The sequence below is a fragment of the Stomoxys calcitrans genome, chromosome 5, assembly GCF_963082655.1.
Source record: "Stomoxys calcitrans chromosome 5, idStoCalc2.1, whole genome shotgun sequence".
NCBI classification, from domain to species: domain Eukaryota; kingdom Metazoa; phylum Arthropoda; class Insecta; order Diptera; family Muscidae; genus Stomoxys; species Stomoxys calcitrans.
Window position 1 is genome coordinate 24,392,050 of NC_081556.1, and position 72,089 is coordinate 24,464,138.

Here is a 72,089-nt window from a genome sequence, read left to right on the forward strand (position 1 = left end):
GAGCGATGAACTTTCTGAACAGAGCACGCATTTTGGTTATAAAATTCAATAATTTGCAAGCGTTTGTTAAACGATTCATGGTTAAAATATAGACAAAACCGAAGATGTTTGGCAGTGAAACAAAACACTGTTGAAACCAGTGTTGCCAAAAAGATAATAGCTAAAAAACACCCTTTATAAATATTAACCACCTTTTGGCAATGTTTCATTTATGAACCCATAGCAGTTATATGTTAATAATATATAGTAATATATATATATATATATATATATATATATATATATAATAATATATAGTCCGATCTCCACTTTATTCAAGAAGGCTATAAAAGGGTCCTACACAATTATTTGTATTAAATCTATCGGTTAAAAAATTCACTTTTTGTTGGCTAAAGAATATAAATCGGGAGATCGGTATATGCGTGTATGAATATAGATCGATCTTAACCATTTAGGGCACGGATATCGAAGACGCACTGTGCCAGGACTCACTGTGCCAAATTTCAGCGAGATCAGACAATAAATGCGCTTTTTGTATTTCGGGAAATCGGTCCATATAGCAGTTATATTTAACTATGGACTGATCTGGGCCAAATTGAACACGAATATCGAAGAGTCTAACACAGCACTCTGTGCCAAATTTCAGCGAGATCGGACAATAAATGCGCTTTCTATAGGTCGGGGAATCGGTCCATATACTAGCTATATCTAAATATGGACTGATCTGGGCCAAATTGAACACGAATGTCGAAGAGTCAAACGCAGGCCACTGTATGAAATGTTGGTGAAACCGAATATTAACGTACTGCTATGGTCCCAAGTACTTGAATTGGAAGATTGGAATATATGAGACATATATCCAAATCTTGACCGATCTGTGCGATATTGAAAAGGAATGTCGAGGAGTCTAACTCAACTCACTGTGCTAAATTTCAGCAAAATCATTTAGCAAATTCAACTTTTATGCATCTAAAAACGGGAGACCGGTATATATTTACATGTGTCAGCTGTATCCGGGCATTAAATACGCCTTTTATAGATCGGGAGATCGGTCTATATGTCAGCTATATCTAAATATAGGCTAATCTGGGCCATATTGAACACGAATGTTGAAGAGCTTAGCACAGCCAAATGTGTCGAATTTCAGCGAAATCGAATAATTAACGTGCTTTTATGGTTTCACGAACTTGAATCGGGAGATCGGAATACATGGCAGCTACATCCAAATCTGGATTGAATTGAACTGAGATTTCAAACTGGGAGCGAAATCGGTTGATAAATACGCCTATTATGGGCCCAAGATTTTTAATTGAGAAATCGGTCTACATGGCAGTTATATCGAAATATAGACCGATCTAAACTATACTCGATACGAATGTCTTGGGCCTAACGGTATATGTAGCAGCTATATCCAAATCCGGACCGACTTGAGCCGTATTGAACAGGGATGTCGAAAAGCACAACTCTCTATCCCAAATTTCAGCGAAATTCAACAATACATGCGCCTATTAAAGGTCGAAGACCTTAACAGGGCTTACTCTGCCAAACTTCAGCGAAATCGGGCAGACCATTTCCTCATTAAATATTTTTTCAGCTAAATTGCTTAGCTAAATTGTCTTAGATTTTTACGACGATCAAGGATATATACTTTATAGGCTTTCAAAAGGATATTTCGATGTAAAAACGGAATGACAAAAAAACAAAATTGATCCTTCGGTGGTGGGTATAACAATCAACATGGTGCGGTAGCGTTTTCCATTCACGATAACGTGACGATTGGCGTTGTCGACAAAGAATTAAAGCCCAATGAAGTCGCCGGCGTGCAAACTCCACCAAACATTTATTTTTTGGGGATGAAGTGTTGAATGGGGAAGCACATCTGGATTTTCACCAGACCAATAACGCATGTTTTGCTTATTGACGAACCAATGAAGTCAAAAATTGACGAACCAATGAAGTCAAAAGACGATTAACGCTCTTAAAGTAGCTGTAAAATTTTCAACAGGTCTTTTTTATACTAGAAACTGCATCGTGATTTTCATTGAAATTGATTACTGAGTTCCACTGTTCATAACGTTTACCAAAATGAAATTAAGTGGGAGGATTCCCATTGACTCTCTTCCCCAACAATATCGGTGCCTTTTGTAATAAAATCTATTTCCACTTTTAAGCAAATGTTGCCAAGTATTTTATAATTTTATTTCGTCGTTTTGTAGCTTCTTTTTCACATTCACATTTATTTGCATTTTTTGCTGACTCTTAAGTTCAGATTGCAAACTTTTGCCACCACCACACAACAACAGCAAAGCCATCATAAAAAATCAGCAATATTATTTGTAGTCTACGAGAATGCTGCACGAAATTTCCTCCATCCCCTTACAAAAACCAAAAAAGAAAAAAATCTTAAGGTAAAATTTTGGTTTTATCATTGTCTGTCGAAAATGTTGGCAGACTCTTAAACTCCAAGAAAGGACACAACTGCTGTTGCGTTTCCTTTTTTCGGTTATATTGTGGGCGACAGCAACGTTGTGCCTCAAACAAATTTACCAATGTCCTTTGATGCGTATCGAATTTCTTAATAGCCTTTAATTTGTGATTGGAGCCTCTCTCCCTTGAACGTCTGCATTATTATGGGTTTTTGGTTTATGGTCAAAGTTTTCCACTCAACAAAAGTAATGAATACAAGAAACAGATAAGTTGTAAAATTCAGTAGTCCTGGCGTACATAATTTTATGTTCCAATATGTCTCCCCAGACCCCAAAGAAAAACAAAAATCTAAACATCCGAAGCCCGACTCCCGACGCCCGACATCCCGGGTCATTTGCTGTGATCTTAAAAGTGTTTTGTGTGTGTTCCGCTTTGGCACCATCAGCCACCCTCACACAACATTTTTCCCGCTGTCCTGCCATATTTAACCATTAATGCTTTCATTTCATAATTCCCGGCAATGCTTTTCCAGGCGAAAGTTTTTTGGTATAGTGGCAATTTACAAGGCTTTTTTCCGCTTTACGTCCCGTTTCCAATTTCATCGTTATGAACTCTTTGGTATTCAAATAACGTTTGCCCATAGTTTTCATAATGGAGCATGGCATTTTTTTTGTCGATGCTTTAGCAGAGCAGCACTTTGTAATTAGCACGTCCAATCATATAGTTTGAAGTGTAGTGTTAAGTAACGCCCTGTTTTCATAAAAAAAGATATTTATTACTTTATAAGCTTTTTAATGGAAACTTTCTCCCAAAATGAGGGTTGAACTAGGCATAAAGCTGATTATGATTTTATTGGTTTTTATGTAGTTCCAAGTTAATTATACTTCTGTAAGGGCATTGCATTTGTGTGGTTAAATAACGACAACTTATGACTCAATAAACCAAAATCCCAAAACACACACCAGAGATATGCTTAGAATATTAAGCACTGTCGCATAGGCAACAATAATTTTGTGAAACAGGCTCCCTAAAGTATGCTTTAACATTTGATTTGGGTAAAAACTTAACAACTTGTTAGAAATTATTTATGAAAATCGAACCCAAATAGCCATATGGCACACATATTCAAAGCGCCATTAAATATTGTAAAGCTCAAAGTGCCTTAACAGTTCACATATATCCCCAGAGGTATTTTCAGTTTTTGCCCTAAAGGTTTAAAATTCAAAATATTACTATACGGCAAGTACCAAATGTTTTTGAAATTTTATTCTGTTTACAATAAAGTAGTAAAAATTATTTCCCATAACACTTTCAAATATTACAAAGCTCATAGTACATAAACAATTTTTGTATATCCTCCAAGGTATGCTGAATCTTTCTCCTAAAGGTTTAAAATGGAAAGGAATATGGCTTTGCAAACACCAAATGTTTTGAAATTAGTTTTTGCTTTTGGCGAGGTAATAAAAATGATGTCTTATAAAATATTCTGATATATAAAACGTAACTTCTAAACAAAAACTAAAAAATATAAAAATAAAGAAAATAAGTTCTAAGGCTATATCCGAGGTCTCTATGCAATATTCTAGACTCCAAACCTAGGCATTGTGGTACGATACATTCAAAAGTCTGAGAATGTATGGACAATGTCTAGTGAAGAAATACGAGAAATACATTTTAAAAAGACGTTGGTCGTTCGTGCATTTTACCATGATAAAAATGTTGAGTCTACTGAATAAATTGACAGTGACAGTTCGATGACTAGTATAGCAATGCGTTCACAAGTTAAATTCTAAGTTATCAAGTCACCATTGGAAAAACCTTTATTTGATTTCTGTAACGACAAAAATTCTTGAAAAGTTAGAATTTTTTGAGTAAAAATCTTCAGCAGGCTTCCTCAAACTTAATCTGTCTGTCATTGGGTCGGATATCTAGAATAGTCTCCAGTGCCCTAGTGGGCGTGGTCCTAATCACTCCGCCTATATCAAGACAACATATTCTCTGAACCTGTTGTACGGTCCTTATGTTGAACTTTTTCCCCGTAGCAGTCCACCAAACTACTGAGGCATAAACAAGTATTGTTCAATCATGCAGACCCAGTGGACTATCCTCGGATTCAGGCCCCATTTGTAGCCTTCGGCCCGTTTACATAGTGCCCAACATGTGTGAGCCTTCTCAGTTAGCTCCTGCGTATACACCTGCAAGAGAGCCATTGGCAAAAGTTGGGGGTTTAGACCGCATTTCATGATTTGGGTTTATACTGCAGTTGTCAGACCTATAATGTTATATGGTGTTGTGGTCTGGTGGACGGCGCTGTAAAAGTCCACCTACTGGCTTGTTTGAGCATCACAACCGCACTGAGGACGACACCATCTGATGCACTGAATTTAATTCTACATCTTATGCCTCTGAACATTGTGGCTAGACAAATGGCAGGGACCACTGCCGTGAGGTTAAGGGAGCTTTCTCATTGGTCATGTGGAGGCTACAGACACTATGTTATCCTTGATACAATATCCGATGTTCTAGGCAGTACGGATTACTCCCTACCTGAGCCGCTTTTTGATAAAAGTACTGTACCACTATTCCTGATAGAACCGATCGGAACTACGATATTCCTGGCAACAAAAGTTACATAGATTTCAATACGGATGGTTCCAAACTAAACGACCAGGTGGGCTTTGGGGTGTACTCTAAAGATCTAGAACTGGTCATATCGAAAAGGTACCGATCCACTTCCAAGAGAGCCAGGTGACTTATATAGATGGAAGCTGCCCAAGGCTTTTTATATCCTACACCACTAATGTGGTACGTGGTATTATAACTTAGTGCATTTGTTTGTAACTCCCAAAAGGAAGAGATATAGACCCATTTATAAGTATACCGATCGCCTCAGAATCACTTTCTGATTCGATTTAGCTATGTCCGTCCGCCTGTCTGTCTGTCCATGTTAATTTGTGTACAAACTACAGGATCCAGTTTTCATCAGTTCGTCTTTAAATTTGGTATAGGCATGTTTTTCGTCGTAGAGACGAAGAATATCGAAATTGAAAAAAAATCGGTTCAGATTTAGATATAGCTTCTATATATGTTCGTCCGATTTGCAGTTATAATGCAATGAAATGGTTATTTGTAAACCGATTACTGCTAAATTACCGATTACAGCTGAATTACCGATTACAGCTGAATTACCGATTACTGCTGAATTACCGATAACTGCTGAATTTCATACCGATTACTGACTATACATAACCGATTACTGCTGAATTACCGATTACTGCTGAATTTCATAGAAATCAGTTCAGATTTAGATATATCTCTCAAATATCTATCACCCGATTTTCACTCCTAGAGCCACTGCAAGCGCATTTATTGACCAATCTTCCCAAAACTTTGTACAACGCTTTCCTCGACGACTTCCACAATATCTACAAAATTTAGTCGAAATCGGCTCAGATTTAAAAATAGCTTTCATATATATGTTCGTCCGATTTGCAGTAATAATGCAATAAAATGGTCATTTGCTTTCCGATTCTCTCGAAATTTGGCACGTAGGATTTTCTTATGACTCTCGAGATTACTGGTGAATTTCATAGAAATCGTTTCAGATTTAGATATAGCTCTCCTATATATATATATATATCGCCCGATTTTCACTCCTAGACCCACTGCAAGCGCATTTATTGTCCAATCTTCCTAAAAATTTGTACCACGCTTTCCTCGACGACTTACCTATAAAGTGTGCTAGAAATCGGTTCAGATTAAGGCATATCTCCCATGTATATGTTCGTCCGATTATGAGAAATATTGCAATAAAGTGCTCATTTGATAACTGATTTCCTAGAAATTCGACAGGGAAGATTTTTTAATGACTCTCGACGTTATTGGTGAATTTCATAGAAATCTGTTCAGAATTAGATATAGCTGCTATATATGTATCGTTCGATTTTCACTTCTATCTTGCCAACATTTTGTATAGCGCTTTACCCGACGACTACCACAATATCTGAGAAGTTTGCTAGAAATTGGTTCAGATTTAATTTAAGCTCCCATATATATGTTCGTCAGATAAGCAATAATGTTGTCATTTGTGATCCTTATTTATTACAGTTTGAACATATTTGCTGGAAATTTAATACGGATTGTTTAAAAACGCTTCTGAAAACATCCGCCATGGTCCATCAAAATTGGTTCAGAATTAGATATAGCTCCCACTTTGTACCTATAGTATAGGTGTAGGGTATTATAAAGTTGGGACCGCCCGATTTTTGCCTTTCCTTACTGGTTTTTACCATGACTTCTGTTATGATAAGCCTTCGATCAACCTCATTATTCCAAGATTCCAGTTTCTTCGAGAGAGCTTCCATATACAAGTATCTGAAAATTTTCACTTTTGGGGTCAATTGCAACGCATATATCAACCGATTTTCTAAAAATTACAGTTTGATTTCCACAATATGTAGAGATTCTGTTTGTTTTTTCACTTTAAATCTAAGCAAATTTTTATTTCTACAATTAAGCTTGAATACCCAATGTGGTGTAGGGTATCAAATGTTTGGCTTTGCCCGACTTTAACCTGTTCTAACTTGTTTTACCTTAGGAATCTCGTTTATATTAATCCAAAAACTCTAGACAATCGCCTCTGGTTAAAGCCTTAAAGTCTAAAACAATTTCCTCTTTTCACTAAAACTATCTTTAAAGCATAGCCAAAACAATTTGGACCTTTAAACATTGCAGAAATTCAACCCCACAAAGTAGAGTTAGCTTCGTCATTCAAACTTTTCCTTAATCTTTTGTGTCTGATGCAAGACAGCCACCCAGTCAGCCAACTGGCCAATCGTCTCCCTGCTCCCCAAATGAAAAGTTGAATAACCTTAAACCTGAGTAGACACTGTATTGTTTGGAACTATTGCGTTTATGTTGGTGCTGCTTCTGTCTTCCATTCAGCTTGCTATTGGCTTTGAGCTCTTCCTTTCCTTATTATTTCACACATACATATGTATACGAAGTAATTACTAAATTAACCTTAACACAAACTTTTTCATTAACACATGAAAGGAAAATTCGACTTTAACATATCTTTGGGGATTTTTTTTCGTTTCCTTGTGTTCTGTTTCAGTTTTCATTCTTCTCAACTTGCCATACATCAAAGCAAATACAACCTGCTCACATTCAGACCAAATCGATAACAATTAATTCTTCGAAAGCAATACCCTCTTACGCCAGGATTTAATACTTCTCGTCAAATGCCAGTTGAACAAGGAAACACACACACCCACCCCCCGACCCGCCGACATGGATGTTGGGAAAGTGTATTTGAAGTTTTATTTACCTTTTTGCTTAAGCACAATTCAGCACTTTAAGTGAAACCACAAAAAGTAGGAAACTAACCACTTGTTTAAGGATTTTCAACTCAGACAGGGAAGCGATGCATTTGTCTAAGAGAGGAAGGAAGGTAGGTAGGTAAGACAGGATATGCCGGAAGAGGGAAAATCAAATATAAAACATCACTTTTGGAAATTGAGTTAAGTAAGGAATAAATCCCTTTTAATTGCCCCATTGCTGCATTGTGGGGTATAGGAAAACACAGCAGCTGATGAATGAAAATACCATTCGTAGCATCATTCACAACAAACTTTGGGGTTTTCGCAAAATTCCCCCCGCATAAAGGACTTGCACTTGGTTAAAGAGACCAGGCGATGCATATGAACACTGATTGGACATTCGACGGACATTTTCTTTTGACGAAATGAGTTGTGAGGTTAAAAGTTTAGTTTTGGTCAAAGTTAAAGCAAATTGGAGAATTTAAGATGTTTTATAGAAAAGTTGGTAAAGTTCCGTTAGACCGGAATTTATAAACACTCCCTTGTGAACCAAATTCGTTTAGTTCTATTAACGTGTTCTCTTTGTTGACAGAAATGGAAAGAGCGTATTTGAAGTATATAACACATGTATATGAAAACGTGTTCAGTATTCAAATAAGAATTGTTCTTCGGATTCTTAGGAAGTTAAATTAAAGGATTGGAAGGATACTCAATAGGTTGAGCTACATAATCTAAGAACATAAAGGGTGATTTTTTTGAGGTTAGGATTTTCATGCATTAGTATTTGACAGATCACGTGGGATTTCAGACATGGTGTCAAAGAGAAAGATGCTCAGTATGCTTTGACATTTCATCATGAATAGACTTACTAACGAGCAACGCTTGCAAATCATTGAATTTTATTACCAAAATCAGTGTTCGGTTCGAAATGTGTTCATTCACCGTTCAGCGATGAGGCTCATTTCTGGTTGAATGGCTACGTAAATAAGCAAAATTGCCGCATTTGGAGTGAAGAGCAACCAGAAGCCGTTCAAGAACTGCCCATGCATCCCGAAAAATGCACTGTTTGGTGTGGTTTGTACGCTGGTGGAATCATTGGACCGTATTTTTTCAAAGATGCTGTTGGACGCAACGTTACGGTGAATGAACACATTTCGAACCGAAAACTGATTTTGGTAATAAAATTCAATGATTTGCAAGCGTTGCTCGTTAGTAAGTCTATTCATGATGAAATGTCAAAGCATACTGAGCATCTTTCTCTTTGACACCATGTCTGAAATCCCACGTGATCTGTCAAATACTAATGCATGAAAATCCTAACCTCAAAAAAATCACCCTTTACATAATTCATGACCATCTGACCCTTTTCATTTGGGCCTTAACGCAAAGAATTGGTTAACACGTCGCTAGAGTCACATCCACAGATTCTATTGTAGTTCCCCTGGTATTTGTAAGATTGTACATATGCTTGCAAGCTCGTCTCCTATATAATACCCTGGGATATCTCAATCACTTCGTTGGGATATCTACGGCTGTCATGGGCGACATTTAGATTAAGATATACAATACATACTCCATAAGTGTCTTATTGGATTTCCACAAAAATTAGCCGAAATTAAACGCATACGATATACGGAAGATGTCTATGGTACAGATTTGAGGCAAATTTCTGTCGACGATCCGTGAGATCATCTACAAGCCATTGAGGAGGTTATACAGGCGGTCTACAAGGAGTGGGTTCAGAACTGAGCTCAGGAACATGGAGCTGGTCCTCCTTAAGTTAGGTTAGGTTGAAAAGAGGGTGCAGATATTAATCCGCCCCATGCCACTATGGACATACACCTAAGCCGGTAATCGGCTTGTTGGTCCTCTCTACTCGGTGATATTAAATAACAGATTTTGAATTCCCGTCTTTGAATGCATACAGCATACAAATGTCTGTGGTACTGATTTGAGGTAAGCTTCTGTCGATGTTCCACGAGATCAAAAAAAGTCATTGAGGAGGTAATACAATCGATTTACAAGGAATGAGTTCAGATCTAAACTTAGGACAATGGAGATCGTCCTCCTTGTTCGTATACATTATATAACAGATTTGGGATACCCTTCTTTGGATGCCAAGAATGTGTCATACAGAGAAACCATGCAAAAAGTAGCAATGCGCTTGATGAATGAGAGGTATTGGGAGAAAAGGAGAGAGGAGAAATGCCTATTCCGCAGAAAGGAAAAGGAAATGAAAAGTCGTGAGTGTGAGCGACTGGTGTCAGAATGAAGTCCCGAAATTCTACCAAAGTATCAAACATCCAATCGATGGTTTTGGTGCAGGCCAAAACCATCGATTTGATGCAGAGACAAAGAAGGGAATAATGTAACTGATACAGATAGGGTGCTTGGGATATGCAAAGAACACAGTTGCAAGTGTCCTACAATGGCGGTGAAGAAGATACCGCAGAATTAATACCAGATGTTGGTATTGAATATTTACCTCCTAGTCAGAATTAGGTCCAAGTAGCAGTGATCCGACTTAAGAACAAGGCAGCAGGAGCTGCCTTGTCGCCACCGTTCTATTTAAGAACGGTGGCGACACGCTGACAAAGCGTAGATATCAGCTTGTCTGAGCGATCTAGCTAGAGAAAAGAAAATTCGATGATAGAACCTCAGCATACTTTGTCCCGTACACAAAAAGATGAGACCGAAAGTGAAAATTACAGAAAAATAAGCGTACTGTATGAAAGATTAAAACCAATGCCGATGACATTGATACCATGGGTCGATCACCGGAAGTAGTAATTGGAGTTTTTGAAAGAATCCTAGCGAAAGTGGGTCTGGCAGTTAATGGAGATAAGACAAATTGGATGGTATCAACATCCACAATGCCTTGTACACCCGGACAGATAAAGAAAATGGAGGAAGTTGTGAACCACAATTTTGAGATTTTAACTTAATCTACCACGGCGTAGCCGTAACCGAAACAAATCACACCAGTTCTGAAATAAAACGAAGGGTTAAATTGGCTTACAGATGCTACTATGGATTGAAAAAGCAGTTGAGAAGCAAATCCACCTTACGACGTACGAAAATTATACTTTACGTGCTTTTATTTGGCCACGAAGCATTGGTACTTGAGAAAGCCGATGAGGTGGTACTTAGATTGCTTGAGAGAAAAGTCCTTAAAATATATGGATCAGTCTGCGTTAATGGATAATATAGGCGTCGTATAAACCACGAGCTGTATGAGCTGTATAATGGTGATAGCATAGTAAAACACATCAAAATACAATGATTGCGTTGGCTAGGTCATGTTGTCAGAATGAAGAAGCTCCAGCGAATAAGTCTTTTAAAGGCAAGTACTGTTTAACACGCAAACCGGAACAACTAAAACTCTGACGCTGAACGCCTGGGTTCGAATCCTAGCGAGAACATTAGGGAAAAAATTATTGCCCAATTTCGTTGAAATTGCAAACATTGAGTTGCATTTGGCCTCCCGGCATCCGTTTGGAATATGGTTCAGATCGGACTATATTTAGATACAACTGGCGTACAAACCGATATGCCTGTTTAGGATCTTAAGCCGCATTTTTTCTCCAGTTTCGCTAAAACTAACAAATAGGGAGTTGAACTAGGGCCCCCCGTTATTTCTTAAGTGAGCGTGCTTTAGACAGACAGACCTGCGGATATGGCTTAATCGACTTGGAATATCAAGACAATCAAGAATTTATATACTTTGTTGGATCTCTGATCAATATTTTGATGTTTTACAAATTCAATGATGAAGTTAGTCTACCACCATCCTATGGTGGAGTGTATAATACTCCAAGGGTGGTAAATCTGGTGCATAAGTTGCATGATGAAGTAATAAGAACTTTAATCATGGATTTATGCCATGGTGAATTTGTGAACTGGTGCATTGACACGAAGACAGCAAACGCAGTACTTTCTTGTGCACAGCTTCCTCATCATGAAACTTCTCGTCAAAATTGAAATTTGCCCATGAACATTCCATTAACAGGGGCAAACTTCTCACATATTAATGAGTGCAGTTCGATTCAAGTTTAAACTCAATGATAAGGCTTCTACTTTTTAAAGCCGAATCCGAACGGCGTGCCGCAGTGCGACAACTCTTTGTGGAGAAGTTGAATTCTACCCAGAATATCATAAAAAAAAATAAATTAAAACAAGGACCGGGCCGAATTTAAGATACCCACCACCTCGGATACCCACCACCCAAATACCTTAACCTTATGCCCCTTAGCAGCTATATCGAAATATGTTCCGATTTGGACCAAATACTAATAAGTACAAGTCATTGTTCAATTGTGTATAAAAAAAATGTTGGTCTTTTAAGTGGTTATATCTGAAAATAAACCGATCTGAACCATATACGACACGGATGTCGAAAAGCCTAACATAGTCACTGTATCAAATTTCAGTGAAATTGGATTATAAATGCGCCTTTTATGGGGCCAAGACTTAAAATCGAGATATCGGTCTATATGACAGCTATATCCAAATGTGGATATAGCTGTCAGAAAAATGTCGAAGAGCCTAACACAACTCACTGCCCCAAATTTAGGCGAAATCGGACAATAAATGTGCCTTTTTTGGCCCCAAAACTTTAAATCGAGAGATCGGTCTATATGCCAGCTATATTCGAATCTGAATCTGGGTCAAATAGAGCAATGCAGTCGAAGGGCCTAACACAACTCACTGTCCCAAATTTCGGCGAAATCGGACAATAAATGCGCCTTTTATGGGCCCAAAACTTCAAATCGGGATATCGGTTTATATGACAGCTATTTCCAAATCTGAACCGATCAGAGCTAAACTGAAGAAGAATGTCGAAGGACCCAACACAACTCACTGTCCCAAATTTCGGCGACATCGGACAATTAATGCGCCTTTTATGGACCCAAAACCTTAAATCGAGAGATTGGTCAATATGGCAGCTATATCCAAATCTGAACCGATCTATGCCAAATAGAACAATGCAGTCGAAGGGCCTAACACAACTCACTGTCCCAAATTTCGGCGACATCGGACAATAAATGCTCCTTTTATGGACCCAAAACCTTAAATCGAAAGATTGGTCAATATGGCAGTTATATCCAAATCTGAACCGACCTGTGCCATATTGCAGAAGTAGATCGAGGGGTTTAACAAAACTCACTTTCACAAATTTTTTGCGACATCGGACAATATATGCGCCTTTTATGGACCCAAAACCTTAAATCGAGAGATTGGTCAATATGGCAGCTATATCCAAATCTGAACCGATCTGTGCCAAATAGAACAATGCAGTCGAAGGGCCTAACACAACTCACTGTCCCAAATTTCAGCGACATCGGACAATAAATGCTCCTTTTATGGACCCAAAACCTTAAATCGAGAGATTGGTCAATATGGCAGTTATATCCAAATCTGAACCGATCTGTGCCATATTGCAGAAGTAGATCGAAGGGTTTAACAAAACTCACTTTCACAAATTTTTGCGACATCGGACAATTAATGCGCCTTTTATAGGCCCAAAACTTTAAACCGAGAGATCGGTTTATATGGCAGCTATATCCAAATCTGAACCGATCAGAACCAAATTGAAGAAGAATGTCGAAGGGCCCAACACAACTCACTGTCCCAAATTTCGGCGAAATCGGACAATAAATGCGCCTTTTTTGGCCCCAAAACTTTAAATCGCAAGATCGGTCTATATGGCAGCTATATTTAAATCTGAACCGATCTGCGCCAAATTGAACAATGCAGTCGAAGGGCCTTACACAACTCACTGTCCCAAATTTCAGCGACATCGGACAATTAATGCGTCTTTTATGGACCCAAAACCTTAAATCGGGAGATTGGTCAATATGCCAGCTATATTCAAATCTGAATCGATCTGTGCCATATGGCAGAAGTAGATCGAGGGGTTTAACAAAACTCACTGTTACAAATTTTTGTGACATCGGACAATAAATACGCCTTTTATGGGCCCAAAACCTTAAATCAAGAGATGGGTCAATATGGCAGCTATTGGGTTGCCCAAAAAGTAATTGCGGATTTTTTAAAAGAAAGTAAATGCATTTTTAATAAAACTTAGAATGAACTTTGATCAAATATACAAATATAATATAAATATACTAAATCGGCGGTTCGGTCTATATGGCAGTTATATCCAAATCTCGGCCGATCTGAGCCAAATTAAATCGGCGGATCGGTCTATATGGGGGCTATATCAAGATATAGTCCGATATTGCCCATCTTCGAACTTAACCTGCTTATGGAGAAAAAAAAAGAATCTGTGCAAAGTTTAAGCTCCATATCTCTATTTTTAAAGACTGTAGCGTGATTTCAACAGGCAGACGGACGGACATGGCTAAATCGTCTTAGATTTTTACGCTGATCAAGAATATATATATACTTTAGAGGGTCGGAAATGGATATTTCGATGTGTTGCAAACGATATGACAAAATTAATATACCCCCATCCTTCGGTGGTGAGTATAAAAATGCCTTATTAAGGCTGGCCACATTTGTACTAAGCCATGTATAATCTTCTCCCCAAAGAGGTGTTGCACTGTGGCACGCTGTTTGAACTCGACTATAAAAAAAGAGGCCTCTTAACAATATGAGTGCTCCAATAAAAAAACTAAGCACTGTGGCGGCTTGAAACTTAAAACATAAGATTTAAGATTTCCACGAAAGTATTAATTTTTTATACAACTACCGCCATCTATATGCAGTGTAGGCTACTTAAGGGGCCGAGTCTTTGCCAAACTCACTTATTCGAGTTAAAAAAAACTTGTGAAACAAACTTTAGCCCCCCAATTTACAAACACATACGAATACGGCATAATTACCATTACAAAATCCTATGAGCCAGACATGAGCAGTCCAACTCACATGTATACTGTCAATAGTGTTAAGATCCCTTAATACACAGACATATTTCAAAAACGGAAACTCTAACTGGACCCAAAGTATGTTTGTTGCAATGATGATAAGGCAAACATTTTCCAACTGTCATGACAAGTGTTTATGCCCTTACTAATCTCCACCATAGTCGTGAGTTTTATGCTGCACTCAGATACTCCCAATTTCTGGCAAACAAATCGAATTTACCAACATTAAGTAATGAATCAATGTCAAAACTTCAAACTGCTATTCCAACTGCTTTCAGTAGTCTAATTGGGGTTAGCATTTATTCTGAGTTATATGAAAAAAATGTTTGAAAGAGCTTCAGTGTAAATGAGGTACTAAATAAGGTTGAATAACTTTTTAGAATCTTAAACTTTAAAGGATGGCCTATATTTTTTTGAAGTTGGAAGTTACTAAAAGATTGTCCTGTAATATTGAACTTTAGTCTACCCACTCGTTTATACAACTACAAGTACAATACAAGTACTACTTATTCGAAATACTAGCTGTGCTTCCCCATTACCCATTCTAATATGTCAAGTTCTATGGTACTTCTCTCTCAGTTTATGCATAACTAATAGAGGAAATGTAAATTACGTAAGGCCATTAGAGCTTCACCTATATGCCCTTATGCTAAGTTATTGAACTGCAATAAGTTAAACTGAGTTTATGTATGATAGAACTATGTATTATGATGTAGTGGATGCTCAAATGGCCAAGATGTGAGAAACACTGCTAATAATTAAATGAAATGAATGAGTACTTTTACCATTTCACGAGAGATACAAACACTATACGATTCAAACCACACACATACACACAACCACTTTCCCATACAAGTAGCAAATGTTCACCATACATTAAGAACATTTCATTGCAAAATTATCATAAAATCAATACAATGTATATATACATATGAATTTAGTGAATATACTAAAGATGAGCAGCATTTATGATTTGCCTAGGTAAGCACCTGAAAGTATGCTTTATGTATAAGTGAGTTCTACATATTCAAAATATGCTTTGACTAATGTTCAAGTCAAATGAATTATTGCTTACGTATGCATGTGACAATTATTTGTTCCCCGGAGATTTCATAATTAACAAAACTTTCAGTTTGTCAATATCTGCATGAAATCTTCTTTGAATATTTGATGTCATAATTACCATCATGACATACAGCTTTGTGTAGTATATAGTTGTGGCTTACTTATAGTTTATAGAATGGATTTGACACAAAGCTAGGTTAGGATTAAGTGCAACTCTGCCATCAGATTCACTAAGAATTTTTCGTCCATTGTGATACCACAGCAACAGGAGAAGGAAAATGCCTTCTAGTTACTACCATTGAACCATCCCGATCGCCAAAGCCTAACAACTTGCAAATGTTCACATCCGCCAAATCAAATAATTTCTCAAAGAAATGAGAACCTAAAGTGGATTTCCTTCTGATTGCTAGTGAGGCACACACCCACAGAAAATGTTCTATAGTCTTTTCTTTCTTGACGTCCTCCAGCTTCTGCAAAAGCCGTTACTTCAGTCTGTCAGCTTCTTTTCCGATCAGAAATTGACCTGTCATGAGGGACTCAATGACCGAGATGACTGTTCTAGCCAGCGACAGCAAAGCGGCATACTTTTTCAAGTCTAGATTAGGCAACACAATTTTGGAGTGTTCACATCCACCCCTTTGTGACCATTTGTAATACGTTGCTCTTCGGGTCAGATCCTGTAGACTTAGCTTACATGTCGCTAGAAGCATAACCACAGAATCCAGTTCCCCTGAAATATGTAAAGTAGTTTCTAGTCTCACAAGCTCGTCTGCTCTGCAATGCCTTGAAATGTCTCTGTGTCCAGAACAGGTGAATTTTGAACTGTTCAGCAATATCGTTAAGAGATGTGTGCCAGTCAACGGAGTCTTTTGAATTCAGAAATTTGATTCCCTGGGATGTAATGTCTGTGTGGCTGTCTGAGAAAATATTCATGCCAACCGTCGTTATGATACTATCGCAAGGATCTCCGCTTGATACACACTACAATGGTCGGGAAATCTTCTCGAATAGACTAGAAGCCTCAGATGTATCCTCCGCTGAGCTGCAGAATTCCACTCCGGGTTTGTTCTGAGCCCTTTTTAGCTAGTCCTTATAGTTGTTTTTAGATCGCCCTTGTATTTTCTCGGAGGCCACCGACGCTGAGATGTTATGTTAGGTTGACAAGAGGGTAAGAGAATATTAATCCGCCCATGCGACTATGGACATATATCTAAACCAGTAATCGGCTTTTTGTGGGCTCCAAATACAATCAAAAAGTAACCTCGGAAAAGAAATTCTAAGTTAGGAATTGTCTGCCACTTATCAAATCCTGAATTGTTTTCATTGCCACTCCCCTAAATTGGTTCATGTATGGTATAGTGTCCCCACCTAAGTTCCGGCATCTGTTAGACGCGAAAGCCGGGCAATGACAATGGAAATGCTCCAATGTCTCATAATCTTCCCTGCATACCCTACACATGCTATGCTATGTGTCCCGTCATGATACCAATAGCTAAACTGACCTCCTTCTTACTTCCTTTCAGTAATAGCCTCGTCTTCTCACGATCTGGATCCCCCCATAGGACTTCCGCCGTCCTACCGACCGTTTCGCTGTGCCACAGGGTTGCATGTGCATTCGTAGCCTACGCCCTTAATTCGGGCTGCGTCAACACGAAAGGCTTCGGGTTAACCAAGTTTATTGACGGCAGTCCTCTGGCCTTCACCGCCATCGTCTACCCTTTCATACCTCCTTACTCCGTTATGGGCCGGCACCGAAAAGATGCGGACCGTGGCAGAGAAGGCGTTAATCTCCTTCTTACACTGCAAGACTGTTCGTGACCTTACTGTCCTGGTTGTTATTGCCCTTATGGCGATTTTACTGTCCGTAAAGATTTTCACACTCGACGTGCTCGCGTTAGTACCGCACCACCTCACGCATTCCGTGATCGCCCGTATCCCCGCCTGCAGGACTGTGTTATGGTCAGGCAGTGTAAAACAAATCTCAGTCCCTGGATTCTCAATGTAGACCCCCAAGATCATTCTGTCCTCTAGCTTTGATACACGCGTGGATCATGATCTTCCAGATGGCAATACTAAGGTCTCGTCAATCCAGGACTGTGCCGCTGCCAGCAGTGCCTCTCACTCGACCTCAAGGTTCATCTCAGGTATCCGATCGGAAATCTCTTCCAGAAGAGGTTAGTATGCCCGCCTATGACGCTGAACGCCTGAGTTCGAATCCTTGCGAGAACGTCAACAAAATTCTCAGCGAGAACGTCAACAAAATTCTTATGCTAGTGACAATTGTGTGTAACTATGCCACTTTGGAAAAAAGGTATGACAGCGATCTAAAAACTTCTCCACAAAGTGTTGCCGCAATTCGTCACGCCGTTCGAATTCGGCCATCAATGTAATGTCTGTCTGGCATTCTGAGATGATATTTATCAGTTGCAAATATTTCCGCTTGATACACACTATAATGGTCGGGTAATCTTCTCGATTAGTCTAGAAGCCTCAGATATGTCCACCATGAAGCTGCAGAATTTCACCCAGAATTCCTTCTGAGCCTTTTTTAACTTGCCCTTGTTTTGTTTTTATCACGCCTTGTATTTTCTTGGAGGTCACCATAGCGCTGAGGTTATAATGTCCGCCTATGACGATGAACGCATGGGTTGGAATACTGGCGAAAACATCGGAATCAAAAATTGTAACGGGGGTTATCCCTTGCTAATGCTGGCGACATTTGTGAGGTACTATGCCATGTAAAAACTTCTTTTAAAGAGGTGTCGCACTGCGTCACGCCGTTCGGACTCGGCAATAAAAAGGAGGTCCCTTATCATTGAGCTTAAAACTTGAATAGGGCGGTATTCATTGATATGCGTGAAGAATTCTCCTGTTCCTTAATGGAATATTCATGGCAAATTTGCATTCGTCCTTATATTTTCTTAGCTCAGCCTTATTGACGTCCCAATCGTATAGTGCCCTTGTGGCTTTTGAACAGTTAACGAGCCTTCTGCAGCACTTCCCTGTACCAAGAAGATGGTGGGTTCAACATGACGGTCGCTGTTTGCAACCGCTTTCGTGATCCGCTTGACCATTATGTCTATGTCTTCCGGAGTTTCCACTTCCCTTTCAGGTCTAGAGGCGATAGTCGTGCAGAATGTGTGCCGGAATTTATCCCAATCCGTATTTCTTCTTTTCAGCCGAGGGACTACTTCCGCAGTATGATAAGAAAAGCTGTGGTCATCAAATAATTCCCCTTCATATATTCTGCCGATATTCTCTGACACAAAGGTAACATATATTTAGTACCTCCCCCTAGTTCCTGGTAGTAGAGTTCGGTTTATTTCCTTCATTACAAATCGCCCGATTGCAGTCTTTTAATATATTCGATAAGCAGCTCACCCCTTTCGTTTATATCCGAAATTCCCCATATATGGTGATGTGCATTAGCATCACTTCCTACAATGAAGCCCTTTTTCTCTGCAGAAGCGGCTTCAACCAGCAACTTAAGGCTTGAAGGCGGCATCTCTGAATCATGTGCCATAAATAGCGAAGACAGCCAGTTATGAGACTTGTTTATTTCAAGGCTGGCTACTACTAAATATAGAGTGCTTAGTGACGGAAGAAGAAAAACATTAAGACTACTCTTTGCAAGAATACAGGCTCTTTTTCTCCCATTCCCCGTACCCTTGAGTAGTTTAAATCCCGGAATTCTTAGTCCACAACCACTCCTCAACACACCTATGGCTCCTGAATAAGAACCGCGTGAAACCCTCCTGCCATCAGAAGGACCTTTAGTGCCACCGAAGCAGCCTTACAATAGTGAAGATTTATCTCAGAAACCTTACCATAGTCAGGATTCGGAATTTCCACCACTGTTGCGTTAGCCTCGTCTTGTGAGTCCGCCAAGAGCTCATCCTCGCAACATTGGTTCGATCCCGTCATGATGAGTTTCCTTTCGCATCCAGGGGCATTTAAGAGAGCAGTGGAACCACTCTTCCTCAGGACACCGGACACTTGCGGTGTGGACGATTCCTCCTTAGATGCTGCATTAGCTGCTGCGGTCGAAGTACCTTTTCTGTCGTTCCCCGCTGGCGCAAACCTTGAGCCCAATCCAACCGGATGACCCACCCACACAGGGCTTGTCGGGTCCCGTTTTGACGCCTTCCTCTCCTATTCCGATAGTGGCAGGGGGCATCCAGTCTCCTGCAATCCTCCAGACTTTAGAGATGTGGTCTGTAGTTCCTCAGACAAGTATTCATCAACAACTGCTGAGCCATCTCCTGATTCTCCAACCCCAATATCTTCCTTCTTCCAACAAAACATCTCAATTAAGCTTTGATCCCCGAAGGCAATTAGTCTCTATAGGACCCGATACCAACCTGCATCGTCGCAGACTGGAGGAGGCCCAGGTAATTCCGCAAGGACATCGCAGTATACCGATGGCAGACCGTTGACTATCCCATTCCAATTATTCCTAGGTATGCAGCCCTGTTCTTCTCCCTTGTCGACAACTGCTATCACCAATTTGTCGCTAGCCATCACCAATTTGTCCTTAGCAAAAGTTCTTAGACCCATCTACTATTGTTCGCCCTAGTTCTTTTGAGCATGGTGTAGGTGTAGGTGACCACAGCCTTCTGGCTGACTGAGGTGCAAAGTCCGAAGCTAGACGTGTAGTCTTTGGGGTTGCCTGTGCAGCGAATCCCCGAGCCCAATTTAGGCAGTCTCTCTCCCTATTAGTGGGAGTCTTAGATAATTCGCAGCAAGTCTCTCAATGAGTCTCAGGATCATTCGCAGCAAGTCTCTCAATGAACCTGAGACCGATGCGCCTTCTATTATTCCAACCTTTTAAATCGCCTCTTAGTTTGCCGGGAAAGGCCGATGGCCTAGACAAATTATAGGCATGCGAAGATAGATTAGGTTCGGCCTTCTCCTTAAGATTTTTTTAGTGTTTTCATAGGGGGAGAATTGAGCCCCAGGTCAAAAGAGACATTGCGGATAAATATATAATAATAATATTGGGTTGCCCAAAAAGTAATTGCGGATTTTTCATATAATCGGCGTTGACAAATTTTTTCACAGCTCGTGACTCTGTAATTGCATTCTTTCTTCTGTCAGTTATCAGCTGTTACTTTTAGCTTGCTTTAGGAAAAAAGTGTAAAAAAAAGTATATTTGATTAAATTTCATTCTAAGTTTTATTAAAAATGCGTTTACTTTCTTTTAAAAGAATAAAAAATTTTGGGCAACACAATATATATATATAATAAATACTTTTTAAAGTAGCCATATAACTTATCCTCGATTAACATAATCTGCAATGCTCCCCAGCCATTGCGTGTATGTTTACGGCCTTTGGTATTCAATTTAATTTTGCATACTTTTAGGTTGCTTTAAAACAAATCATAAAACATAAACTATTTTTGGGCACTCAAGCACAGATTTTACCATGGTTTATGCAGCACACACTCTTCGCTCTGCCTCTATCCTTTAATGCATTTACTCATACTTGGCCAACAAATCAATGCCAAAACTTGAATTTTGTGTTGTATGCGAACAGAGAAACTGCCGCAGCTTAATGGTGCTGGAGTTTTGGGTAATAGCGAAAAATAAACTTTTTAGAATCGACTTTATGGGAATTTCAGTTTTGAATGGAGTTTAACATTGCTCTCAATACACAGATGTAGTCATATTGTTGAAAAATGTTGGTAACCTTCTGCCTTTATTACCATCATCATTCTGTCTAAATTGTTTAGGTTTATATATGTCAGCTGTAGGGTTATTTGAAAGGGAGTAATTTATAAATTAAGAAGTAAAAACATATTAAGTTCAGCCGGGGCGAAACTTGGGAATTGATTCAGCTTCTATGGCCTCAAGAAATCAAATCGGGGTATCGGTATTAAAGGAGGCCTATATCATTACTGGAGTCATAGCAGAAGTCTTTGTGTCAAATTTCTTCCAAATCATGCGAAAATAGAGGATTCTTGGAGCTCAAGAAGCCAATTCTGGGGACCTCTTTATATGGGAGTATATCAGTATAAATGCGGATTTGGATCATACCTGACACAGATATAAGAAGTTCTAACAAAAGTCTTTGCCCCAAATTTCACCTGAAAATTCCTCTAGGAGCTCATGAAGTAAAATCTGGGGATCGGTTTATATGGTGGCTATAGCAGTATATAGACCGATTGAGACCACTACCTCCGCTGACCGACCCACGATATCGATGTGGTGAGTAGCATGTGTTCACTTATGTTTAGTGTGCCATATCTATTCACATCTGCATCTCCTATAATCTTCTGGAGCTAGTTATTAAAGATATCAAACGACAAGCTGTCTCCCTCTCTGAAACCTAGTTTGGTATTATATAGTTCGGAGAGATTCGTTCCAATTCTTACTGAGGAACGTGTATCAGCGAGTGTCATGCCGCCGTCTTATTAATTTTGCAAGAATACCAAAATCGGACATGGCTTGAAATACACTTAAACTTATAGGGCTGTCGAAAGCGGCTTTGTCAAGGAAGAGATGATAAGAGTTGACTTGTCCTTCTGGGGTCTTTCCGAGGATTTGGCGCAGTGTGAATGTCTGGTTTGTGGTGGATTGACCAGGTCTTAAGTCGCATTGATAAGGGCCAATTATATCTTTGACTTTAGGTTTTAACACAGTACGCTCGAGAGCATCTTGTATCTGAGGAGACTTATCCCTCTGTAGTTGGTATATTTCGTTTTTTCTCCTTTCTTGTGTACGGCACATAGCATTCTGAGCCCCCAATCATCGAACATTCGTTCTTCTAGCCTGATCGCTCAGACGTGTAGCCTGCGGTATTAGATAGTTCAAACCATCAGCTCCTGCTGCCTTGTTCTTTAGTCGGGTTACTGCTACTTGGACCTCATTCTGATTATGAGGTACATATTCTATACCAACATCAGGGATTAGTTCTGCGGTATCCTCTTCGCGGCCAATGTCGGACACTAGCAGCTGGGTAAAATTGTGTATTCCATATCCCAAGCACTCTATCTGGATCCATTACCAGATTTTCTTCTTTGTATATTCATATTGTCATTCTGTTTGCAACACATCGAAATATCCAGTTCTGACACTATAAAGTATCATTGTAATCATTGTAAAAATCTATGTCCGTCAGTTTGTCTGTTGAAATCACGCTAGTCTTTAAAAATAGAGATAGTGATTTGAAATACTGCACAATTTCTTATTTGGTCCATAGAGAGTTCAACGATGGACTATATCGGTCCATATCTTGATATAGCCCCCATAAGACCGACTTGTCCATTTATGGTTTTAGGACTATTAAATTTGGGACAGTAAGTTGTGTAAGACTCTCGACATCCTTGTTTAATACGGTTTGAATCGGTACAGATTTGGATACAGCTGCCATATAGACCGATCTCTCGATTTAAGGTCTGGGGCCCATTAAAGGCGCATTTATTGTCCGATTTCGCTGAAATTCGGGATAGCGAGTTGTGTTAGGCCCTTCGATATCCCTGTACAATACGCTCTAAATCGGTTCAGATTTGGATATAGTTGCTATAAATTCCGGTGTCCCGATTTAAAGTTTTAGGTCCATAAAAGGTGGATTTATTAACCGATTTTGCTAGAATTAAGCACAACGTGTTACATTTGGCCCCTTGACGTTCGTACAGAGTATGGTCTAGATTGGTATGTATTTAAATATAACTGCCATATACGCCGATCTCTTAATTTTTGGTCTTGGGCACATTTATTGCCTGATTTCGCAGAAATGTGGGACATTGAGTTATATTAGGCCCCTCAACATCCCAGTTCAATATAGTCAAGATCAGTGTAGATTAGGATGTAGCTGTCATATATACCAACCTCCCGATTTAAGGTCTTAGGCTCAGAAATTTGACACAGTGTGTTAGGCTCTTCGGCGTTCGTGTCGCAAATCGGTCAATATTCAGATGTAGATGCGATATAGACCTATGCCTATTTAAAAACTTTCGCATATATTGGCGGATTTCGCTAAAAACGGCACAGTAAGCCCCTTTAAGCTTTTCGAAATTTTTGCTCTATATATGGTTTAGATCGGTCTATATTTGTATATAGCTGACATATCGGTATCGGTAAACAGTATCGGTATCGGAGATTGGTATACCGTATGATACCGATCTCCTGAATTCTTAAGCCCGTAAAAGATAAATTTTTTAACGGATGAATTTGGTACAAAGATTTGTACCCTTATATAGCCTTCGAAAATATGGTGGATATCGGACTATATTTAGATATAGCTGATATGGGTTTATAAATGATGCATTTTTCATCGTACTATGACGAAATGTGGTTAAGGTGGTGGGTATTCAAATACCTTTTTACTTGTTCTTTCCGCGAAATATGCGTTTCTCATCTCTCTCATGACACCTCTCCATTATCTAGCGCATTGCTACTGATTGCAGGGTTACCCTGTTTGCCACATCACAAGCATTTCGAAACTCTTGGTTGTACCATGGTTTTCTTTGCGGAGGCTTCTGGCGTTCAAGAACGGATTGGGCAATGAATTGCCACTGCCCCGTTATATCATCGGTAAAAGAGTGCTTTTATCAAGCACTTGGGTCAGCCGAGTGGGGTATGCCTTTGTCACCTGTTGTGTCTGCGGCTTTTCATTGTTCAACTTACGTGTAGGGTCCGATCGAACTTTTGTCACCATACTCAAACAAGTGCAAACCTTTGTTGCAACAAGGTAATGATCCGAATATATATTCGCTTCACGCATCGATCATACATATAGTATGCTGGATAAATGCCTTCCATCCATCACAACGTGATGAATTTGGTTCCTTACTTCTTGATCTGGAGTCAACCAAAAGGCTTTGTGATTTTTTTGTATAGAAATCTGGTGCTGTTAACTACCATGTTTTTTTCACTGAAAAATGTATTAATCTCAACCCATCATCGAATTTTGCTTCCACGAGATAACGTGGAAGCAAAATTTTCCGATTGTTTGACCAAAGATATTTTCCTTGCCTATCTTCGCATTAAAATAAATGTATATTGCAAGTGCCCATTTTGGTTATTAAAAAGGCAAGTTCCTGGCGTATAACCCTTTAAAACCCTCATATCATAAACAATACCATCCGTATACAAAACAATACCAGACATTATTTTTAAAGCTTAACTTTTAGAGGATTCTTCATTTTGTTTTTGTTACTGTTTTACGAATCTCTTCATTGTGTTTTATTCCTTTTGGTTCTTCTCGATTTTAGCATCATAATGCCAGACACATGGATCCAAGCCTAAATATGAATACACCAGAGTATATATTTTGACATTGTATTGCTTCTTTTAGCTGCTGCTGATGGTAGATGGGAAAAAAATAAAAGCTTTTTGCATACAATTCCCTACATGTGTTGACGTCTGTTAAAATTTATTACTTCCTTATGGTAAATGGTTATGAAAATAAATGCTCCAGAGCACTGCACAACTTGCAAATCACACTCATATCCTAGCAGGCTTCAAAAGAAAAGAAGAACCAAAAAAGTAACGAAACTTTGAATGGATAAGAAAAAGTATAGCAAAATTGCTGAACTCCACAAAAAAGAAATAAAATTTAATAAACCCAATGCACACGCACATATGTTGTTGATCTTGAAATATAACAACAATTCTTATAGAATGGTGATGACACCAAGCAAATTGGAATCATGTAATACTCCAGCGGGCCCTTTGCCAAGTGTTAGATTCAACCACAGACTGACTCACATGATTTCGAGTCACAAAAATGGAAATTAATTACACACACTTTTCTGGGTTACCTTGGTCCCAGTTTAATTAAGCCAAAAGAGTTTTACAAGAGGGCGACTATGCAGTCATAAATTTTTCTTAATTTTTTCTTTTACTTTTTTTTTTTGAATTATTTAAACGTTCACATACATTGCTAACAAGAATAACTTTGATGCTAGGTGTGAAGGTCATTGGGTAATATAATATCTCATGAGAGCCCCTCCTCATCACCACCAACATTGCCACAACCATCAGCATCAGCTTCAGCAAGCCGGCTTGAGGCAATTTTTTTTTTCTTTGCCACATAGTCCATAAAGCCTCCAGCCCCAACTGAGTGAATTTTGTTTATATGACACCTCCTTGAGTCCTACGACACTCTGTAGCTCGTACATATTAATCTTGAAAATTTATGCTGCGGTTAGTATCTCTTAATGCAGTAGCACCACCCGAAAACAACCAACGATCTAACCAAGCACAGCTCATTCTGAAGAACTGTGTGGAGTAAATTTAAGTGCTTCCAATGTTGCTTATTCATCTGCCTAGGGGGCAGTATGATGAGTTAATTTTGTGAAAAAAAAATAATTTCAGGGAATGAAAGAAATTATTGAAAGCCGGAATTTCATACCTCATTTCCAGGAGTATGAAAGTCATGTGTTTTGAAAAACGTCCAAAAATGGTATTCGATTGAACGGAAGAGGCCACCGCGGCGCATAGTTGGACAGTTTATGAATCTGCACTCTTTGATTTTAGTCCTATTAGAAATAAAGAAGAGTCATGGCAGACAAAAAATTAGGATGCCGTCTAGTTTTTAGGAGTTCTCCCAGGGAACTATTTTACGTAGAATCTTTATCTCCAAGCACTGCTTCGTCTGCTTTCACAAGCACCCATGCCTCAGAACCATATAACAACATGGGTAGTATCATTGTCTTGTATAGTGAAATCTTCGTCTGACGAGAGGTGGCCTTGTTTCTGAACTGCTTACTTAATCCAAAGTAACATCTGTTTGCCAGTATTATTATTCGCTTTCTCTCAAAACTGGTGTCATTCGTTTCGGTTACGGCGATGCCAAGGTAGGTAAAGTTGCTGACTATCTCAAAGATGTGGTTTCCAATTTTCTCCATTTTCTTTATCTGATCGATTCTAAAGGGCATTTCGGGAGTTGATTTCATCCATTACGTTTGATCTCCATTTACTGGCAGAGCCATTTTCACTTACGGTGACCGATCTATGTGTCGATGTCATCCGCTTAAGCGAGTAGCATGTGTTCTCTTGTGATTAGTGTGCCATATCTAATCACATCTGCATCGGGTATAATCTTCTCCAGCAGGATATTAAGGAGATCACACGATAGGCTGTCTCCTTGTCTGAAACCTCGTTTGGTATCGAATGGTTCCGAATTTAGGTTTTAATCTTTCACATATTTCGCTCAAGAGAATTTTGTATACGATGGTAGGGACCTCTGTAGTTGGACCATTCCGTCTTGTCTCCTTTCTTGTGTATGGGACATAGTATGCTGAGGTTCTAATCATCGGGTATGCGTTCTTCTAGCCAGATCGCGCAGACAAGCTGATGCATACGCCTTATCAGCGTATCGCATCCGGTCTTAAAAAGTTCAGCGGGTAACCCTTCTGCCCATGCTGCCCTGTTGTTCTTCAGTCGGGTCACTGCTACTTGAAGTAAGTAGCATTTCAATTCGCTTCTCGGATCGATCGAACATCTTACATGCGGTATGAATACCTTTCATCTGTTACAACATAATCAATTTGGTTTCTTGTGATTTTATCGAATGAATCCTTCGATGTTGAAATCTGGTGCTGCCAACTTCGATGTTCCTTGCTGCGGCGAATTCTATTAGCCTCAATCCATTATTGGAAGTTTATTCGTGTAGGCGAAATTTTCGGACTCTTGGTTCAAAAATATTTTCTTTCCCTATCTTCGCATTAAAATCTCCCAGAATGATTTTAATATTGTGGGCGGGGCAGCGGTCGTATTCTCTCTCTTGGCGCTCATAGAAAATATCCCTGATCGGCTCGTCCTTGTCTTTCGTCGGGACATGGGCTCAAATAAAGCCGATGTCGAAAAAATAGGTTTTTATGCAGATTGTGGCTCGCCTATCATCCACCGGAGTAAAGCTGGCGACAAGGTGTTTTAGTTGACTTACCACAATTCCATACCCAAATTCATGCCTCGTGTTCTGGCAGCTATAGTATAGTTCGTCACCATTTGGTGTTGTTGTGACGCCATTCCCGGTCCATCGCACTTTCTGTAATGCGGTAATATCTGGCTTATACTTTTCCAATACATCCGAAAGTGTGTATACTGCACTTTCTCCATAAAGAGTCCGCACATTCAATTTTTTCCATTTTTCATTTTTCGTTTGCGAGAGTTGTTGTTGTTGTAGCAGTGGTTTATACACTGAGGCGGCAGCCCTTGCCGATGAAGAACTTCATCGGGTCACTCTAGTACATTCAACCGGCTGCCATGGGATTGCCTATGTCGTCAACGTCAGTAGGGTCCAATTTTATACCCTCCACCATAGGATGGGGGTATACTAATTTGCTCATTCTGTTTATAACTACTCGAAATATTCGTCTGAGACCCCATAAAGTATATATATTCTTGATCGGCGCGACATTTTATGTCGATCTAGCCATGTCTGTCCGTCCTTCCGTCTGTCGAAAGCACGCTAAGTTTCGAAGGAGTGAAGCTAGCTGCTTGAAATTTTGCACCAATGCTTCTTATTAGTGTAGGTCAGTTGGGATTATAAATGGGCAATATCGGTCCATGTTTTGATATAGCTGCCATATAAACCGATCTTGGGTCTTGACTTCTTGAGCGTCTAGATGGCGCAATTCCTATCCGATTGGAATGAAAATTTCACGACGTATTTTGTTATGATATCCAACAACTGTGCCCAGTATGGTTCAAATCGGTCGATAACCTGATATAGCTGCCATATAAACCGATCTGTGGACTTGACTTCTTGAGCTTCTAAAGGGCGCAATTCTTATCCGATTTGGCTGAAAATTTGCACGACTTATTTTATTATAACTTTCAACAATTGTCCTAAATAAGGTTCAAATTTGTTCATAACCTGATATAGCTGCCATATAACCTGATCTTGGGTCTTGACTTCTTGAGCCTCTAGAGGGCTCAACTGTTATCCGATTAAAATAAAATTTTGCCCGACGTGTTTCGCTATGATTTCCAACAACTGTGCCAAGTATGGTTCAAATCGGTCCATAACCTGATATAGCTGTCATATAAACCGATATGGGGACTTGACTTCTTGAGCTTCTAGAGGGCGCAATTCCTATCCGATTGGGCTGAAAATTTGCACGACGTATTCTATTTTGACTTTCAACAACTGTGACAAATAAGGTTCAAATCAGTTCATAACCAGATATAGCTGCCATATAAACCGATCTGGGAATTTGAGCCTCTAGAGGTCGCAATCATTATCCGATTTGCCTGACATTTTGTACGACGGATCCTCTCATGACCATCAACATACGTGTTTATTATGGTCTGAATCTGTCTATATCCTGATACAGTTCCCATATAAATAAATAATTTAATTCTTGAGCCCCCAAAGGGCGCAATTCTTATTCGAATTGGCTGACATAATTTAATTGTGGTCCGAACCGTACCATATCTTGATATCGCTCTAATAGCAGATCAAATCTTTTCTTTTATCCTTTTTTGCCCAAAAAGAGATGTCGGGAAAGGAACTCGACAAATGCGATCCATGGGGGAGGGTATATAAGATACGGCCCGGCCAAACTTAGCACGCTTTTACTTGTTTCTCCTTTTTTGTTTCTCAGAGTGATTCATATAGTTTTCCGAGGGCGGATTACTGGCCCAGCGCCTGAGTTTTGTGGGATTGCACATGTATCCTTAGGTGTCGCGAGCCGCATGCTTCAAAATCCGATGCTCGCCTTCGGCCTCGAGTATCATTGGCGCTCCGTATTTAATTAAGATCCAGTGCCACCTGACCCCTCTGTGAGACCGTCGTCTTGAAATCCTTGACTGCCCACGGCCGCATTTGCAGCTACTTCACATAATAACGAAGCGCTTCACTAGCCTCAACCTGTGGACGCGCCCGGTAGCTCTCAGCTATGCTTCCCGTGATAACGATGCGCACCACACATGTTGCGGCTCAAAGTTCCTGCCTGTGTGTTGGTCTAAGTCATCCCGTGTCGGCCGAATGTATCACTCGATATAGTCCCCATAAAATGCAAATGCAAATTCGCCCATGAACATTTCATTAAGGAACAGGGGCAAACTACTCACATATCAATGAGTGCTGTCCAATTCAAGTTTAAGCTCAACGATAAGGGGCCTCCGTTTTATAGCTGAGTCCGAAAAGCTCTTTGGGGAGAAGTTTATACATGGCTGCTGCACAATTTTTTCAAATGCCATATTACCTCACAAATGTCGCCACCATTGGGAGGGTATAACCACCGCTTAAAATTTTTTGTGATGTTCTCTGAAGGATTCGAAGCCAGGCATTCAGAGTCATAGGCGGAAGTGTTTTCCTCTGCGCTACGGTGACCTCCAGTCCTCATGCTATGGATATGGCAATTTTAATTCCCATAACTTCAGTTTTTTCTTGCTTAATATGGGGTCACAGAAGATTTTTTTTTTTAATGGTGTTCGCTGACAATTGAACTAGTGAGTTGTTATGTCCTCAACTATTCATAGGTTGGTCTAGGTTTTAGTTCTTACCATTAAACCTTGCAGATCACTATGAAATGCCCAAACAACTTCAAATCCACTACAAAATCACAAAATGATAATCTTGAGACTAATACATCCGAAAGACACACCCACATAAAACTTGCCAGCTGCAGTCTCGACGAATTGCCTTTTGTTTTATTGTTGGCAGGGGTATTTTCGGTCTGCTGCAACTATCTTCACTCACTGACAAACCTCTTAAGCCAATATCACTCTAACGAAATCATATCTTCCTCGAAGTAAACCAAATTATTTTGATATACCAGGCGCATAAACCTTTTAACCACTTATTCATATGTGCCTCGTTTTGAAAAGCTTTTGAAACTAAATTCTCTACATATTTCATAGAATAAAAATGGTGGTTGCGAAAAAAAGTTGTTAAGTATTCATTAAAAATGTTTGCTAGTTTTAGTTCTTCTCTCAGCCATCTTCTTCAGTGTGGCATGTTCTTTGAAGTCATTCAGAGCGATTGAAGGATGAAAGGATGCTGCTACCAGCGACATAGGCGATAGTACACAGATGACTACCAACTAACTAACTAACACCTTAAATGATATTTGATAGTTTTATGCACTATGCGCCTTCTCACTTGAACGCACACACACATACGCATGCTCCAATGGGCACAAAATGGGGTCGTTAAAATAAATTTATGATATCAATGTTAAGTAATTAAAAATTTTATTTCACTCCATTCACAAGGATAATTAAACATTTAAGCAAGGGATTCCCTATACTATCACTATTACACTAAGCAAAAATTAAAATATAAATTAAACAAAAGTAACGAGTTTCCGAACTAAAGCCAAGGAGAATGAGAACAGATAACTTCCTTTAACCAAAAAGTAAAAGTTCGGCCGGGCTGAACTTTAGATAGCCACAGCATCGGGTATACATGTAAACCTCTTTTCATCATAATACGGTGAAAAATGCATTATTTCTGCAACCATAGCTGCTACATATGGTCCGATTTGGACCAAATTCGGCACGGACATTGAGTGGTCTAATAAATACATGTCACTGTTCAATTTTGATTCAACATTGGTCTTTTTTGGCAGCTATATCCAAATATACACCGATCTGAACCATATAGGACACGGATGTCAAAGATCCTAAAACAACTTAGGTTAGGTTTAAGACTGCCTTTAGACTCACTTAGAAGTTTTCGCTCATTGTGATACCACAGGAACAGAAGAATGAAGTTGCCTTCTAGTTCCTACCGTTGAACCATCCAGATCGCTTTAAAAAGCCCAATAACCTCCGAATATTCACATCCGCTATAATATACAGGTTCTCAAAGAAAGGAGAACCTAAAGAGGAACTCCTTCTGACTTCTAGTGCGGCACACACACACAGAAGGTGTTCTATAGTCTCTTCTTCTTCGATGTTCTCACAGCTTCTGCAAAAGTCGTTACTGGCAACCTTCAGTCTGTCAGCATCTTTTCCGATAAGACAGCGACCTGTCACGGCGGACATAATGACTGAGACGTCTGTTCTAGCCAATGACAACAAAGCAGTAGACCTCTTCAGGTCTAGATTAGGACACATAGTTTTGGAATGCTCACAGCCCCCTCTTTGTGACCATCTATCATTCGTTGTCCCTCTGGCCTAGTCCTGAAAACTTAGCTTACATGTCGCTAGAGGCATACCTCTAGATTCCAGTATTCCTGGAATGTGTAGGGTAGTTCCTAGTCTCGCAAGCTCATCCGATTTACAATTCCTTGGGATATTTCTGTCGATCGGCACCCAGAACAAGTGAATTTTGAACTATTCAGCCATCTCGTTGAGAGATCTGCGACAGTCGAGGGCGGTTTTTGTGTTCAGAAATACTTTAACCAAAGATTAAATGGCTGCCTGGCTATCTGAGAAGATATTTATGCCAATCGTCGTGTAGGGATTATATCTTAGGCATTCCACCGCTTCCTTAGTTGCAAGGATCTCTGCTTGATACATACTGCAGTGGTCGGATAAGCTTTTCGATATGACCAGGTCTAGATCTTTAGAGTGCACCCCAAGACCCACTTGGTCTTTGAGTTAGGAACTATCCGTATAAAAGTCTACGTAACTTCTGTTACCAGGGATATCTTAGTACCAATCGGTTCTATCAGGAATAGTGGTACAGTAATTTTTTATCAAAAATCGGCTCAGTCCACACACCCTAGGGGAAATTCATACTGCCTGGAATATCCGATATTGTAACAAGGATAACGCAGTGTCCGAAGCCGCCACATGACCAATGAGAAAGCTCCCTTAACCTCACGGCAGTGGTCGCTGCAATTTGGTTAGCCAAAATGTCCAGAGGCATAGGATGTGGCATTTAATTCAGTGCATCAAATGGTGTCGTCCTCAGTGCGGCTGTGATGCATAAACAAACCATCCTTTGGATCCGGATAAGTATTGAGCAGTAGGTGGGCTTTTGAAGCGCCGTCCACCAGACCACAACACCATATAACATTACAGGTCTGACAACTGCAGTATATACCCAAAGCATGATACGCGGTCTAAGCTCCCAACTTTTGCCAATGGCTCTCTTGCAGGTGGATAGGGCAAGAGTTGCCTTTCTTGCCCTTTCCAAAATGCTGGAATTGAAGTTCAATTGTCTGTCCAGCAAAACACCCAGGTATGTTTCGCTTTCTGTAAATGAAACATTCTCTCCACCCAAGAAGATAGGTTCCACTGTGGGAAACTTGTATCTCCTGATGATAAGAACTACTTCTGTCTTGCACGGATTTATACCTAAACCACTTTCGAAAGCCCACTTTGCTGTTGCACGTAGAGCTTCTTGAAGTATATTTCTTAGAGTGCTGGGAAACTTTCTCCTTACCGCATTTGGACCGTCATCAGTATACGCGACCACTTTTACACCTTTTTCTTCCAGAGACAATAAAATATTATTAAGGGCTATATTCCAAAGTATAGGAGACAGTACACCTCCTCGAGGAGTTCCTATGCTGACCCATCTTTTTATATCCAAAGATCCCATACCTGCCGTAATACATATTTTAGTAAGTACGTTATTTATAAACTTTCTTACAATAGAGTTGATGTCTAGAAACTCCAACTCCTTCATGATTGACGTCGGTGTTACATTAAAAGCACCTTCAATGTTAAGAAATTCTACCATTGTGTATTCCTTGACAGTGAGAGCACCCTCTATGTAGCCGACTAGGTCATGAAGGGCTGTTTCAGTGGATACGCTTTTGCTACATGCATGCTGCTGCCGCGACAGGCGATCTCCAGGGATCTTTGCCCTAAGATATGCTTCCATCAACCTCTCAAGAGATTTCAGCATAAAAGATGGTAGACTAATACGACGAAAATCTTTCGCCTTTGTGCGATAAGGTTTCCGGAATGAAAAAAAAAATGACCTTCGTGTCCCTCTATCCCACAGGTATATATGATATGCTGATACAAGCAGAGTATATCTCCCTAAGCCAAGGAACCAGCCTATCAGACTCAGCTTGTAATTCAACCGGTGATACATCATCAGGGCCTGGCGACTTAAAAGAATCGAAGCTTCTTTTCGCCCCATGTACTTTTTCAGACACACTTTCCCTAATAACCTCCGACCAATGCATACCAGTGACAACCTCTTCTGGCGGCACGTTGTCCGTTGGAACATTTCCCATGAAATGTGTATCAACGAGTAGCTCTAGTGTTTCGTCACTAGACATTCTCCATACATTTTCTGATTTCTGAATATACACCACCGTAATAGAAGTATCCTTTACGTGCCTGCAGAATTCTACCCAGAATTTGTTCTGTGCCTTTCTAAGCTCGCCCTTATATTTTCTTAGCTCAGCCTTATAGGTGTCCCAATCGTGTGGTGATCTTGTGGCTTCCGATTTAGTTTAGGATGTTTTTTCATTACGTTGCGGGCCTTTTTTATTACTTTTGGGGTCTTATTTCGTTTTCAGTTTAGGGCTTATTTGCATTGGGGTCTTATTTCATGCTGCCGAACTATATTAAACCACTATACGTCATCCCCGAATATAGTGCGGATCGGATCATAACTGAATATAGGATCATATTGGATATAGGATCGGATCATATTATGATATATAATATCGATCTCTCGATTCAGGTCTTGAACCCATATAAGACTTATTTGTTACCTGATTTTGCTGATTTTTGCGGCGAGTTTGTCCAGATCGGACCATATTTCGATATAGCTGCCTAGGCTCAGAATCTTGTATTTTTCACTGGATTTTAACGAAATGTTGTTTATGTATACCCGAGGTGATGGGTATCCAAAGCTCCGCACTACCGAAGTTAATGCCATGATACTTGTTTTGTCAGGTAAAACAACTGATTTTGCTAATTGAAGTAGCAGACGTAACTGTTTGCTGACCCTATGATTATTGAAGCAGCAGTCATGCCTGCTTTTCCCTCCATTTGAAAGTTTGTGCTCTGATATAATACGCCACCGATACGACTTGATACAATCCATACAAGAATATATTTGGTGAGTGCAATAAAAGAGCTTTACTGCAGTTAGACTCCATTTTAACTTGTTTTGAAATTGCCAATTTTTTTTTAAGTGTTAGGCTGTTGCATCATGGCTTAAGAATGCCAAAGGCTAATGCAAATGGTTATGTGTGGAATGTTGCCTTTATATGGCAGGGCAGTCACTTTGTAAGATGAACTTAGGTGAAATGTGATCAATTTTTAATGATGTAATTGCATACAACTATGCAAAGTAGGATTGCTCTCCGCTGAGAGTTTTGTACGAGTTTATAAGAGTCATAAATAATTCAAATCAAGATAAAGATAGTGTTGCATTTGATGGCAATTATTTAGCAGCATATGTAATTTTTTCCAGGTTAAGGATTTATTACCAATTATGGTGAGCAGCAGCACACACTTATTAATTGTTAAAAACTTGTTTAGCTAGCTGGTAAGGGGATAAGAGCTCATTGGCCTGATTTTAATTATGACTGCATTAAATTAATTATACATTCATGCATTATTTAAGCCGAAAAGGATGCAAGTTGTTTTTCCACCGCAGGGCAGTATCTTTAGGCAATTATCTTGGTGAAACCAACCAAAAAAATAAAGGACAAAAATACAGCCGCATTGCAACACAAAAGCTTATTCATTGGAGAATAATAAAAATAGAATGCAAATCCTTGTCCTTGCTTGTTTCTGCATGTTGTCCAATAATTTGGGGTTGGGTTGCATTCTTAAACCATATATCATTTGTTAAAAGCTCGTTCTTAAATATAAAGTTAGTTGTTATAAAACTATATTGGAACATTTTTGGCAGGTGGAACAAAAATGATTTCTAGAAATCGAAAAAATTAGGACAATGTGTTGAAGAATCCAATCTTTAATGTCTTAGATCTTTACTAAGAGATGTTACTCAGCAAGCATAATTACAGCGTATAACTGTAATGTGGTTTGTTGCCCAGGTACCAGATTTTACATCGAATTAGCCAGTGGACAGGTCAAACGGGCCGATAGTTGCCATCATTGTTCTGATTCTGGTATTAAAAAATTGAATACAGCTAACATATATACCGATCTCCCGATTTAGCATCTTGATCTATTCAAAGGCGCCTTTATTACCCGATGTCGCTTAAATTTGGTGCAGTGAGTCATATTACTTACTTACTTTACTTTAATTGGCTATGATAGAATATTTGTTCCACTAGCCGAACGTAGAATAGCGTTCCAAGGGCCTCGATATTCTGCGCTAATTCTAAAATCTCCGATACCAAGTTTCGAGGTGTCTCCCACAACTTGATCTTTCCATCGGGCTTTTGGTCTTCCCGGTTTGCGTGTACCACCGTGTTTGCCTTCAAAAGACTTCTTTGCTGCAGCTTCTTCATCCATTCTGCATTCTCCATTCAGCCGTTGTATTTTGATGCGTGTAACTATGTTGTCGTCGCCATACAGCTCATACAGCTCGTGATTCATACGTCGCCTATATTTTCCATTAACGCAAACTGGTCCATATATTTTACGAAGAATCTTTCTCTCAAATACTCCAAGCACTGCCTCATCTGCTTTCACAAGTACCCATGCTTCAGAACCATATAACAGCACGGGTAGTATCAGTGTAATCTTCGTCTGTCGAGAGGTGGCCTTGTTTCTAAACTGCTTACTTAGTCAAAAGTGGCATTTATTTGCCAGTATTATTCTTCGCTTAATCTCAAAACTGGTGCCATTCGTTTCGGTTAGGGAGGTGCCGAGGTAGATAAAGTTACTGACTGTCTCAAAGTTGTGGTTCCCAACTTTTTCCATTTTCTTTATCTTCTTTTTGGGAGTTGAAACCATCCATTTCGTCTTATCTCCATTTACTGCCAGATCCATATTCACTGACTCTCTTTCGATTCTTTCAAAGGCTGCAGTTACTACTTCCGGTGACCGACCTATGATATCGATGTCGTCGGCATAGGCGAGTAGCATGTGCTCTCTTGTGATTAGTGTGCCATGCCTATTCACATCTGCATCTCGTATAATCTTCTCCAGCAGGATATTAAAGAGATCACACGATAGGCTCCTTGTCTCCTTGTCTGAAATCTCGTTTGGTATTAAATGGTTCGGAGATATTCTTTCCTATTCTTACTGAGGAACGCGTATCAGCAAGTGTCATCCTGCAGAGTCTTATGTCATGAGTCATATTAGATACGTCAAAACTCAAAGAAGCCCATTTGTATAAACATCCCCCAGAGGAGCATTGATTCCCAGCCGCCTAAATGTCCATTCGGTGTGTTAGAATGCTAATCAATAATCTGATGGTAACTTTCATCAATATCCGATTGGAGGATTTTCATGGCAGATCGCATCCTTTCATTGTGTTTGCAAGATAATCCAGATAAGAGATGTAATGATGTCCTAAGATGTTGAGTCTATGCCGAACGTCGCAGACTAAGTGCTTTGCTGTGACTCTCGTAAGGGTACTCAGTTGCCTTATCCTGAAAGCGAACAGTTCGTTCATTCCTTTCCGCTATCCGCTATGACTTTCATTAGAGTACTCTGTGACCTTATACTAAAAGCGAACAGTTGGTCCATTCTTTTCCATTCAATGGCTGGTCACCGAGTCCTGACAAATCCGCAGCCATGTTCAGATTCCCCCATCGACTCCCCTTTGGCCATAACATTAGCCATGTTCAATGGTTTGACTTATGGCACGTATCCAAGATTGACAAACGTTTCGCTCACAATAAGCTAGCATTTCTTAATTTACTAGAATGTCGTCGCGTAACCTCAGTGTTAATTTCGATTCTAAACATTTTCTAACGGTCTTCGACTTCACCGTCCAAGAATTAAAGTCGCTGAATACTGTGCCATAAATTGTGAATAAATTGTGCGCATTGAGGGTGCATGATCCCTTTCTAGGGGAACTTCAACGACATTCCAAACTAACGACTAGGTCCTAAACCAATGTGGAGGCCACCATAGCGCAGAGGTTAGCATGTCCGCCTATGATGCTGAACGCCTGGGTTCGAACCCTGGCGAGACCATCAGAAAAAATTTTCAACGGTGGTTTTCCCGTCCTAATGCTGGCAGCATTTGTGAGGTACTATGTCATTTAAACTTCTCTCGAAAGAGGTGTCGCACTGCGGCACGCCGTTCGGACTCGGCTATAAAAACGAGGCCCCTTATCATTGAGCTTAAAACTTGAATCGGACTGCACTCATTGATATGTTAGAAGATTGCCCCTGTTCGTTAGTGGAATGTTCATGGGCAAAATTTGCAATTTACCTAAGCCAATGCAAGCTGTCCTTTACTAGGACAACTTCAAACACATCTCAATGTTACGTGAATTCGAGTATATCCCCAACCCCATCCCTTCTTAGAGCCATTATTGGAGACTTACTGCACTGTGTACTTTGCCTGCGCATCTATGGTATCCCGTACGGTTTTGAATATAGGTATCAATAGGCTTCGCCATAAAAGACACGCACATATGTATTTCACCACTAGTCCTTAACCCCATGGCAGCCGGTTTTGTGTACCGGATTGACCCGATGTAACCCTTCATGGGCCAGGGGCTGACTCCTTAGTGTACATATTCGTCCTATTTTTTATCATGGGAGCGGGACATACCGGAGTGCCTTCTCCGCACGCTTCTGGTCCGTGCCGGGATTGAAGAGAACCCCGGAGCCTGGTTCAGTTCGGTTTGCCAGAACCACCTTCATCATCGCTCGGTGTCGGTGAGGTGTAACCGGTGTTTGGAGTGGTTTCATTTCCGATCTTGCTCTGGCCTTACATCATTAAGGATGTATAGTCGCATTGAATATGTTGTAAGGTGTTGCGCGAAGCAGTGGGTCACAATAGTTGTCGTCGACTTTGGCTTCCTCGTTGTCGGACAAAAAATGCAAATTTCGCCCATGAACATTCCATTAAGGAACAGGGGCAAACTTCTAATGAGTGCAGTCCGATTCAAGTATTTAAGCGCAATGATAATGAACCACCTCACCTTTTTATAGCCGAGTCCGAACGGAGTGCAGCAATGCGACACCTCTTTGGAGACAAGTTTTATCATGGTATAATACCTCACAGATGTTGCCAACATTTGGAGGAGAAAACCACCGCTGAACATTTTTTCTGATGGTATCGCCAGGATTCGAACCCAGGCGTTCAGCGCCCTAGGCGGATATGCTAACCTCTACACTACGGTCGCCTCCTCCTCATCTTCGGAATATATAGCAATATACGCAACAGCAGCACTGTAGCCCCAATAGCCCAATCATTCTTGCAATTGAATTGCAACGATCGACGATCAACGATCAATGCAAGATCGACAAGATAGAAGATTTAATGTGTCGGAAGAACATATTGGTAACATCGATCCAGGAGACAAAGCTGAGTCAGAGTGATCCCGGTACTGAAGTCTGGGAAGGACCCGAAATAGTAGCCAAGACGCTTCACGGAGTACTCCTCCCGAGCCTCGTTGGAGAATTTCCATTCGCCTAGCATCACCATGGATTTCGAATACATGCATAGCACAACAACTGTTTTGCATGTCATCACCGCATACATTTTCCGTGGCTTCAATCAGCCCACGCCATGTGATAAAACGGTCCTCGTGGCACTGGACCTAACGAAAGCATTCGACACAGTCAGCCATGCCAGACTATTTGAAGACATCGACAATACGTGTCTGAAACGCTGGGTTACGAATTATCTGTGTGGTCGCCAGTGTCTTTGTGGAATTTGGAGATAGTTAAATCAAAACATCATAGATTGAAACAGGGAGTTCGAGTATCCGAAGATATCATCCCACCTTAGGGAACTCTCTTGGATATTGACTTCTTGAGGCTCTATAAGGTGCAATTTTTATCCGATTCGGCGGAAACTTTGCCTCAAGTATTTTATTGTGACTTCTAACAATTGTGCAAAGCATGGTATAAATCAGTCGATAACCTGATATCGCTCCCATATAACCCGATCTCAGATCTTGACTTCTTCAACCACAAGAGGGCACAATAATTATCCCATTTGGTTGAAATTTTGCATAAAATGTTTTGGTGTGACCATCAACAACTGTGCCAAATGTGGTAAAAATCAGTTCATAACCTGATGTAGCTTCCATATATACCGATTTCATACCTTGACTTCTTAGGCCTTAGAGTGCGCAATTAATATCCGATTTGGCTGAAATTTTGCATGGAGTTTTTGTACCCTCCACCATAGGATGGGGGTATACTAATTTCGTCATTCTGTTTGTAACACCTCGAAATATGCATCTGAGACCCCATAAAGTATATATATTCTTGATCGTCATTGTCATTTTAAGTCGATCTAACAACGTCCGTCTGTCTGTCCGTTTGTCTGTCGAAAGCACGCTAACTTTTGAAGGAGTAAAGCTAGACGCTTGAAATTTTGCACAAATACTCTTTATTAGTGTAGGTCGATTGAGATTGTAAATGGGCCAAAACGGTTCATGTTTTGTTGTAGCTGCCATATAAACCGATCTTGGGTCTTGATTTCTTGATTTTCCGCAAATCTCATCCGATTTGGCAGAAATTTTGCACGTGGTGTTTTGGTATAACTTTCAACAACTGCGCTAAGTATGGTTCAAATCGGTTCATGTTTTGATATAGCTGCCATATAAACCGATCTTGGGTCTTGACTTCTTGAGCCTCTAGAGGGCGCAATTCTCATCCGATTTGACCGAAATTTTGCACGTAATGTTTTGGTATCACACTAAGAATGATTCAAATCGGTTCATAATTTGGTAACGCATATAAACCGATCTTGGATCTTGACTTCTTGAGAGGATCTTGACTTCTAGAGCGCGCAATTCTCATCCGAATTGGCTGAAATTTTGCATGAAGTGTTTTGTTATGACTTTCAATAACTGTGCTCAGTATGGCGCAAATCATATGACAACATTTTTGCAAACTACCCAAAATCTGACGTACATATACATGGGAGCTATATCTAATTCTTAACCGATTTCAAGCAAACTTCTCAGATAATGTGGTAGTCGTCGAGGAAAGCGTGGTGCAAAATTTTGGAAAGATTGTTCAAATAATGCGCTTGCAGCGGCTCTTGGGTTGAAAATCTGGCGATATACATATATGACAGCTATATCTAAATCTAAGCCGATTTCTATGAAATTCGCCAATAATATTGAGAGTCTTAAGAAAATCCTTTCTGCTGAATTTCGAGAGAATCGCTTAACAAAAGACCATTTTTTTTCCATATAAACCATTCTGGGATCTTGACTCATGATCTTCAACATACGTGTTTAATTTGGTCTGAATCGATCAATTGCTTGATACAGCCCCATATAAACCGATCTCCCGATTTTGCTTCTTGAGCCCCTACAAGACGCAATTTTTATTCGAATGAACTGAAATATTACCCAATGACTTCTACAATGTTCAGCATTTATTTATTGCCCGATTGGGATTATAACTTGGTTGTTTTAACTTCTAACAACTGTGCCTAGTACGGTCCAAATCGCTTAATTACCTGATATATCTCCCAAATAAACCGGTCTCAGATCTTCGCTTCTTCAGCCATTAGAGGGCGCAATTATTATTTGATTTGACTGAAATTTAACATGAATTGATTTGATTTAACTTAAAGTTGCTGTGCCATGTATGGTCTAAATCGGTTCACAATCTGATATATTAACCGATTTTCCGATTGTTTTCTTGAGCCTCTAGAGGGAGAAATTCGTATCCGATTTAGTTGAAATTTTGCTCAACTACTTCTTCTACAACCTTTAAAATACGTGTGAAATTTGATCCGAATTCCTGTTGTAGCTTCCATATAAATAGATCTCCCGATATTATTTCTTAAGCTACTATAGGAATGAATTCCACTTTGGTCTCCAATAGCCAAATAGCATGGCAATTCTTATCCATTATCCTCTGTTTGCCTACAAAGAGATATCGGTCAAAGAGATATTGACAAAAGCGATCGCGGCCGAACTTAGCACACTTTTATTTGTTTAATTAAATATATTTTTGGCTAGAGGATGCGTGAAAGACAAACAAACCATAAGATCACGAGTTCAAATTTCCGCGACGCTAAAATTAATAAAATTGTTTTCAGTGTTATAGTTAAGAGAGTGGCAGAGAAAACCCCGAGAGCAAGCAGTAAGTGAATGAGCATCACTAATTCCTGCAGTATAACTGTTATTGTCGCAAAAAAACGGTTGAAACTGGGCCCCCTACCCTTAATTTAGGTGCGATCAGTAAGTTATATTGGGTATTGCACGACTTTGATCGTTTTTAAGAAAGTAATCGTGAAAATGTTCAACCAAATTGGTTAAGCACTCCGCCCTTTAGGGACTCTAGCAGTCAATTCATCTAAGTCTCCGTTTACATTGATATTAAATATCTAAATACTGTATTGTGTAACAGAATTAATACATCCACAAGGTTAATTGTTTAGTTGAACATTTTGTGTGATTTACTTACATTTTCTCTCATTCATTATTTGCCATTTACACATTTTGTGCAGTTTCTTTAATATCTCCCATTTTCACGTTAGTCGCTTCTATCTACCAGATACGTGTATCTCTATCATGCACATAGGTGTGAGTGAGAGTTTGTCTCTGCCTGACTGGGTGTCTGTGAAATGTGGGACATCACATACATATCGTTCTACTATCCCAGTAATATATTGTTTTATATTTGCACACATTGTTGTAAATTGTTCGCACTTATGCTTGTAAAATGTTATAAATCACATTAAAAATATTCAAAGTCACCTGCACACAGGCACCGAGAGACAGACACAGGTCGCATGTATATTTAGGTTTGATCTATTAGGGTAAGTCGTTGTAGAAGAAGCAAAATATGAATGAGTTTCGAGAACATTTGAAAGAGAGTTTTAAAAAAAGAAAACTGGAATTTAAAAGTATTGAAGGAGAGTATCCAGAAATTTGTGTACAATTGTCACCCAATTTAATTTTTCCCAACGAACCTCCCTGTTATATGATCATAAAATTAGATAGTTGACCAATATATTGGAAAAATTCTTAATGGAAATTAATTAATTTTTTTTGTCTTATTTTTCACTACATAGAATTCGTTTGATTCTAGTGTATCTCCATATTTTAGTTAATACAATATCCTTATACAGGACATACCTTCGCTCAAATGGAGACACTCATGCCGTGATAAATGGCTTTGTATACAATGAACAAAATATACGATTTCTTTTATATACTGCACTTGACATTACGAGTACGGTTTATAAATGGAAGAGAACAATACCATTACAAAATGTGGATATAGATTTTACTGTTGTACTTTGGTATAGTTATTCAAATTTGTGACCAAATTTTCAACAAAATAACAAAACATATGTCAATACATGGGAATGATGTTGAATTGAAAATAGAACTAGAAGTGCCACATCCAAGAGACTACGGGGAAGGCTTAAAGATGTTGAGCACTATAGGCTTGAAATGCTACCCCATCAAAATATAGTTATTGGCTCTACAGGGGCGTGATTAGACCAATACTTACATACTTCTCCGTAAACGATGGTAGTATAGAGGAAATTTAACTTAGGGACATAACAACAAGTTCAGATTACCTCTTAAAGTGAATATAAGATAGGACTTGCACCTATTTTTATACCCTCCACCATAGGATGGGGGTATACTAATTTCGTCATTCTGTTTGTAACTACTCGAAATATTCGTCTGAGACCCCATAAAGTCGTGACATATTATTTCGATCTAGCCATGTCCGTCCGTCTGCCTGTCGAAAACACGCTAACTTTCGAAGGAGTGAAGCTAGCCGATTGAAATTTTGCACTAATACTTCTTATTAGTGTAGGTCGGTTGGGATTGTAAAACGGTCCATGTTTTGATATAGCTGCCATATACACCAATCTTGGGTCTCGACTTCTTGAGCCTCTAGAGGACGTAATTCTTATCCTATTGGAGTTTAAATTTTACGCGACGTATTTTGTTATGATACCCAGCAACTGTGCAAAGTATGATTTAAATCGGTTCATAACCTCATATAGCTGCCACATAAACCGATCTTGGGTCTTGACTTCTGGAGCCTCTAGAGGGCGCAATTCTTATCAGATTGAAATGAAATTTTACACGACGTGATTTGTTATGATATCCAACAACTTAGCCAAGTATGGTTTCAATCAGTTCATAACCTAATATAGTTGTCATGTAAATCGATTTTGGGTCTTGACTTCTTGAGACTCTAGAGGGCGCTATTCTCGTCCGATTTGATTGAAATTTGGCACGTAGTGTTTTGGTATCACTTCCAACAACTGCGCCAAGTGTTGTTTAAATCGGTCTATGTTTTGATATAGCTGCCATATAAACCGTTCTTGGGTCTTGACTTCTTGAGCCTTTAGAGGGAGCAATTCTCGTCCGATTTGACTGAAATTTTGCATGAGGAGTTTTGTTATGACTTCCAACAACTGTGCTAAGTACGGCGCAAATCGGTATATAACCTGATATAGCTGCCATATAAACCGATCTAGGATCTTGACCTCTAGAGGGCGCAATTCCCATCCAATTTGGAAGAAATTTTGTACAACGGCTTCTCTCATGACCTTCAACATACGTGTCTTATATGGTCTAAATCGATCAATAGCTTGATACAGCTCCCATATAAAGCGATCTCCCGATTTTGCTTTCTGAGCCCCAACAAGGCGCAATACTTATTCAATATTCTTTATTTCCCTAAAGAGATGGTGGAGGGTATATAAGATTCGGCCCCGTCGAACTTTGCACGCTCTTACTTGTTTTATACTTGTACCATTACGGGATAATCGGAACGACAACTCTAAACCAGACTGGAGTGGAAAAGATTTCGCATCGGATATCTGAAACCGCACGTGATGTCGAATTTGAGACACCGCTTGCACCTAAACTATGTCATATTGCCATCTTATAGTTCATGCTAGAACGATGGCTCAAACCTACATTGAGCATCCGGTCATTAGGTTCTGCTTGCAACTGTTTCATGTCAGATATTAGAGACAGCACTTAAGGTCGAGTTCGAGGCACAAGTGCCAACGACACGTTCTTGGTTAACCAGAACTCTGGTATTGCCATTTGAAAGTTCATGCTACTCGGATGATTCAAAGTTAGGGCAACAGGTGTTGGCTTCTATCTACAGGAAATCCATGCGACCCACGGAATGCGTGAGATGCTACATTGGCAACGCGAGGACGTCGATTGTGAGTATAATTTAGGTAGTACTCAGGGCGGAGGACACCGTAGCGCAGAGGTTAGCATGTCCACCTATGACGCTGAACGCCTGGGTTTGAATACTGGCGAGACCATCAGAAAAAAATTTTCAGCGGTGGTTTTCCACTCCTAATGCTGGCAACATTTGTGAGGTACTATGCCATGTAAAGCTTCTCTTTAAAGAGGTGTCGCATTGCGGCACGCCGTTCGGACTCGGGTATAAAAGGAGGCCCCTTATCATTGAGCTTAAATTTGAATCGGACTGAACTCATTGATATGTGAGAAGTTTGCCCCTGCTCCTTAATGGAATGTTCATGGGCAAAATTTGCATTTACTCAGGACGGAGGAGGCCACCGCGGCTCAGAGGTTACCATGAGGGTCTGGGTTCAAACCATACGTGGACATCAGAAAAATTTCCAGCGGTTGTTATCCCGTTACTAGTCCTGTTTATATTTATGATATATATCCTGCAGTGTTAAAACTTTCCTACAAAGTGGTGTCGCTATGCAGCTCGCCGTTCGTACTCGGCATTAAAAAAAAACCCCTTATCATTGAGCTTAAACTTTAATCGGATTGAACTCATTGATATGAGAGAACTATTCCCTGTTTTTTAATGGAATGTTACTTTCAAAAGTTTCTGACTTGAACAATCTTTTTATACCCACCACCATAGAATGGGGGCCGTCCGTCTGTCGAAATCACGATAGCGTTCGAACGAATAGCGATAACCGCTTGAAATTTTATGCAGATTATTTGATTATTATTTGACTTATTGAGATATAACATTGGGGATTGGAATTAAGCCATATCGGTTCAGATTTGGTTATAAACCAATCTCCAGTTTTGACTTCTTGAGCCTCAAAAGATCTTAATGTCCATCCGATATGGCTGAAATTTGGCACAAAGACTGGTGCATTGACTTTTAACATCAGTATCGAGTATGGTCCGAATCGGCTTATAAATCAGTTTGTACACTGATATAGCCCCTATATAAACCTATTCCCGGATTTCACTTTTTGAGCTCCAGCAGGCCTCAATTTTCATTTCTAGTACAACGATTTGTGTATTGACTTCCAACATCCGTGCCAAGTGTGATCCAAATCGTTCTATATACTTATATAATACCATTTCCCCAATATGGTTACTTGAGATCATAGCAGTCGCAAATAATCCCCAGTAAATTTTTAGCGTTTCATACCCACCACCATACAATGGCGGTACACTAATCTAGTCATTTAGTTTGTAACACCTCGAAAATATTCTTTTAAACCCCATAAGGTATATATATTCTTGATCGTGTTGAAGTTGTGAGTCGATAAAGCCATGTCCGTCCGTCCGTCTGTCTAAATCATCATAGCGGTCGAACGCGTAGAGCTAGCCGCTGAAATTTTGCACAGATACTTAATATTGATATAGGTCGTTGGGGATTGCAAATGGACCATATCCGATCTCACGATTTGACTTCTTGAGCCCCTGGAAGCCGCATTTTGTCTGATTTGGCTACACGTAGTATTATGTTATGACTTCCAACGACTACGCCTAATACACTCTAAATTGATCTATAACCTGATACAGCTCCCACATAAACCGGTCTCCGGATTTGATATTTGAGCCCTTAAAAATCGCAGTTTCTGACCGATTCGGCTGAAATTTTGCTAGTGGTGTTCCGTTATGACTTTTAACAACTGTGCCAAGTACGGTCCGAATAGGTTTATAACCTGATATCCCAACCTGACTCCCATATAAAACGATCTACCGATTTGATTTCTTGAGCCTTTGGAAGCCGCAATTTTTGTATGATTTGGCTGAAATTTTGAATGCGGTATTCTGTAATGGCTTCCAAAATCAGTGCCTAGTACTGCAAAAATCGGTCTTTAACCTGATATAGGCCCATATAAACTGATCTCCCGATGTGACTTCTTGAGCCCCTAGAAGCCGCAATTTTTATCCGATTTGGCTGCAATTTTTGCGATGTTCTGTTATGACTTCAGCAATTATAGCTCCCATGTAAACTGATCTCCAGATTTGACTTCTTGAGTCCTTACAAGCCACAATTTTTGTCCGATTTGGTTGAAATTGAGCATGTAGTGTTCTGTTATGGCATTCAACATCTTCACTAAGTAATGTCCAAATGGGTCTAAAATCTGATATAGCTCCCATGTAAACCGGTCTCTCGATCATTTTTGTTCGGTTCCTAGAAGCTTTAATTTTTGCTGATTTGACAGAAGTGTGGTACTCGTGTGGAGAATAAAATTATGTCCTTCAACAAAATTTATTTTGAGAAATTTATAGCAGAATCCATGGTGGTGGGTTCCCAAGATTCTACCCGGCCGAACTTAGAACGCTTTTACTTGTTACTTGTTGTTTGTTAAGGGCTCCCCGGTAGCCAAGTTGATGGCATCCTCGGACTATCACAGCGGGGGTCGCTGGTTCATTTTCTACAGGAGACCTGAGCTGCCGATTCTTTGTATCTAAGTGAGTCTTTTGAGAAAATAGACTGCCACCTTAGCCTAACCTAATCTATTTGTTAATGCTTGAATTCCCTTTTGGGGTAATCGCTTTTTTAAGTTATTTTTGGGCCAGCGTTTTATTATTGCCTTCTAAGGTTTTCCAATTTAAATGTTGTTGCCGATTTTTTCAAAAATTTTGGAAGAAGATTATTAATTAAATAAACACTTTACACGATCTTAATGTGTAAGATGTTTTCCTATTTCCTTCAAATCTTTCTGGTTTTCACAATCCTTTTTTTATACCCATAAACATAGGATACAGGGCATATTTATTTAGTCATTCCGGTTAAAACACGTCGAAATATCCATTTCCAACCCAACGAAGTATATGTGGTTTTGATCGTTGTAATATTCTAAGACGATTTAACGATGTCCGTCTGGCTATCCCTCTGTCCGGAGGTCAAATTCTTGAATGGGCTAAATCAGACTATATTTGGATATAGCTGCCACATAGACCGATCTTGCGATTTAGGATCTTATACCCATTAAAGCCGCATGTTTTGTCCGATTGCGCTGAAATTTGAAAAAGGAAGATGCATTAGGGTTCCCCGTAACCAAACCGAATATGGCCCATATCTGAACTGCGATATAGTTTAGGATCTTAAGCCCGTAACAGGCGAAATTATCATCCGATTTCTATGAAATTAGAAACAATGAGTTATGCTTTCGTCATCGCAACAAAATGTGGTCCAGTTCGGACAAGATTTAGATATAGCTGCCATATATACCGATCTGCCAATTGAGGGTCTTAAGCCCATTAAAGCCACAATTATTATACGATTGCGCTAAAGCTTGAATTAGTGAGTTGTTTTAAGTCACCCGATATCCGACTCAATTATGGTTCAGATCGGTCTTTATTCAGATATAGCGGACATGTAGGCCGATCTGCCGATTGAGGATCTCAAGCCCCTAAAATGTGCATTTATTAACCGATTTTGCTGGAATTTGCCATACTGACTTGCGTTAAGTCTTCCGTCATCCGATAAGCATATGGTCCAGATTAGACTATATTAAGATATAGCTGTCATATAGATCGATCTTCGAATGTAGGGTCTCTGTCCGTAAAAGTGCATTTGTTACCCGATTTCGCTGAAACAGTGACTTGTATAAGAGTTCTCGGGACCTGAATCAAATTTGATACAGAATAGCCCCCAATTGCATATTACTATGGATATGGTAGTAGAGTAGTTATAAAAGAGGATGGTTTATTGATACAGCTAGTCCAGCTCTCTGAGTGGCTAAAACCCTTTGAATGGCACCAAGATAAGCAAAATTAGTCGAAAATAATGTAATTTTTAAAATTCAGTGGCGAAGGGGGGTGGGGTAAATATTTTCAGGGGTGGGTATCCAAAGCTCGGCACGACCTTGTTTTTTAAATGTTGTCGTAAGATGTATGATCATAAAAGGGAAATTTATTTAAGGCATAATTTATATCCCTTTCATGATCATACATCCTTCATTTAACATATGACAATATTGCTAACCCGAGTGATATGGATTTCAGCCACCTTGGAACTGAGCGAGTTTAGGTCATACCATGTGCCATGCATGAATAAATATACATACCAAAGTGAAGACACAAACACACATACAAATGATAGGAGCAATACTTATATATGTGGACACAAACATATGTATATGTACTCGTTTATACAAAGATGTGTGTACATTGAAATAACTCAATGTAAACCCTTTGAGTTAAGTGGGATCCTGTTTCCATATTGTCTCATACTCTGTATGGGTGAGAGAGTTACTCACACACACACACATATGTTCGTATCTTACTTTTAACCTGGGTATGTATGTTTTGCGTATAATTTTTTATTTGCTAACTTTTGCTTTATCTTCTTTTTTTCTGTTCAAAGTTGACTTTTAGAAGGATTTCTGTGTGCTCTTTCCCCTCACCAAAAAAAATCACATCGTTTTAACAGTGTCGGTGTATAATTTTCCTTTTTCATTATAATTGTCTAAGTGTATGTAAGCAAATACAGGTGAGCATGTAAGTCAATGTTTGTTTTGCCCTGCGTGTATATATGAAAGTGTGTGTGGGCGTGTGTATATGAAGAGAGATGTTGTTTTAAATATTATTGCGTTAGTATTTACAATGTGGACTTTTGTGTACACGTATGTGGGCTTGTGCTACCACCACTATTGCAAATAAACACATTTGAGCTTGTGTTTTTACTTTTGCTCTGTGGGTATGAATATGGTGTTACATGTGTTTTCGGTTGGATGCAGGACAAATTTTTTCCCATTTCAGTTTGCCATATATTTGTCAACAAATTTTCTTTACATACACACAAACATGCGTATATATATTTACATATATACATGCACACGATTTGTTAAGCATATGTTGAGGCTATACAACAGCCTTTGACATCGTCTCTTATTTTTAATGTAAACAATTTAAATACACAGCATAACTTAAGGCAACATATCCACCAACACACACGTGCACTACTACATGCACACTTACATATCTATACATACGCATGCAAAGAAAAACGTTGCGAACAAAATAGTGGCCTAAGGATAAACAACATATGGTTTTTGGTTAGTTAAAATAATAGGAAATTTTGTGAAAGCACCATGAGGCAAGGTTTTTCTGTGAAGGATAACGAACAAACAAACTTTTAATTAATAAAGAAAAAAAAGAAACTATTGCCTAAAGGCATATTTTAGTGAATACATAATGTGAAAAACTGCAATATTATGAAGCATTGCATGAACTTTTGCATGGAACAGTTTATTTATAACACGACCTCATTTCAACTTTAGAAGATTGTGTTGGAATATTAGATAGTCAAAGGTCAAAGGAATAAAACTAAAACCATGAGTTATATTTCATAATTTGTAACGAATATAAGCGGAATTTATGGCTATAACAGTTAATACTGCATATTGGCTGCTAACTCTCAACCCCTGCAGAAGGTATGATAGAACCTCAGACGTTGCGAAAACTATTCCATGTTATTTAGCCATCTTTAAATATACGCTATAATAAAATGGGTCATCATTATGGGGCATTCCTAGAGCGAGGGTCAAGTAGGAGAGCCCCCCCAATAGTCGGCGCCATCGATAGTCGACCATAGTAATATTACAACCATCGATAGTCGACAATAGCCCCTCCAAAATAATTTAACTATTGTAAATACGTGTTAAGTTAGGCCGTGGCGAATTTTGGATAACCACCACCATGGATAATATGGCCATCCTCTTTATAACAACTTCACTATCATATCCATAGTAAGATAAAAATGGGGGCTGATCTGGATCAATTTGATTCAAGTTCCGAGAACTCTTTACAAGTTCCGAGAAGTCACTGTTTCAGAAAAATCGGGCAACATATCCGATTTTCATGGGAATAAGACCCTAAATAGGAAAATATGGCAGCTTTATTTAAATATAGTCTAATCGTGACCATACTTAGGTGTGATAACGATTAGTGGCTGTAAGGGTCAGAGGACTGCTCTGCCAACATGTGCAGAAGATGTTGGAACATATCGTATATCAATATGAGGCTTTTGCGGCCAACAGACTCCGGCACTGAGGGGAATAGATTTGAGAACCATTAGGGATTTTTAAGTAGAACGGATTTTCTGACAAAAATCTTTTCGGATTACTTTTTGGTGTTTAGAGGGCACAGCAATTCCATTTCTAGTTTGGGTTTCACTAAGGGTTAAACAGAGTTTTCCCTACCTGGGGTGTTATCCTCTATTTTGCAATCTCCACACACATTAAGATCGTATCATATGCTGACGATTTACGTTCCTAGATTCAAACCCTTATGTTGATGATATCTTAATTTTGAAGATATCTGCCGCCTAGTCTTCAGTTCGCTGCAGATGAAAATAACACCTACTGAAAGAAGGAGAAATAGTTTATATTTTTTTTTGCAAAAAAATGCAAAATTTTGATTTTTTTTTGGATATTTTAGATTCTGAAGCGAATAACTTTTGATAGGATTTTAAGTTAATCTGGCCATGTCCGTTCCTTTTTTTTTTGGTATTGACTTCTTGAGCTTCTAGAGGTCGCAATTCTTATCCGATTTGGCTGAAGTTTGGCACAATGTGTTTGTTATGACTTTCAACAAATATGATGAGTATGGTTAAAATCGGTTTATAACCTGATATACCCGCCATATATACCAATCTTTGAACTTGACTTCTCGAGCCACTAGAGGGCGCAATTCTTATCTGATTTGGCTGTTATCACTGTGCTTAGTATGGTTCAAATCGGTACATAACCTGATACAGCTGCCATATAAACCGATCTGGGATCTTGACTTCTTAGGTCTCTAGAGGGACTTCCAATAATTGTGCTAAGTTTGGTTTACTGCATTATAAACCGATCTTCGATCTTGACTTCTTGAGGCAATAGAGGGCGCAATTCTCATCCGAATTGGCTGAAATCAAATATGTTATCACTTCCAATACCTGTGCTAAATGTGGCAGAAATAGGTTCGTAACCTGATATAGCTGCCATATAAACCGATCTGGGATTTTGACTTCTTAAGCCTCTTGAGGGCGCAATTTCAATCGGATTTTGCTAAAATTTTGTACAACGGCTTCTATCATAACCTTCAACATACTTGTCCGAATGGACAGAAGTTTTGCCCATTGACTTCAACTATGGTCTTCATCATTCAATTTATCATTATAGTCTAATTCGAACCATAAGAATTAGACTATAATTTGATATAGCTCCAATATCATAACAAGTTTTTTCTCCATAAAGGACAGTTTGGCAAGCAGAACAAAATTTGACGTTCTCGAGGTATCCAATTTTCAAGCTCCATGGATCAGCCTCTGGACCCACTATGGCCCCTACATTTTGCATAGTTATTGAAAAACACCTCAGCATTGGAGTGGATATCTCTATGCTTTCAAAAGTTTTAGAATTCTTTCCAAGATTTTTCGATTTGGGAGCACTGTATGTCGGCAGGTTAGTGCGAGAGTCAATGCCATAACGATTTCAACGGCAAATCATACGTGCATGCTACACTAGAAAACCTTTATAGTTAACGGGTTAGTGGTGAACTATGCAGTGTCAGTGTGGATTCACCAGCTATACGAAACGGCGTGGAATAAGGGGACGAAAATTCTTCTTATGCGGAGATAAAATTTTTTGGTCCACAATCGACATGCAGATAGACAATCACCGAGAGAGAGACTTTGGGTGTATTTTAATGATATATGCCGCCCAGATAGTTGCATAGACGATATCCCCATAAAAATATTCCCTGATTTGAGTTTCGGAGCCCCTTGAATAAACTAAATTAATTGGAATAAATTTCTGTCCGACTTTTGTCCTTACGTGCTTATGAAACTGAAACCAGCTTGAGGCAAGCACTCCAACTTATAACACACAAATTATAATTGTTGCTGCTTTAGTCCTTATTTTTGTATGAAACAAAATTCACTCAATTTGTCTGTTTAGATTAGAATGATTTCCTCAATCTTTTCTTTGACATCATGCACATTAAGTGATTTTGCATCTTGTTGCCTCATTGCTAAATTTAAATGTGATTTCTTTAACTTAAAGGCAAAAACACACAACGCAACAACAGCAGCTAAAAAGGAAATCTCTCCAAAAAGATCTTTGCGTTCAGTTTAACGCTAACGATGCAATATTTCCTTCAGCACTTGGTGAATGAAGATGGATGAATTGCTATGTGTTGCTGGGGTTTTCTTTTCGCTCAACAAAGAGGACTTGGAGTGGGTGAGAAGAGGAGGAAATCAGATCTTTCTTTTGATGGCAGCGCGTTAACAAAGTCAAAAAAGAACTCCAAGTGGGTTTTGTTTTGCGTCTTCCCTTTGCTGATCACAAATGAATTCCATCATCATACGATGAATGAATGCATGAATGGCCGTATGGACGAAATCCACCACATTTTTAATATAGTGGCGGGATTGCTTTGCAATAACAACAACGACAGCCAGCAATCGCATAATCTGAATAGCTGTACTCCAGCACCATACAATTGGGTCTGCCACAGATGCTTTTGATGTTGATGATGATGTCTTTATTTGAATGTGGTCCATGGCGAGGAGATATCTTGAAATTCGAAGGAAATAATAAGGAAATGAAGTTTATGGTTAAAATAGATTTGGCGTTTACTCATTATACCCTCCACCTTAAGATGGGGGGTATACTAATTTCGTCATTCTGATTGTAACTACTCGAAATATTCGTCTGAGACCCCATAAAGTATATATATTCTTGATCGTCGTGAAATTTTATGTCGATCTAGCCATGTCCGTCCGTCTGTCCGTCCGTCCGTCCGTCTGTCTGTCGAAAGCACGCTAACTTCCGAAGGAGTAAAGCTAGCCGCTTGAAATTTTGCACAAATACTTCTTATTAGTGTAGGTCGGTTGGTATTGTAAATGGGCCATATCGGTCCATGTATTGATATAGCTGCCATATAAACCGATCTTGGGTCTTGACTTCTTGAGCCTCTAGAGTGCGCAATTCTTATCCGATTAGGATGAAATTTTGCGCGACGTGTTTTGTTAAGGTATCTAATAACTATGCCAAGTGTGGTGCAAATCGGTCCATAACCTGATATAGCTGCCATATAAACCGATCTTGGGTCTTGACTTCTTGAGCCTCTAGCGTGCGCAATTCTTATCCGATCTGAATGAAATTTTGCACGACGTGTTTTGTTATGATATCCAACAACTGTGCCAAGTATGGTTCAAATCGGTCCATAACCTGATATAGCTGTCATTTAAACCGATCTTGGGTCTTGACTTCTTGAGCCTCTAGAGTGCGCAATTCTTATCCGATTGAAATGAAATTTTGCACGACGTGTTTTGTTATTATATCCAACAACTGTGCCAAGTATGTTTTAAATCGGTCTATAACCTGATATAGCTGCCATATAAACCGATCTTGGGTCTTGACTTCTTGAGCCTCTAGAGGGCGCAATTCTTATCCGAATGGAATGGAATTTCGCACGACGTGTTTTGTTATGATACTCAACAACTGTACCAAGTATGGTTTAAATCGGTCCATAACCTGATATAGCTGCCATATAATCTGATCTTGGGTCTTGACTTCTTGAGCCTCTAGAGGGCGCAATTCTTATCCGAATGGAATGGAATTTCGCACGACGTGTTTTGTTATGATACCCAACAACTGTGCCAAGTATGGTTTAAATCGGTCCATAACCTGATATAGCTGTCATATAAACTGATCTGGGGATTTGACTTCTTGAGCTTTTAGAGGGCGCAATTCCTATCCGATTTGGCTGAAATTTAGCATGACGTATTTTATTTTTACTTTAAACAACTGTGTCAAATAAGGTTCAAATCGGTTCATAACCTGATATAGCTGCCATATAAACCGATCTGGGACCTTGACTTCTTGAACCCTAGAGGTCGCAATTATTATCCGATATGCCTGAAATTTTGTACGACGGATCCTCTCATGACCATCAACAAACGTGTTTATTATGGTCTGAATCGGTCTATAGCCCGATACAGATCCCATATAAATCGTTCTCTCTATTTTACTTCGTGAGCCCCAATGGGCGCAATTCTTATACGAATTGGCTGAAATTTTACACAGGTCTCCAGGTTTAATTGTGGTCCGAACCGGACCATATCTTGATATCGTTTTAATAGCAGAGCAACTCTTTTCTTATATCCTTTTTTGCCTAAGAAGAGATGCCGGGAAAAGAACTCGACAAATGCGATCCATGGTGGAGGGTATATAAGATTCGGCCCGGCCGAACTTAGCACGCTTTTACTTGTTTTTGTATAATTTTGAAACACAATGCATTGAAAAGAAAACTTTTTTTAATCAATTGGGTGAGTGAGTGGGAGGTTCCACTAACAATTTATCACTTTAATGGTTTATAAAGAGTTTTATATCTGTATATGCGCTTAATTATATACTGAAGATAAGTGTTTATAAGCTTATTAGAAAATATTTGTGGATATTGGTGGGAGGTGGTAGGCGGGCTGGATAAAGATACCAAAGTAAATCAATAAGGAATTTTGGATTTGTTGCTCATTTGTAAACCATGAACATAGATTTAAATTCCAATTTGTGGTTGCATGGAATTTTTGAAATGCAAGTGCCATGAAAAGTCTAAATGTTATTAATGGTGGTCTCTTCTTAAGCTTAACTAAAACTAATTAAAAGTTCTCCAAGTTCGTTAAACCCAAATTTTAGTAAATTTTTAACCGGCACCATTATCTACAGAAGGACGCCGTAAGGTATATTGTGGCCATTTTCAAATGTGCTCACTTTGATAAATTTTGATCGTGGTTTGGGATGTATTATGAAACATACTGTAAAAAATTGATTAAGGAAAGAGAAAAGTCCATGCTAAATACAATCGCTAAGTCAATAGTTTGGTTAAAATGATGGTAATATAAAAAGCTAGACCCATATGAACAGTATTTAGCATGTAATTGGGGTCGCTATTATAACGGCGCAATGGTAATCCATTGCCCACTCCATGCAAAATGACGCGAAATCCGTATTTGGGTACCAGAAGCATCCCCAAATTAAACCATGGTATGACCAAGAGTCTTGAAATACTACTGATGCTAAGAATGCGGCATACAGAGCTCGCTGATTAGCTGCAACGTGCCAATCCGAAGCAACGTGCCAGATGAAGCCTATTCCTCAGAAAGAAGAAGGAAATGGAAATGCGTGTGTATGGGTGCAAGCGAGATGTGCAGGATTCAGAATGAAGTTCGAAAATTCTACCAAAGAATCAAACATCAAACCGATGGCTTTGGTACAGGCACATTCTCCTACATAGACAAAGAATGAAATCTGGTAACTGACACATATAGTGTGAAAAGAAAACATTTCCCAGCTGGCAGTGTCCATCGATGGCGGAGAAGAGGATACCGCAGAACCAACCCCTAATGATGGCATAGAATATTTACTTCGTAGTCAGAATGAGGTCTAAGTAGCAATGACCGGACTTAAGAACAACAATGCAGCAGGAGCCGATGGGTTGCCTGCTAATCTATTTAGGACCCGAGGCGACAAGGCGTATGCATCAGCTTGTCTGCGTGATCTTGCTGGAAGAACGCATACCCGATGATTGGAACCTCAGCATACGATGTCCCGTACAAAAGAAAGGAGACAAGACGGAATGTGCCATCTACAGAGGAATAAGTCTCCTTCCCATCGCATACAATATACTCTGGAGCTTAATGTGTAAGTCAATGATCGTAATGTGTAAGCCCTATCAATGCGGCTTTAGCCCTAATAAATCCACCATACACCAAAAATTCACACCTCGCCAAATCCTGGAAAAGTTCAAAGAACGACAGCTCAACTCTTCCCATCTCTTTGTTGACTACAAAGCCGCTTTCACAGACCAATACGTTCCAGCGTATTTCATGTCTATGTTTGGTATCCCTGCAAAATTAATAAGACTCCGCATGATGACACTTGCTGATACTCGTTCCTCAGTTGGAAATATTAAAGTATCTCTCCGAGCCATTCAATACCAAACGAGGTTTCAAAAAAGGAGACAGCTTATCGTATGATCTCATTAATATTCTGCTGGGGAAGATTATACGAGACGCAGATATGAATAGATAAAGTTCACTACACACAAAGAATAGAAAGAGAATCAGTCAAAGTGGGTCTTGCAGTTAATGAAGATAAGGCAAAATGGATGGTTTTACCTCTCAAAACGCCTTGTTTATCCGTGTTGATAAAGAAAATGGAGAAGGTTGGGACCACAACTTTGAGATTGTCAGCAACTTTATCTACCTCGTCACCGCCGTACCTGAAACGAATGATTTAGCAAGCAGTTTAGTCCACCTTTCAACAGACGAAGATTACCCTTTACAAGACACTGATCTACTCGTGTTGTTATAGTATGATTTTGAAGCATGAATACTTGTGAAAGCGCACGGTGCAGTGCTTGTAGTATTTGAAAGATAGATTGATTAAAAGATAATGTATGAACCAGGTTACATTGATGGAGAACTATATGAGCTGCATGACGGCGTTAGCATTGTTAAACGTATCAAAATACAACGGTTGCGTTGGCAGGATCATGTTTTCAGATTGAATGAAGAAGCCTCAGCGAAGGAGTCGTTTGAAGGCGATGACTGTGGTAAACCGCAAACCGGGACCACCAAAAGCCGATGGAAAGACCAAGTGGTGAAAGACATCTCGAAACTTGGTACCAGAGATTTTAAAAGAAGCGCAGAAGATCGAGGCGCTTGGAATGCTATTCTAAGTTCGGCTAATGGGACAAATGTTCTGTCATAGCTAATTATATTTAAGTAAAGTAGGCTCAGTGAAAGTGCAGGCCGAGAATTTTTCATAGGAGATAAATATTCCGGCCAAGTATTCTAATTTAACATTGGAAGGCAGTGTTTTGGAAATGCCAAAGACCCGCAGTTTTGGAAATGCCAAAGGGCCAGCGAGCCGCTAGGCCTGAATGCCAGTCGCTAAAAGATATTTTTAGCAATGGTCTTCCGCTGGAAATGGCTATAACGGCATCTGAGTCTGAAAAATATGAACTGAATGTACGGAAGCGGAAGAAGAATCATAATTTTGACAACTCCTACTACACCAAAATGAATCAGCAACTAACCATAGCAAGACTGCAGTCTATCATTATGAAGTCGTGAAGAAATGCAGAACCAGGGACTGCAGTCTAAATTGGAACAATTTGAAACTGCTAATAATGGCAGCTACTGGTAACACCATCATGGTGGCTGCTGAGCACGACGTGCAGCCATCTAGAAACGACAGCATCACCAACACGGCTGCTGCACATGATTTACAAGCAGCTGAAGATAGTTCCACAACTCAATCTGGTAGCAAAACTAGAACCAATAGGTCCACCGTGGTAGCTGAAAATCTCGTTGCTTCGAAGATGGATGAAGATGTGGCCGTACCGCCGGCGATTTTACGAATATACACGGCAAAGTGAGCTATCCCTAAAGCTCCCAAACGACAACAGACGACTTCAGCGACCAATGTGAAGCTCACATCAACAGGCAATTAGAGAGGTGCAACTGAAGGCAGAGATGCTAATTCAAGACCGAAAGCTAGAAGAGACGTAACAGGTAAGGACGGCACTTACACCGAGAGTGGTCAGGTGAAGATGGAATTTTTCATGGTGATGCATTTCCCGGGCGCCGCGAAGAGTTCGGCGATAAAGCTATTGCAATGCCTGCATATGCGGATTTGGCGGAATTTAGTGTGGGCAGTCAACACTTTCGTACCATTTAAGTCGGCCGGACCTGACGGTATTATCTTATCACTGCTGAGGGAGGCCATTGGAGGCAACCTGCCCTGGCTAGAATGAATTTTCCTGGACGAGCCTGTCATGGTCCTACATACTAAGGGCATGGCGGGAGATGAAGGTGGTCTTTATCTCCAAGGTGGGAAAATAAAACACAACATGACGAAGGATTATAGGCCCATTAGTCCGCCATTGTTTTAGCTCAAAATACTGGTGAGACTGATCGACCGGGACGTAAGAGGGTAACTGATGCCGGAGAATTTCAGTGACGCACAATACGCATACCTCAAATGCAGGTCGGTGGAGAGGGCACTTCAAGGCCAGCCCAACTATTTTAAAAATTTTTAGGGTTAATATGAAGGAATTTCTGCTTAATCTGGCGGGATTATTAGGGCATGATTTTGACATAAAAAATAGGAATATGTTAGTACTTAAACTATTGTATTGGGTTGCCCAAAAAGTAATAGCGGATATTTTAAAAGAAAGTAAATGCATTTGTAATAAAACTTAGAATGAACTTTAATCAAATATACTTTTTTTACACTTTTTTTTTCTAAAGCAAGCTAAAAGTAACAGCTGATAACTGACAGAAGAAAGAATGCAATTACAGAGTCACAAGCTGTGAAAAAATTTGTCAACGCCCACTATATGAAAAATCCGCAATTACTTTTTGGGCAACCCAATAGTAAGACTAGAAGGCAATTTTGAATGAGAGAAGCTAAGTCCTTCTATAAGAATACGCCAAGAAGTTAAAGGTCATATACTTTAATAATGTCGGGCTTGTCGAGCGCTTACAATGTGGATGACCTGAAATCTTTATAGGACGCGACGGGTATTAAGATTTGCAACATGGTGATCAAGAAACTTATGTATGATAAATTATTAGTACAGCTGAGCCAGTGTTCCGAAGTGAAGGCAGCGATACATTTTGAATTGCAATGTGGATATGGTGAATAATTAGGCAGGGGGTAACGCAATCTCACAACTGACAAAGATTCGATTCTATCTTGATAATTAGTTTTTTTTTGCGCCTATAGAGGGCGCAGTTGTCATGCGATTAGGCTAAAATTTTGTGTAATGATTTCTCGCATGACTTTCAATTGACTTTATTAAATTTGGATTTATTTGGTCTGTGCTTTGATATTGCAGGTTTGGAGGTTGGTTTTGAGGTTTGTAACCTATCAATGGCACTATTACTTACCATGTTGCTGAAATTTAATACAGGAAGATGTATAAAACCCCTAAAGATACGTGGGGTAGTTTTCATTGTATTTCTTCGAAATTGGATAAGATATATTTTTCTGAAGGTGGCATCCAAATTTCGCCCAAGCCAACCATAATTAGTTTTCAGTTACTAATTTTACTTTATTATTGACCCTAAACACTTGCAAAGCTTTTTATATTAGAAAAAATATTTTAGATTATTTCCCTTTATATAATCATGATCACATTACTCCCCCCCTCAAAAGTTCATTGCAATCATTGATTCTCCATACCACATCCGCATCTAAACAGCAGAAAAATCGCAATCACATGTCGAAATTAACATTGTCCATCACCAGGGACGGCGTTCAACAAGGTGGAAGGAATATGACAATGAATAAAAATGTTGTTGCCACATGCTTTCGTGTATTTTGTGGCAATAACGTGGGACGATAATCACACCACCAATGCATGCCAATGCGTTCTCTGTTTTCTTAACAATGTTGCTTGTACTGTTTCGATAGTGTTGTTCCTCCTGTGAAAGGCGGCGGCGATGTTGATGATGTTAAAGCTGTTGAATGTTTTGTTGCCCTTTTCAGAATTCATGGAATTTCTTGCATACATTTTGCATGAAAAACAATCACAACTTGCAATAACAGCGGCAACAAAACAACTACAGCAACAACAGCAAAGGAAAATAAACTAAAGATTGATTCTTTAGCAAACTAAGGCCACAAAACTTGATGGCAACTGTATGCCGCAGAAGGACAGTTCGAAATGAGTGGAGCTACCTTATAGTATTAAAATCAAATAAAATAAAAAAGCACGATCTTGACGAAACAAAATGTTTTGTTTCAATCGAAAACTCACATCACAGAAATGTGAGCGAAGGTGTGAAAAGATTCTCATTTAACGATGCTTATTTCCAAGGAAAGAATATAAAAAAACTTCTAAAGAATGGTCTTTGGGGAATCTTAATTAAAACATTTTTTTGGTTGATAAAGGCAAGCTATGCAATGGACTGGATGGGATTTCTATATAAATAAAAGAAAAATTGTCTTACCTAGTGGGTTGTTGCAGAAGAGGTGTTATGCAAATGCCGAAGTATGTTTGAAAATACTCTGCATTCAGGTTGTTGTTGTAATCACATTTTCATGTGGAGGTGGCGATCCTCGTCAAGCTCCTGTAGGTGAGTTCATATGACCGATCGCCAAGGGAACAGGGTGGCCATTGGTTATTTAAAGGCGCCAATAACCCACCTTGTCATATTGAGCATCATAGGAACTCAGTATTTTTGCAAGAGCTGGTGTCGGCCGGCTTCTCACTGAGACTCTCTGCTCGTTACCGTTGATTGTACGCGATTGCTGTTGCAGATACTCCGTATGGAGCATTCCACTATCCGTAAACTTTGGATGCGCCCGGTAGCCCGCAGCAAATCTTCTCGTGACAGCAATGAACACCACACAAATCGGACCTCAATATTCCAAGCTGTGTGAGGCTCACAGCAATCCCGAGCATACAGGTCTTTGGGGATTGCAATTGGTTTATCAGTTTATATTTACATATAGCCCCTCCATATAGTACGTTGAAATTTGATATTCGAAGTACTCATAAGACTCCTGACACTCGCATCAAATAGACCCCGAGATCTAGATATCATTTGAATGGTGCCCTGCTGTTATAAAACTTCCACCACGGATGCCATTTTTGACAAGGTATAGATTGAGATTGAAGACATTAAGAGCTCTTCATTACAAGTAGTAAACGGGAACGTATTTAAGATAGGCAAAATCGACCGCGGTTGCTGGTAAAAATGTTAGCAAGTCTATTGTGTTTGCTCATTTTTGTCGATGTTTCCCCATCGTGAGCGGGGAAGTACATACTACGGCAGTATACCAGCCTTCGCACTGTCTCATTAGGCGGGACTATCATATCAACGATATTTGTAAGGGACTCGAGTTCTTGACCTCTAACCTCTCTGTCAATAGATCACCATTGCTTATCATCCGATTGTGTTGTAAAGTTAGTGTCAATTTCATCGCCATCGTGGGAATCCCTGGCTGGTCGATTACTTGTCCTGGCCTCCATGTACCATTTCTGGTTTCCATGTAGACAACCCCCCTGCAGACAGAGTCCGGGCCCTGATCAGCTAGTGCGACGTTAAGGGCATGACCTTGTGCTAGGGGTCGACACCAATGCACACCACAGTATCTGGGCAAGTACGCATACAAACAAGAGAGATTAGTAATTTTTTGATTAAATTTTATCCACGGGCCTGGTTGTATGCAATAGGTGTTGTATATATCCGGATCAGGGTACAGGTTATAGATATAACGCTTGTGACGATAAGTGACTCGTTGAAAGTCTTCGACTGGAATCTCTCGACCTCTCCACGCAGTGTTTTTTTCGGCTTACTGTTGGATATGTTTTCAGGTCGAGCACGAGATGGGGAGGAGAGGGTCATACAGAAATCCGAGAACGACCAACTGGGAGAAGTTCAGGGAACAGATGCAAAATCTAGGGGCTCGGGAAGATGCAAGGGAACAGGAGGCCTTAGTGGATCTTGTTACGGGATGCTTGAAGAAGGCTTTTTTGAAGGCATGTACCGAACGAGTAACGCCGCTTAAAACCAGCCAGTCATGGCGGTCATTGAAGCTGAATGTGCTCAGGAGGGAGAGTAGAAGACTTTTTAATAAGGCGAAGAAAGAGAACACGGATGAGAGCTGGACCGAATATCGCGAAGCCCTTGGCAAGTTAAAAAGGAGACGTGAAAGGCAAAGAGAAGTTTCTGGGCAAAATTCTGTGGAAATCTGAGGCATTTAGGTTGCGCAAAGTGATATCGAGGGATCCTAGTACTCCTAGCTCCCTGAGGGGGGAGGACGGGACTTACACCGAGGGTTGATAGGAGACATTGAAACTTTTCATGGAGACGTATTTCCCGGGCGCGGTGAAGAGGTCGGCGATAAAGATATTGCAATACCTGCATATGTGGCCTTGGCGGACGACCTTATCAGGAACATCGTTGACGAGGAGGAGATAGTGTGGGCAGACAACACTTTCGTACCATTTAAGTCGGCCGGATCTTCGCACTGCTGCGGGAGGCCACTGGATTCAACCTGCCCTGGCTAGAACGAATTTTCCGGGCGAACCTGGCATGGTCCTACATACCAAGGTCATGGAGGGAGGTCAAGATGGTCTTTATTTCCAAGGCGGGAAATAATAGGCCCATTAGTCTGTCATTGTTTAAGCTCAAATTACTGGAGAAACCGATTGAACTGAAGGTTAGAGGTGAAATGATATTGGAGAATTTCATTGGGGCACAAAATGCATACCTCAAAGACAGATGGGTGGAGACGGTCCCTCAAAAAGTGGTACGAGTGGTTAGAAAGCCCCTCCGGCAGAAAGAGTTCGGCCTTCGTGAATATTGAGGGAGCCTTTTATGTCGTGGGTATAGAATCGTTAGGTACCGCACTGGAATGCACTGGGATGCACCCCATAATTTCCCGGTGGACTAATTATATGTTCTACGGCAGAATTACTAATGCGAACCTGGGAGATAGTGGGGCCAGAAGACGGAGAGAAACGTGCCAAGGAAGGGTTTTCTCGCGGATTCTACGGAACCCCGTGATAAATGTTATCTTGTGGGATCATGGCGGGGATGGCGCGAAGATAATCGCTTATGCGACGTTGCGTTGCTAGTACGAGACAGAATTCTGTCAAGGATCAGCGAAATCATGGGGAGATTGTCGCGATGTGCTACCAGAAATGGGTTGAAGACGGAGCAGGTGCTCTTCACGCTTACATACAGGACCCGGAGTTCAGACTGCCGTCCTTGAAGGGGATCTCTCTCCAGTTATAGAAGGGGCGAAGTACCTTGGCATAGTCCTCGATTCGAAGCTGTCCTGTAATGGGAATATTGAGGAAAGAGGCCTTATGGCATTATGTGCTTTTTACTCCTGCAGGAGGATGTTCGAAAGAAAGTGGGGGTAATCCGCAAAATGACTTATTGTATGCATACGGCCATTGTCAGACTAGTACTGACCTATGGAGCACTGGTACTGTGGAGGGTCGTGGAAAGAGGATGATTACAAAGGATTTCGAGAAGGCGCAAAGACTGCACCCTTTATGCTGAAGACTCTTGAAAGGTTCATAGAAATATGTCTTAGGGCAAAGATCCCTGGAGATCGCCTGTCGCGGCAGAATCATGCATATAGTAAAGGCAAATCCACTGAAACAGCCCTTCACGACCTAGACGGCTACATACAGGAGAGAACCCCCTATGTAGCTGTCAAGGAATATACAATGGTAGCATTTCTTGACATTGAAGGTGCTTTCAATAAAGTAAAACCGACGTCAATCATGAAGGAGTTGAAGTTTCCGGACCAAAGGCAAGTCTGGAAGCGATGCTGGATATGCAGCCCATTGGGGCCTATACTCGGAACTGTGCCTCAAAGGTGACGCTTAGGCTTGGGGAGCTCGGCATGGTGAAGGAGGACAGTTACGACCACAATTCCATCCTGGTTTCTGTGCATGCGGATTCCTGGATTCTACCTGGCACGGGTATTGACTGGGATGAAGGCCTTCAGGAATCGTTTTCCCGAGAGGGATAAATGGAGGGCGAATGCTGTGTTTCAGGAGGATGAGACCTCGATCATCACTGATGGTTCCATTATGGAGTCAGGAACTGGATTGGGGGTTTACTCCGACGAACTCAATGGCGGTATGTTTCTGAGACTGCTGGACGGGTGCATGGTTTGTCAGGCAGAGGTCTGTGCCATTACACTAGCCGCAAGAGAAATTCTGTTGAGTCATTTACCGAACTCAAAACTAAGGATTTGTTTGAAAAGTTTGGCGGCGCTCAAGGCCTTGGGTTCAAGGACGTTGAGGTCGAGGTGTGTAGCAGATTGTTTGGAGTCCCTGGATAGGCTCCGAGTTCACGATGTGACGCTGACTTGGGTTCCCTGGCATGAGCGGATTCATGGAAATGAGTAGGCTAGCGAATGAGCCACGAGGGGTTCGTCTGCGCCGGGAGAACCAGTCACCGGACTTGCCAACGAGTCATTTGTCGAGCTACTGAACATAGTAGATGAAATGGCAAGAGTGCCGTCAGTGGCAAGATGTGACTCTGCGCATTCCTATCGGACTTCTAGGGAGCTGTGGCCTGTCATCGACCGGGAGAGGACGAGAGAGAGAGAGAGAGAGGAGAGAGATTCTGGCATTCGATAAGAGATCGATGAGCACCTAGCATGGGTCATAACTGCACACTATGACACCCGCATGGCGGCGCGACTGGGAATATCGCACAATGCCTCCTGCAGGAGTTGCCTTGATGAGGATAAGTAAGGAACCATCGAGTATTTCCATTGTTCATGTCTGGGTATGAAGAGATGCAGGCTTTCCTTTCTGGGGAGGCGGTTCTTCTGCGATCTGTATAATCTTGCGAAGTAAAAAGCGCCCAGTGACCTATGGCTTCTTTCCTCCGTTTTCCTCTTCCACCATAGCTTCGAATCGAGGACTATGCCAAGATACTTCGTCTCCTTCGACACCTGCAGGGTGATTCCGTCCGAAGACAGAAGTATGAACCGCTGTATCTTGTATCTGCGAGTGAAGAGAACCAACTCCGCCGTCTATGGGTTGTCACTCACACACATTTTTGGTAGCCTATCGCGAATCCCTCCTCAGTGACCCTTCCATCTGGCTAATCGTCCACAGATTCATGTTTTGGACCAGCAATATGACGAAGTCTGCATAAGCTGTGATCTTCGCGCCATCCCCATGATTTCACTTAGCACAAGGTTTCGCAGAATCGCCGAGAACACCCAGTTGGAGAGTCACCTGGACCTCACGTACCGATTGGTGAAGGGTCGTCTCCACCGAACTACCTTGAGGTATGCATATAGTGCTCCAATGAAGTTCTTCGGTGTCAGTCTTAGCTTCGCCATCAGTCTTTCCAGTGTTTGCAGTAAAAAGGTGACAGACCGATTGACCTAAAATCCTTCTTAGTGCTGTGGATTATTTTTCCCGCCACAGGGATAAACACTTGGCAAAGTCAACTATTACTCGTTGAGGATCCCAGGCTAGCATACCCCCGACTACAAACCAAAGGAGGATACATTTATTTTAGGGCATCGCTACCACTTCAAACATGATAGTTTTTGGTGTGAGGTCTATATGTATGAAAAATCTCCCTGTTTCCCACCACGGTAAAGGTATCTAACTGTGAACTGGTGTGCCAGGTATGCAAGATCTTCTGTACCGAATTTGGCACAAAAAGGTTATAAATGTGGATGACATGGCTTCAGAAATTCACTTAGAGTGGTACAAACATAAAGATATGTATATGGTAGCCTATCGAAATCTGAACCGATAGATACCCAATTTGAGTTGTCGCAGTAGTAATCATAGTACGCAACATATAGAACACAAAATTAGTTGAAGATCGCTTTAAAAATGTGCTTCTTTGGATCCCTAGGGGAAAATCGGTCGATTTTTTTGTAAATGGTATAGTCATGGAAGAAATCGTTGTGCAAAGTTTTGGACATTTCAGTTGATAAATGCACTTGCTCGGGTTCTTTAATTGAGCAACGGGCGATATATACTGGTATAAGGGAGTAATATCAAATGTGGTTAAATGAATGGCCCAGTATTTAGTATAAGATGTGGAAGTATTCAAAAATATGCTAATAATGCATATCTATATATAAACCAAACCCATATCCCCTATGCCATCCTAACACTTTGTGTTAAAGACTTAAATTTCTTTTGCTGATTTTCAGTTCGGTTGTCCCTTTCTTCTATGGAAGAATCCATTAAATTTAACATAAATAAGCTGATCTAAATCAAATTGTCTATGCTGAAGCCTAATGCCTTTTCAAAATAAATTTAATGTAAATTTAAATGAAATTAGATCAACTGCTAAGCCAACGAATGTCATGCCATAGACTTTAATTATTTTGACTTTTTACAAATGTTCGATGTCAACTTGCACAGACACAAACATGCTACCCAACACCAACACAATTGACACAAATAAATAGAGCTGAACCGCTAATACACACAATGTGCGGGAATGGTTGGAGTTGTACAACATGAAACGCATAACCACCCAAAAGATTTGGACATAAAAAACACTTGTCCCAAATACTACGACAACATGCAAGAGCGAATTCCCAAAATTTCACCTAAATTTTACTACAAATATGTAGAAGACTATATCCCCTCGTTCCAATTGCAACATCCAAAAATTCACATCAGAGAAGATTTTCCTTTCCTTAGATCTTTATGTGGTATATGCTGCCGATGAACAGCATCCCAATTTTTTGAGGGAGGGAGTTGCCATATGTAGAGAATAAGCTTTTATAAGGGGAATGTAACCATTTTGGAAATAGAAATTTCAAGAAATGATGTATTTGTGTTTATATTTTTTGTCCGGAACTTGGTTATCTGCAACAGGGAAATACCGCCAGGTTTTAAAACCGGATGAGGAAACAAGTTATAGATGTAATGCTTGTGATAAATAGTGACTTGATTAAAGCTTCAAACTAGAACGTCTCTACTGATTAATTTTCGGGCCACTATTGGATAAGGAGGCCACACGGAACCCAAGAAAGACCGACTTGGAGAAGCAGGGGTCCCCTGTGGGACCAATATCGAACGCAAGGCAACTGTAATCCGCAGTAAGTTTTGTTCGTCGCCACCGATTTTTTTTTTTTTGGGGCCACTATTGAATAAGGAGGTTATATATCATACCCCAGGAAGACAGCCTGGGAAAAGCAGGGCTCCTCGGGGAACCTTTATCGAATGCAAGGTAATTGTAATCTGTAATGAGGCTTGTTACGGGGTGCCGAAACGAAGGCATACCAAAGCGAAAAATCAAGAATGGTGGAACTGGATCTGTGGGCACTCAGGAAGGAAAACGGGACACTTTTTAGTATCTGCGAGTGAAGAGAACTAAATCCGTTTTCTATGGGTTGTACCTCAACCCATTTCTGGTAGCCCATCGCGAAAACCTCCTCAGTGACCCTTCCATCTGGCTAATCGTCCACAGACACCTGCCTCGGACCAGCAATAAGATGTCGTCCGCATAAGCGAATATCTTTGCGTCATCTCCACCGAGATCCATTAGGATTTCATTCATTATGAGGTTTCACAGAATCGGCAAGAACACCCACCTTTTCAGTTGGAGGGACGTGGAGGGCCATCTCTACCAAACTACCCTTGTAAATGCAAATTTTGCCCATGAACATTCCACTAAGGAACAGGGGCAAACTTCTCACATATCAATGAGTGCAGTCCGATTAAAGTTTAAGCTCAATGATAACGGGCCTCCTTTCTATAGCCGAATCCGAAAGGCGTACCGTAGTTCGACACCTCTTTGGAGAGAAGTTTAACATGCAGCGCAACACCTCTTTGGAGAGAAGTTTTACATGGCATAGTACCTCACAAATGTTGCCAGCATTAGGAGGGGAAAACCACCGCTGAGAAATTTTTTCTGATGGTCTTGCCAGGATTCGAAACCAGGCGTTCAGCGTCATAGGCGGACATGCTAACCTCTGGGCTACGGTGGCCTCCGAACTACCCTTGAGGTATAGATATAGTGCTCCAATGAAGTTCTTTGGTGTTAGTGTTTGCTTCAGCATCAGTCTTCCCAGTGTATTTAGTAAAAATCTGGCAGACTGATTGACCTAAAATCTTTCGTAGTGCTGTGGATTATTTTTCCCACCGTAAGGATTACACGTTGAGGATCTCGGGCTAGGATACCCCTCACAAAAAAACCATAGGCACGTGGTCGTTTAGCAACTAAATATTAGGATGTTACTTTTATAGCAGGGTATTAGGAAATTTGGAGTAAGTTCTACATGTAGTGGAAAATCTCCTTGTTTCCCACCACGATGGAGGCAGTTCTATTTAACTGTGAACTGGTGTCATGTGAAGTGTCAGGTATAGAAGATCTTTTGTACCGAATTTTGCAAAGATAGGGTTATAAATGTGGGTTATGTGGTTCAGAAAGGCAATACTAGCGGTACGTATATACACATGTATATAACAGCTTTATCTGAATCTGAACCCATATTGACCGATTCCTTTTCCTTTCCTTTGGATACGGACGTCACACAGAAGCCCAAAGAAGACCTACTGGGAAAAGCAGGGGTCGGCTGATAGACCCATATATCGAACGCAAGGGAATTGTAATCCGCAGTAAGTCTTGTTACGGGGTGCAGGCTGGAAAAAGCAGGGGTAGGCTGATGGTCCAATATATCGAACGCAAGGAAACTGTAATCCGTAGTGAGTCTTGTTACGGGGTGTCGGTACGAAAGAATGTCGGAACTGGTACCAAAGCGCAAGATCATCTATAGCGGAAACGCATCTGTAGGCAATGAGGAAGAAAAGCAGGAGGCTTTTCAGAGAGCTTTTCATACAAATTGACAAAGGGTTGAAGGGAAAATCGCAAAGCTCTGGATAGATCCAAGAAGGAGACGAGGAAAGCGTAGAGAAGTTCTTGGGAGAATTTTTGTGGAGAATGGGAAGGCCTAGTGCCTAGCAAGGCATCTACTACTGCAGGAATTCCTTGGAATTACTCTGCCATGGCTGAGTATGTTTTTAAGGGCAAGCCTGGTATGATCCTACATATTGAGCGCATGGATAGGGTTCTTTATCTCCAATGGGGGGAATAATCTACAGCACTATAAAGGATTTGGTGTGCATTGATCTGTCATCGTTGTTGCTCAAAACACTGGAAACACTGAAAGAACAGCAGATGAAAGAGGGACTGATGCAGGAGAACTTCAGTGGGGCATAACGTGCAAAACTCAATACTATGTCTCTAAAGACGGTCCTCCACTAAGTGTTACGGGAAGTCGAGACATCCATTTAACTGCCCAGCGGGAAAAGGGTGATGACTTTGAGGCCTAATATTGTTTCTTGTTTTGCAGCCGCGAGGCCTGGTCTCCGAATTCCATATTTATATCTTTTTATACCCACCACCATAGGATGGGGGTATACTAATTTCGTCATTCTGTAATACCTCAAAAAATACGCGTCTAAGACCCCATAAAGTATATTTATTCTTGATCGTCATGACATTTCAAGTCGATCTAGCCATGTCCGTCCGTCCAGACAGACTGACGGACTGTCGAAAGCACGCTTACTTTCGAAGGAGTAAAGCAGGCGAGTAAAATTTTGCACAAATACTTTCTATTAGTGTAGGTCGGTTGGGATTGTAAATAGGCCAAATCGGCCCATGGAGGCCACCGTAGCGCAAAGGTTGGTATGTCAACCTATGACGCTGAATGTCCGGGTTCGAATCCTGGCGAGACCATCACAAAAAACATTTTTCAGCGGTGGTTTTCCCCTCCCAATACTGGCAACATTGATGAGGTACTATGCTATGTTAAAACTTGTCTCCAAAGAGGTTCGGACCCAGCTACAAAAAGAGGCCCCTTGTTATTGAGCTTAAACTTGAATCGGACTGCACTCATTGATTTAGCCCCTGTTCCTTAGTGGAATGTTCATGGGCAAAATTTGCATTTTTGCCATATAAACCGATCATGGGTCTTGACTTCTTTTGCTTCTAGAGGACGCAATTCTTATCCGATTTGGCTGAAATGAGGTATTTTGTTTTGACTTACAACAAGTGTGCTTAGTATAGCGCAAATCGGTACTTAACCTGATATAGCTGCCATATAAACCGATCTGGGATCTTGACTTCTTGAGACTCTAGGGGGCGCAATTCTTATACGATTTGGCTGAAATTTTGCACGAAGTGTTCTGTTATGACTTTCAACTGTGCTAAGTGTGGTTTAAATCGGCACATAACCTGATATAGCTGCCATATATTGGGTTGCCCAAAAAGCAATTGCGGATTTTTCATATAGGCCGCTTTGACAAATTTTTTCACAGCTTGTGACTCTGTAATTGCATTCTTTTTTTCTGTCAGTTATCAGCTGTAACTTGTAGCTTGCTTTAGAAAAAAAGTGTAAAAAAAGTATATTTGATTAAAATTCAAAGTTTTATTAAAAATGCATTTACTTTCTTTTAAAAAATCCGCAATTACTTCTTGGGCAACCAATAGACCTATCTTGGAACTTGACTTCTTGAGCGAATAGAGGGCGCAATTCTCATCCGATTTGGTTGAAATTATGCACGAGGTGTTCTGTTAGACTTGCAACAACTGTGTTTAGTGTGGTTTAAATCGGTATATAACCCGATATAGCTGTCATATAAACCTATCTGGGATCTTGACTTCTTGATCCGCTAGAGTGTGCAATCCTTATCCGATTTTGTTGAAATTTAGCTTGAAGTGCTTTGTTATGAGCTTGAGACAGCGCCCATATAAACCGATCTCCCGATAATGCTTCTTGAACCCCTACAAGGCGCAATTCTTATCCGAATGGACTGAAATATTACACAATGATTTCTTCAATGTTCAGCATTCAATTCATTTATGGTCCGAATCGGACTATAACTTGATATAGCTCCAACAGCATAACAGTAATTATTCATTATTCTTTGTTTGCCTATAAAGAGATACCGAGCAAAGAACTCAACAAAGGCGATCCATGGTGGAGGGTATATAAGATACGGCCCGGCCGCTCTAACTTCTACATTAGTACCTGCCTTTCACGAAAAATACATAGCCTTATTAAGTGTCTCATATATTTTATGGGGTGCTTCGGAAGAGATACATGAACACGGTAGAAGCATCCATTGTTAAACTTTCAGAAGTTGCAAGGTAGTCCTCTTAGAAGCTTCATTTTAGAAGGTATACGGTCCATGTATTAGAAGGCCTTGAAGAAGCAGGCTTTGCTAGTTTTTATGTTGGGTATGGGAGTAGGCCATCGTGGCCTCCTCTCTGGATATCGAGGATACTTTATCAACTTTGGCAATGCATCGATAGTTGCCTCTCTAGACTGCATGAAAGTCCACGTGAATTTCAATTATTTTACTCACAGAAGGTTTATTTGGGAACTTATGGAAAAATTATTGAGGTTCTCTTCAATTTGTTTTCACCTACGGAATTTTCCTTGATTTTATTCTGATTTTAAACAAATGTGGCAATCTTATATTCCCAACAAAAAATGAACATTTCATTGCTCCCTATGCAACATTTAGTTTATCTGAATGAATGAACAAAACGACCATGGACAACAAAAACAAAAAGAAGAAAAAACATTTTAAACTAAATAAACAATTAGTTGATTTGTGTATGAATGACAGAAGCTAATGAGTGAGGTCACCCATTTTGTGCCCAAAACAAGAAACATGCCACACAAATCCACCATGCCAAACGGCACAAATTTAGACCTACTCAAATA